The sequence below is a fragment of the Procambarus clarkii genome, chromosome 22, assembly GCF_040958095.1.
Source record: "Procambarus clarkii isolate CNS0578487 chromosome 22, FALCON_Pclarkii_2.0, whole genome shotgun sequence".
NCBI lineage: Eukaryota > Metazoa > Arthropoda > Malacostraca > Decapoda > Cambaridae > Procambarus > Procambarus clarkii.
In genome coordinates, this window is record NC_091171.1 from 26,536,461 (window position 1) to 26,597,766 (window position 61,306).

Consider the following 61,306-nt stretch of genomic DNA (forward strand, 5'->3'; position numbering starts at 1 on the left):
TTTACAAATTTTTATTGACATGTTTCATGCGGTCATTTTACGTAGTCTGTATGTGTATAATTTTATCTTATATTTTTTGTATTTGCACTTTAAAGTACAGTATTTTGTAAACTGTACTGGCTAATTTAATATAATAATAATTATTATTATTTATATATAAACAAATTTTGTACTCGAGTTTAAAGTTATGTGGTGCATTAATTTCACATAAAAGTTGTACTGTATACAGGACCTGTATAAGCAAAATTACATGCCTATTGGACCAGATTAAAGTTAAATGGCATTCTCTCTATTTTCAGGATAATATGCAAGATGAATGTAAAATTTGCTTTAAGAACTTCGGTAAAACACAACAAAAGCAACAAACACTGTCATGTGGTCACAAATTCTGTTCAACTTGTATTGTTGATGTGATGGAGAAAAGTCAGCTGACTTGCCCCAGTTGCTTTGCTGAGTGCAGTGCCACAAATGTTGCTCAGTTCTCAGTCAATTGCAATTCAAGTGCTTTGATAAGGAAACTCAAATGCAATCAGCCTGTAACAGCAACAACAATATTAGGTGGTCCTCATGAAGACTGCTCCCAAGACATCAGTAAGATGTTAAAATGCTTTATGAACGAACAAAAGAGCAGCTTCAACAGGCTTATTACTGACTACGAAGAAGTACTGTCCCAGCTGAAGAAGTACCAGGAGCAGGTGAAGGATTGGAAAACCCAACACCACCAACTCCATAAAAGACTTAATATGCTAGTGGAGCAGAACAAAGTAACATTAGTACTCATAGAGCATGAGGAATCTAAAGTATTGGAAATAAAAACAAGGGGAGAAAAAGAGAGAGAGAAGATGCAGCTGATGCAAGGATGCCGCGACTTGAGCACCAGTGTACAGGACGTCATCACATTTATCAGCAATACTGAGCACTTAAGCATGCTGGCAGAAGATTGGATCCAAGAGTGTCAGAAAAACTTTTCAGACATTGAGTGTTAGTAGCTGTGTAATGGTGTATTGTTGGCACCTGTGATTGATTACTTTTTTTTATTTGATGACTAAACTGTGTCATTTTTATGTTAATTATTTGGGAGAATCTTTGGATGGACAAGTTAAAATACTGGATCAGGTTATTGTAGGAGAAATACATGGTTTTATCATTATTATAAATACTTGTAATTAACCACTTAAATTATGTTCAATGGTTCAAAGTATTTTTTTTTTGCAAGTTCCAAGATTCTTTATTGTGGATTACTGTTTTCAACTGGTTGAGGGCAAGCACATTTCATTTGTGAAGATTAATTATTGTCATTTATAGTCTGTTTTGATAGAAATATACCATCCAAAAATCACCAGTCTATTATTCAAAAGGCTTTCTGGGAAGTAAATTTTATCTTTATTTCATAAATATGAGCATAGGGCTTAAATTTTTAGTTTAATTTATATGTTTAACTGAGTGGATTCTAGCAGTAAAGGATCTCTGCATGCTCTCCAGGTCAGCAATTTCTCCAGCTTTGAAAGGGGCTGTCATTGTGCTACAGTATTCCACTCTTAGAGAGCACTAGCATCTTGAAAGTATCATTATCGGTATAAAATCTCTAGTTTGAAAAGTTCTTGTTCTCCAACCTGTCACTATTCTTGCAGTTGTGATGGCTATTTTATTGTGTTCTTTAATGGTAAGGTCTTCCGACATGAGTACACCCAAATCCTTTACATTGCTTTTTCGTTCTGTGGTATGATTTGATTTTGTACGTGGTTTCCATTTTTATTTTTCATTTTTTTTTTTTTTTTTGTAGCGCAGGAGTTGAAATTTTTCTTCATTAATACCATATTTTTTCTGTAACCCATTGAAAGACCTGATTTACTTCTGATTGGAGGTTTGTTGTGTCCTATATGTTGTCAACTCATAAAAATCCTAGGAAAATCTGCAAGGATGATACGATACTATAGTTTGTGTCCTTGTCCATGTCCGATATGAGGATGAGAAAATGTACTGGAGCAAGCACAGTACCTTGGGGGACTGAGCACTTAATGGTTGATGGTCCAGATTATATTTTGTTGACCTTAACAGTACTTAACAGTACTTACAATACTTACTCCTGACTTAACAGAACACATTGGGTTCTGTTAAGTCGGGAAATTGTAGATCTATATGTCTATTTTTCCGGTAATTCCTTTTGAACACATTTTGTGTGCAATAACACCATGATCACATTTGTCGAAGGTTTTTGTGTAAATTAAATCAGTGTTTTGCTTGTATTTCATGGCATCTAAGGCCATGTCATAGTGGTCCAGCAACTGTGATAGGCAAGACCGCCCTGTTCTGAACTGATGTTGTTCGAGGTTATGGAGATACTGGGATTTCATGTATTATGTGATCTTACTTCTTGGCGCTCTAAAAGATTTTTATGATGTATGATATTAGTGCTATCGTTCTGTAATTTTTTGCCTCTGCCTTATTTCCTCCTTTATGGAGTGGTGCTATCTCTGCTGTTTTTAGTATGTTGAGATAACACCAGTATCTAGGCTCAGTCTCCAAAGAATGTGAAGGGCCTACGATAGTGGTTTTATACAAATCTTGACAAATATGGAGTTCCAAGAATCAGTGCCTGGTGCAGAGTGCACAGACATACTGTCTATGGCTTCTTCAAAATCCAATGGAGATGGGTGACAGTGACAGATAGTGGGGATAGTAAAACAAAAGATCTGCTGGTCTTAATAACATATCCAGCAGAGGATGAATTGGTATTTCACTTGGTTATCATTAGTTACATAATCTTAGCAAGACTTTGTTTGAGAAGTTATCTGATGGTGCTGTAAGTTGTGCCTAAGCTTTAAACTATAGCATCTTTTGTCATTTATCTTTTAATTTATGGGCATCACTCCAACCTGTCCTCTTAAAAATAACGTAGCTTTTGGCCGTTTGCCCGTATGGCTGAAAGTGGACATAATTTGAAAATGAAAATAAATTTGGGATTTTTTTTTTCAACAACAGTAAATTTAAGGTCCTCTGATAGGTTAGGTGGGCAGGAAATTCTCATAAAGTTTCAAAACGTTATGAAAAACGTTAATTGAATGTTTCTTCTCCTAACTTGTCCGAGTAAGCCGGACGACTCAAACAGAAAACGGGACAGTATGTCACTTTTGTGAGTCAATTTCATTTAAAATTACGTCCACTTTTGGCCATAGCGCGCATACGAGTGAAAAGTAACGTTGTTATTTTTAAGAGGACGGATTGATTACCCTTGCATTAGCAATTTCATTGGTTTCCATTACATATAAAAACAAATTATAATTTAAGAATCTTATTCCTGCAATACAGTATGGCTAAAAATACAAATGTGTTTGCATGGCTCTTGATTGTTATGTAATTACAAGTACAGGCCATCTGGAACTAAAACTACAACTGTTGTGCCATTGCAAGTCCATCTGTCACCATAGTTACAACTGTTTCCAAACTAGTTGGTGCTGAGGCACAGTGATGTACTGGTTTTACGAAGGGGAAATATTCCCCACCACCTAGAACACAAGTGGACTGCAGAGAATTTTAGAGCACAATATTGTTAATTGTCATGTGGAGAAAAATAGGTTGTAGTTTATGATAAAATTAATAAAGTTACTGTACACTCAAATTCTAAGCCGTATTATGTAGAGCTGTACCAAATGCAAAGATTTTAGCTTATTCCAATACCTGTACTGGCATATTAGCTGATACCAATAGATTCCGGTACTACAGTCGGTTTTTTCTCGACTCACAATAGAGAATGCCAGGAGTCTTCACTGATGTTCTTAAGATAGCCAGAATAATTAGTCCAAGAAAGTGGAAATCACACTTGACATTAACAAACATAGACTAATAAAACTTCCTCCCCTGCAGAGTATCACCTGGTAGTGGTAAGGGGGCTCATGAACGAGTCCCAGGGACTGGTGAGGGTGGCCTTGGGCCCCCTCTCCTGCCACTTTCCAGGTGTTGTATGTGTTAAGGTACACACCTGTAGGGATCTTATTCGGGTCAACAGACCTCCTGCTGGAGGGGCTGCCATTAGTGGATGATTGGGTGCCCAGGATGAGGCAAAAAGGAGAGAGGTCTTTGCACCAGTGTGGGAGAATGTAAGATGCAGAAGGATTTCCCACTGTTAGAAAATGGGAGCACCGCTGTGGACGACACACCTTTTCCTGCATTGGCCAGCACTCAGCCTCCCTAAGCTGCCATGGTAAGTGGTATCCCTTATCCCTCCGAGACCAAAACTTTTTAAATTAATGCTGTATGGATACCGAACTGACTTCTCTTACACAGGCTCATGGGGTGGGTGACCAATTCCTCAGGTCAGCTGGTGACGGAAGATTGGGCTTCATAGCCCTCGCTATGTTCGACCCAGACCAGGCTCCTTTGTTGACTATCTGCTGACCCTCTCTGCTCCACTCACGCTTTTGCGGTGGGATTGAGCCCCAAGCCCCCCAATGGTGACCACCTAGTCATCTGGAGTGGCTCCATTTCTTGTGACAATGGCACCTTTCAAACCCCCCCCCCCCTCATACTGGGGAGCCTGGTGCCGTAACTCCCACAGTCAACCACACGATTCCTCCTAACTCATCTGCATTCCAAGATTTGTTTGGTCCTGCCAAGGGGATTAAGTATTTTGAAACTTTCTCACACTAGTTGTACATGTGGCATAGTTGTCCTGCATTAGCGAGACCCCCAGTTCTGGTTTCCAAAATCACCATTAGCACAGTCGTTCTCCCGCCCCATGTCGTGACTGGAAATAAAGAGCTGAAAGACTGCCACGAAAATATTAAATATATTCTCGAGGCCCAAGGCCATTCTATTCTCCAGATTAATATGTTTACTCCACTCCATAGTGGTCATCGTCACCAGCCTCTTCGGGTAGTCAAAATCACTTTTGATGGTAGGTCCCATCCGTCCTCTTTTATTCTTACTGGTGCCAGATGCTCCGTTCAGAAATACATCCCCTCTTCTCACCTCTGCAATAAGTGTTGGAAATACTGTATGGACATGGTCTCTTGTGATGCACTAGCAAGGCTAGTGTATGTCCCCTGTGCCCCTTGTGTGGAGACCCAGATCATTCTAAGGCAGAGTGCTCTTCCCCCCAGCCTCACTGCATCAATTGCAGTGATGCCCACCCTGCCTACTCCCACTCATGCATCCACTACAAATTTGAGGAAGCCATTATCAATTTTTGTGTGTATTGCATCGCACTTCTACCCACCCTTCACCCCTTTCTCAATTTCACAACTGTTTCCAGGCTTTAGATCCCAATACCTCCACCACCAGTCTTCTGCTCCTCCACTCTGATTCCAGGGATCTTCCTCACCGTTCACCACCTTGTGTTTCCACTTTCCCTTCCCAGTTTTTTCCTGCCGTTCAGTTCCATGTCACTTCTCCACCTCTTTCCTCTTCTCTGTACCCTGTGGCCTTCCCTTCCCAATCCTGTCTTTGTTCTTAGCCCTCCCCTCTGTCTTTTGGCTGTCCACAACACTTGACCCTCCAGGCCCGGAGGCCTGGTCCATCCTCCTCCCTGTTGTCTTTGTGTTGTCCGCTCTCGTTCTTCCTCTCCTGCTGAGTTGGAGGCTGTCGCACAGTACATTGATGCTGGCGCACCTGTATCTCAGTCAGAAACGTAAACTTGGTTCCTCTTCATCTTCCTCCCAAGCTGTTAAGAAGGCGTCGGTCCATCCCCTATTTTCCACCTCAGGCTCTGTCCCTGCATCTCCTCCCTTCTGTGTGGGGAAATTGACTGACCATGCTATGGAGATTCCCGTGGCCCTTGATTTTTCTTCTGACGCTGTCTTTGATCAAGTGCACACCTCTATTTTTGTCCTTCCCCATTCCCTTGACCGTCGATCTCAGAGTCATCCTCCCACCTTGGACTCAGTCAGTCTACCTTTGGCCCCTCGACTTAATCCTTCTGTCCCCTCGACTCAATCATCTTTGCATGATTTACCTATGCCCGCACACTGATGACACTGAACCTGCGCCGGATCTTCCCTATTATTCCGTGTTCATCTTTGAATTAATTTTTTCTTTCTCGTTTTCTTTTTTCCTAGTGTCTTTGTTTTTGACTACGTCTATTCTTCAATGGAATAATCATGGCTTTTATGCAAACATCCATGAACTCCAACTTCTGATCTCTCAGTTTTCAACACTTTGTGTCTGTCTCCAGGAGCCGATACTCAGCGCTTGTCCTAGTCGCTTCCACGGTTATTTCCTTTTTTCCCCTTTTGTCTTCCCCTCCTGCTATTGCTAGGGGGACTTAACTCTACTGCTTTCTTGATCTGTAATATTTTGTTTATTCTTCTACTTTTTCAGTCTCTCATTCATTCCTCTGCTTCCTATCTTTGTTATTAAATGGTTCACATTCTGTTCCATTTATCTCCTCCCAAATGTTCTGCTTTCTCTTCCTGATCTTAACACGTGTTGGACTTTACTGGACCTTGTGCTCCTTTTGGGTAATTTTAAATACCAGCATGCACCTACCGATGTTCTGACAAACACCCGAGGCCACCGCCTTGAACCATTTGTCCTCTCATGTTCTTTTTCTCCTCCGAATTCTGGTGAATCAACTCATGTTGACTAGTGCACTTGCACCCTTTCCTGTCTTGATCTTTCTCTGCTCGTCTTCTCTTTATTTAGATTTCATATGGCAGATTCTTGATGACCACAACAGTGACCATTTGCCCATCCTTGTCATCTTCTCTTTTCACCATCCCTTCTCCTTTCCTAGAAGGAAGGAGGGAGGGTACCCATACTCATGGAACCGCTTACCTGCCAAAGTTGTAAATACTAAAACTTAAATTTTAAAGTCCAACTGGAAACATTCATCAATGCAAATGTGGGGACCTTTGACAAGCTATTGGCTTCCTGTCCTCATCGAGGGCACTAATGTTTTAGTGCCCCTATGGTAAATTCAGGTAAATGAAGACCACTATAACCTTTCAATTACTGTATTCACATGTTAATGTACAGCAGCTATATTTCTCGTCGTAAAACTCATTCATTTTATGAATTTAGATTAGTTAATGGTTTGTTTATCTTCAGTTGTTCTTATAGGCTTAGTTTTTGTTATATATGTATACTATTCCTGTAATACTGTAATGGCAAGACATGTTAGGCCCTCCTCAAGCCTGCCTCTCTCCATCCCCCCCCCCTCTCTCTCTCTAAAGACAGTGTGATCTTGGGAGTGCTCGAGAGGGGGCGGAGTAATCAACCACACAAGCCAGAACACCAGCTGAGAAAGCAGTGGATATAAAGGTATTTGTTTGTTTGAGTTCTCTGTACAGTTTGTAGTCCATTGCCATGCCTCTAAGGATAAGATGTCATTAGCTTAGGGATTAATTAGTTTTCATTAAATAAAGTTACTCTTAATTAATCTCCTGTGTATTTTATATATTTTCCCTTAATTAATTCTGAAACTTGGTTCTTAAATTGATTTGGACTTAACCTGTTTTCTTCTTGAGCATTTTTATAAGTAAATATATTCCCCTTGTAATTCATGAAGTTAATTTAAAAGGAATTCCATTCACCCAGTAAGTATTAAAAGGATAAATTTCCTAAGCATTCAATATTAGTTGACTGGTCTCCTCTCGAGTCAATTAGTGTAATTATCAAAGTTCTAGAAGGAGTGGCGGCAGCATTATTTGTTTGAGTAACCTTATCTTACATCTGGTATGTAAGAATTGTAAAAATATTTTTTTACAATTCCCCCCTTTTCCCTGATAACTGGTGTGAGTATTTTCTGCTGTGTGGGTGGACTCTTCCCAGTTCTTTGCTACATAGCCTTCCCGGTTTCGTGCCTTCTTTTGATAATTACTTACTTCCCAGTTCTTGGGGTTTTACCGTACAATTATTACAGTATACAGGGTTACAAGTTATAGCAACCATTACAGTAAGTACTCACCTAATTGTGCTTGCGGGGGTTGATCTTTGGCTTTTTGGTCCCACCTCTCAACTGTCAATCAACTGGTGGAGTGTTACCATAGTTGTACAATAACAGCAGTACTTGATTGTCAGTAAATGTTAATGATGACCTCAGTGATTGTTACAATGGTGACTTCTCAAATTGTTACAATACTGTATAATATTGATTATATCCTAATGAACATTATATACTGTTTGGTTGGAGGCTCATTTGTAGTTTGAATAGTACAACCTCTTTCTGGCTGCATTTTTCTGAAGGACATATTGTAATTGTTCTCTAGCAGGTTACAGACAGATATGATGTCCCTAGTTTCAAGTAAACCAGTGGCTTTTAAGCCCACCAATTACTCCGGCAAGAAAATCAAACTTGCTATACCCATCAAGTATCCAACTGATAAGCCTCAATACATTGCTGACCATTGGACAATTTGTAGTAACTGTGGCATGCTAAACAAGGATCTAAACCGTTGCAAAATATGCAATCACAGATTACCTAACCCTGTCCGAACCCCTTCCTCTGTACCCACAACCACCACCACTACTACCACCACAACCAAGACTTCTACTAATGATTCAGAAGCTATTTCTAACAGTGGGCTTGAAGATTTACCTCAAATGTCAAAACAGGTAATTGCCTAGATTATTTCAGTTTGTTAAAACATTAATTATATTTAAAAGGTAATTAAGCTATGAGCTTATAATTATTATTTTTTATAGTGATTCCAGGCAGTGAGCTATAGTCAGAGCCCAGTTAAGTTGACCCAAAAATGTTGGTTAAATCTTATTTTAAAATTATTAATTGCACAGTAGATTCCACAAATAGTGCTTTTAATTGCTAGTACTGAAGTATTTACAGTAATGTAGTTTTTACTCACTAAAAACCAAAGCTGGGAACATCAGTGAAATCCCATCCATTGTATACAAGAGCCCCTCCCATGCCCTTGCGCCACCTATAGCTCTGCTGTTCAACAAATCCCTTGAGTGTCAAACCTTCCCTGATATCCTTAAAAAAAGCAAGAGTAACGCCAGTTCATAAAGGAGGTAATGCCAGTTCATAAAGGAGGTAATGCCAGTTCATAAAGGAGGTAATCCGGCAGACATAAACAATTATAGACCAATATCAAACCTACCCATACTATCAAAAATATTTGAAAAAATTATCTACAAACAGCTCTACTCCTGTCTCGTAAAATTCGACATTCTTAGCCCCTGTCAGTTTGACTTCCGCTCCCAAAAGAGTACCAACGATGCAATTATTAATCTCCTTGATATAATTTACTCAGCCCTTACAAAATGAGTTTCCGATTGGACTCTTCATTGACCTGAGAAAGGCCTTTGATACTGTTAATCACAATTACCTCTTACGTAAACTCCATCATTATGGAATCCGAGGCCATGCACTTGACTATATCCAATCCTATCTTAGTGATAGACACCAATGTGTAGCCATCAATAATATAACTTCTCCCACTCTACCAATAACCGTTGGAGTGCCACAGGGCAGCATCTTGGGACCTCTCCTATTTCTTATATCCATCAATGATCTGCGTAATGTCTCTAACATTCTGAAACATATTTTTTTGCTGATGATACTACCCTCATCTACTCTAACCTCAACCCACATACACTAAATAATGTTGTTAATAATGAACTAAAAAAAGTCCACTTATGGATGTGAACCAACAAACTAACACTTAACATAGAAAAGACCTACTATATCTTATTTGGAAGCAAATCTACAAATGCAATTCAGCTTCAGATAGACAATGTAAACATTGGCAATAAAAATGATGGAAAGTTTCTCGGCCTATTCCTAGACAAGAGACTCAACTTCAGTACCCACATACAACACATAACTAAGAAAGTCTCTAAAACAGTTGGTATACTCTCCAAAATCAGATATTATGTACTGTTACGGTGTCCTCTCCTATTTCTTTCCTTTGCCTGCTTTAAGAGTCATATCAACTCTCCCTGCTATTTCTCTGAGATACAGGGAAGTCTGTTGGTATGTGTGGCGACCAGATCGGCCGCCAGATAAGGGAGAAATTTACATTATAAGTTGTAAGTAAGGGGAAATTGGCGCCCTGATATAAAATGAAAGAGTGTCCCCTACTGCGGATATGACCTTTTGGAAGGGACACTAGCCGATCGCGGATTGGCCGACTTGGGTCGCGGGCGACCAATCAGAGCCCGCCATGACGTCACCGAGTGCCCCGGGCGCGCTAACGTCAGAGTTGACCTGACCGTGAAGGTGAGAGGACGCACCTCGGTCAGCTCTCAAGGATTTGAGGCTCTACAAGCCTTTCTCAGTGGATTAGAGCTAGCCATCGCAGCCCATCTCATGTATTGGAGACCCCGCGCTTCTGGGAAGCAAAGAGGAACCAAGTTTATTGAGCAAAAGAGTGCCAAACTTGGAAAATATTCGGCGACGACGCTGGGTGGCGACGCTGGACGTAAAGCGCCTGTGAAGGTGTGGCGGGCAGACCTAGCTGTGACCGGGTCACATCCACTGAGGGTTTTGGAAGGACGACACCGTTCCTAGGACAAGGTGCAACGCCTTGTGGAAGGGGCGAGTGTGGGAAAATAGTGATTAGCTCAGTGCCCATTGATGAACCAGGATTCTTGAGGTTGGGGGTAGCTGAATCTCAGGGATTGGAACGGCGACGACGCGAAGGCTCCACGACACCTGAGGACCTGTGGAACGTTCCTGGATCGTTAAGGAACTCAGGAAGCGTGGGAACCTCACACCATCGAGGGACAGGCATCGTGACCCAGGAATGTAAGGTAGATCAGATTTCCCTCCCTTTACCCCTTGTGTGAGTAGGCTAGATAGGGCACAATATCACTTATGTTTGTGGCAATAGGACATTAATACTTTGGTAGTAGAATAGGCTGAAGGGCAGCTTGTGTCCAAGACTGTTGGAGAGGACAGTGTGTATGGACAGCAGGACAGTTAAGAAGAGGTGCCGACGTGGTGAAGAGGCCCTCCTGTGAGTGAGTGTGGGACTCCTGTCTTTCTGCCCAGTTGAAGGAGGGTTGGAGGTCGTGGAAGAAGAAGAGGCTGACGATCTCCAGACTTATTATCTTTATTTTCATATTCATGTATTACTTGTGATTGTATGTGTGTTCATGTAATTTGCGTCAGTAAATTCACACATTTTATTGTGTTTAAGTGTGCCTCCATTTATAATATTTCTCTATGAGCATACACGAAGGTTATCATAGTACCACCTAGGGAACACCACGTTCTCTATAGAGGTTCTTACTGCCTGGAGAGTGGTAAAAAACAGCACAGACTTATATAAAAGTGTACCCTTAGCCATCCGATCAGTATCAGTGCCTGAATGGTGGCAACTATTAACGTAGTGGCTAGAGAGAGGTAAAGCCACACAGACCTTCCTGGGAGAGTACCCTGGGCCGACAGTCCAATAGCAGATCTATGGTTAGTTTTAGTTTAGTTCATTTATTATGCACCCCATACCCATCTTGTGGGCGGTAGTGGAAAGGGTTACAGAGGCACATAATGGGCTCAGGGACTGAACCCCACAATTCATTTAGCTAAGCAAGTTACAATCTTGATGAGCTAGTTACAAAATTCAATGTAAGTCATCACATCAACAATGGGTTCGAGATCGACCTCAAGTACAGGTTCTAAATTAAGCAACTGACATATGTGGAGATCTAGTGTCAAAATTTATATGTTTGTCCTGCACACCGCCCCCCATCCAGTGAGCAGCGGTGGATAGGTTACAATCACTTAGTTACTACCTACAGTTAGCAAACTGGGGATAATTGCCTAAAATTTCTGGTAGCAGATCATTTTGAATGAAATATTGACACATCGCTGGAACATTGGTTATAGAATTGTCTCTAAATTCACGTATCTTTTCGCACTCCATCACATAGTGACGGAGGGTGTGCGAATAATTTTGTTGACACAGTTTACATTTGGTCAGGTCTACATCAGCAGATAATGAGAATTAGCAGAGATACTTGTAACCGAGTCTAAGCCGAGCAGTAGTAACATCTAGAAGTCTGCTGATTTTATTGGATGATCCATAGATGTGTGGCTCCTCTTGCATGATAGTATGATGATAGATGGAATTACTGGTGTCAATTTCACTTTGCCTCAGATCTACAAGATCTTGTTGAAGTTCTCGGTGTACTGCTGCTCTCAGATTGCTCATTGACAATCCAAGGTTACACTCAACGGCTCCTTTAAAGGCAGATTCTTTGGCTAACTTATCAGCTCTATCATGCATTCGGAGCCCAACATGAGATGGAGACCACATGAAATGGACTCTGTTACCATCCTTAATAATTTTGTTGTATTTGTGTCTAGCTTCGGACACGAGCATGTTACAGTTATGTCTTAAAGAGTTGAGAGCATTTAAGGATGATAAGGAGTCACTTACAATTAATGTATCAAGTTTTGAGACTTGTACACATTTCAGTGCAAGGATCAAGGCAAATAGTTCAGTCTGAAGGGTAGAGGCCCAGTTGTTTATACGGACTCCCCACTCAAAGTATAGGCCATCGCCCATTGTCAGGACAACTGCACTTCCAGCTGCACCCGTGGTGCGGTGTAGGGAACCATCAGTGTATATAATTTGAGAGAGAGAATGCTCTGTGGACAGAGCATCAATATGGCTTAAGGCGTTGAGCTTTGCCTCAAGACGAAGCTTGGGCTGATCTCTAATTTGCTTCTTGGGTGGAAAGGGAGGGATTAAAACTGGAAAGGGTGTAACCTCCCACGGTGCAGGAAAGTGCCGTTGTTGTTTCTCTTGGTACAAATCATGAACCCCATGCATTCTGAGTTGAGTTCCAGTTTTTGTTATCCATTTGGAACAATGCTGATCTTCAATAAAGAAATTCTGGAGGGCTTCTGTGCAAGGATTAGGATGAGTTAGCCTAAGCATTTTTATACCAATTTGACAGTTAATTTCAGTAACACGATCAACAACGCTCAGAATATTAAGTTCCTTTCTCATATTAAGTATCTTTGTGGTACGAGGGCACCCAAGGATTATCCTCAAGGCTTCGTTCTTAAATTTTTCAAGCCCTCCAAGCTTTCTTTCAGGCATCAAAACAAGCAGAGGTGCAGCATAATCCACTAAAGATCTGATGTATGCAAAGTACATCATTTTGACAATTCTGACATTGGCACCATAGCCTGAGTGATAACCTGCAACAGCCTTGAGAGCTCGGAGCCTCTCTTTAAACTGACGATAGAGTCTGAATACAACAGGACCATACAGTGGCACCTCAAGGCCAAGGTATTTGAATCTGTTTACATAGTCAAGCTGGGAGCCATCAGACAGTTGCATCTTGCGAACAGCTCCTTCCTGCCTGGGTGGGCGCCGATTTAGTATCTTTGTTTTCTCTGCTGAGATAATTAAACCTAGGTCCTGACATGAGTCTAATACAGAGTTAAGAGTGTTCTGCGTGTTAGCATACCCAGTGGTGTGTATCATTATATCATCAGCATAGCTAATGATGTGGACGTTGGGTTTGCTCGGTATAGAGTTGAACAGCGTGTTTATTAAGATATTAAATAAGGTAGGACTGAGGACACCACCCTGCGGGGTACCTAGTTCAAAGTCTCTTGTTACACTCCTATGCCCCTGGAAAAATACAGATGACTTCCTGTTGGATAAGTAACCCCTGATCCAAGAAAGAAGCCGACCACCAATATTCATTCTTGCAAGCTCACTCAAGATAACATGTCTATTTGCAATATCAAAGGCAGACTTGAGATCAAGGAAGGTGGTATATAACTTTTCAGTGTGCAGGGTAAGAAAGGTGGTGATGCAAAGATGCATACTCCTTCCATGCATGAAGCCATATATCTGGGGGGATAGCATGGTTCTTATTCTATGGAGGAGACGGTTTAGAACCATTCTCTCGAATGTTTTGCAAATGCAGCTAGTAAGGGAAATTGGGCGGAAAGCATTCTCTTGATTTGGCTTGGGAATTGGAATGATTATACTGTTGGTCCAAGAGTTAGGAAGCTCCCCAGTAACATAGCTCACATTATGCAGCTCAAGCAGGGGATTCCCTGGTACTAAAAGGAGCACACGCAATATGTCATAAGTGATACCATCTTCACCGGGGGATGTGGCTTTGCCTTTGTTTAGGGCTGCGAGTAATTCAAACTCAGTAAATGGCACGTTGCATTCATCTTCCTTGTGGAGCATGAAGTCAACGAGCCTTTCTCGATCTCCGTAACCAGCATTTAATCTGAACTGTATGTCTGGGGGAATATTATTGAAGCTAGAGGTGGTTGCCCAAGCATCGACTAACTCGTTTGCTCTGTGTAGAGGGTGAGGGTGTGCTACTTGGCCGATCTTATCGCCTTTAATTCTTTTAATATCCTTCCATGCCTGGCTGAGGGGGGTGTGAGAGTTGAGACTGTTAACAAAAGTTTCCCAGTTATCTTGCCTGAGCTCTGTCATGCGCTCCCTCGCCTTGGCTAGGGCTTTCTGAAAGAGCTTGAGCATTGCTGGCGTACGTGTTGCCCTATATGCAAGCCCAACTCGTCTGGCAGTGCGTTTCAAAGTACGCAGTTTGGGGTCATTGTAATAGGCATGGCGTTTATTACCTTTCATATTGTTCCGACTATTGGATGGTGCGGGGGCCAACCTAAAGGGTCAGCAAACATCTGAATGCTCTGTACTAGACCGTCGTTAAATGTCTGGACTGTGGAGGGATCATAAGTGCTGTACCACCCTGACACATGAGCAACAAAGTCTTCACGTCGAGCAGGAGGAACACTGAGCCGTTTGCGTTTGAAAGTCCCACCGGGCAGGATGGTATTTCCTATACATAGAGTAGTCAATCTAGGGTGATGATCTGACAACAAATCTGTTACAATAGATGATGTGCACCAGACGTGAAAGACGTTGAAACCAACACAGAGGTCTAGAATGCCTCCACAAATATGCGAGGGTTCAAGGTCACCCACAATCTGCACATCTTGGTGACTATTTAGTAGCGACAGCAGTTGATTCCCGTTACCGTTACTGAAGCGAGAGCCACCAATGTCCTTGTGTCTAGCATTGTAGTCACCAAGAATGATGGTTGGCCCTGCTTGAGCGCAGGCCGGAAGATCAATATAATTTAACTTTCCTGCTGGAGCATATAGATTAAATACATTGAGAACAGAGTTGCCCACATAGATCCTCACTCCATGATACTGTTGACCGGCAGTTTGTTTTTCTGGCAGAAGTTGATGGGGTAGGGATTGTTTGATGTATAGAATGCAAGAGTTACTGGATCTGAGGTTGTAAGAAACAAATGAGGGCAATTTCGGGGGTGAGGATCTTGCGGGAACTCTGCACTCCTGGAGACATACAATATCGATGTGTTCAGTTGTTACTTTGTGATGTAAATCTGAGAACCTTTTTTGAGGGACGTAATGTTCCAGCTTAGGACGGATAACTTAGCATTGTCATTGTACTCACCTAATTGTGTAAGGGGTGGCACTGTACTTACTTAATTGTGTGAGGGTGGCATTGTAATCACCTAATTGTGTGATGGGTGGCATTGTACTCACCTAATTGTGTGAGGGGTGGCATTGTACTCACCTAATTGTGTAAGGGGTGGCACTGTACTCACCTAATTGTGTGAGGGGTGGCATTGTACTCACCTAATTGTGTAAGGGGTGGCACTGTACTCACCTAATTGTGTGAGGGGTGGCCATGTACTCACCTAATTGTGTGAGGGGTGGCCATGTACTCACCTAATTGTGTGAGGGGTGGCATTGTACTCACCTAATTGTGTAAGGGGTGGCACTGTACTCACCTAATTGTGTGTGGGGTGGCACTGTACTCACCTAATTGTGTGAGGGGTGGCATTGTACTCACCTAATTGTGTAAGGGGTGGCACTGTACTCACCTAATTGTGTGTGGGGTGGCCATGTACTCACCTAATTGTGTGAGGGGTGGCATTGTACTCACCTAATTGTGTGAGGGGTGGCATTGTACTCACCTAATTGTGTGAGGGGTGGCACTGTACTCACCTAATTGTGTGAGGGGTGGCACTGTACTCACCTAATTGTGGGAGGTGGCATTGTACTCACCTAATTGTGTGAGGGGTGGCCATGTACTCACCTAATTGTGTGAGGGGTGGGAGGTGGCACAAGAGGTGAGGGATGGTGTGCGGCACAGTGACTGTCAGTGGCAGGCGAGGCTGGCAGCGAGGAGGAGGTGGGGGTCGCCAGCTGTCATCAACCCACCAGAAGCGGTCAGTGGACGGGATGCTTCCATTTCGTTCTATATAGTTGAGTGTAGCTTAGTGTGTGTACTCACCTCTATGTGCCTGCAGGATCGCGCTCTATCTCTTGGACCCCACTTTTCTAGCCGCTTGTTGACTAATGCAATGACTTGTGATCTATTTCCCAATCATCCCCGCTTTTAAAGTCGTAGATTGAGTTTACCTTGGCAATCAGCTCCTTTAGATTATTCCATTTGCTCACTACCCTCACGCTTCAAGAAAACTTACTAACATCTCTATGACACATCTGAGTCTCAATTAAGCTGCCATCTGTGCCCCTTTGTTCTATTGGCCTCTTATTCTCTGACAATGTAAGGAATCTTATCATAAATAACAATCTCAACAAAAATCACATCATTCTGGGAGGTGATTTCAATATTGACCTGGGTCTTCAAAACAACCCTCAAGTTGACTATTTCCGTAACAGCATGCACTCCTGTATGCTAATTCCCACAATCACCAAGCCCACCCGAGTCACTCAAACATCTGCCACTACCCTGGATCACCTATGGACTAATATAACAGCTCCCCTTACATCTGGGGTAATTTATGACAGAACAACTAACCACTATCCTACTTTCCTCATAGCAAACATTGACACATCACCACCAGAAACCAAGAAACTTTCATTCAGGCTACATAGTGAATCAGCTTTAGGCAATCTCTCTAATGCACTTCACAATATTAACTGGGAATCTGAATTTAATAATTCACAGGATATAAACTCATCCACTAACCTCTTTCTCTCTAAAACTCTAAGCCTCTACAACACTCACTGTCCCCTCCTTACCAAACAAGTAACTGATAAAAGAAAAAATAACCCGTGGCTCACAAGTGGCATAATTAAATCAATCAACAAAAAACATGAATACGAAAAGAAATTTAGGAGTGGCCTAGTTTCAAAGGAAGTAGTTAAAAGGTACTCATCAGTGCTTACCAGTATCATAAGAAAAGCAAAACTTTCATATTATGAGACTAGATTCCAAGAAGCAAAAGGCAACATGAAAAGCACATGGAATACCATCTCTAATATCCTGGGAACTAAACAACACTCCCACAACCAGATAACACTCTCAAAGGATGGCCTTACACCGTCATCTGACTTAGAAATGGCGAATGAATTTAATAGCTTCTTTTCATCGATTGGTGCTAACCTTGCAAGTAAAATCCCACAGACTCAGACACATATCAACACATATCTCTCAGGCAGCTATCCAAACTCTCTTCTCCTCTCACCAGTCAGCCCGACAGATGTTGTGTCCATCATACACTCACTAAAAACCAAAGCTGGGAACATCAGTGAAATCCCATCCATTGTATACAAGAGCGCCTCCCATGCCCTTGCGCCACCTATAGCTCTGCTGTTCAACAAATCCCTTGAGTGTCATACCTTTCCTGATATCCTTAAAAAAGCAAGAGTAACGCCAGTTCATAAAGGAGGTAATCCGGCAGACATAAACAACTATAGACCAATATCGAACCTACCCATACTATCAAAAATATTTGAAAAAATTATCTACAAACAGCTCTACTCCTATCTCGTAAAATTCGACATTCTTAGCCCCTGTCAGTTTGGCTTCCGCTCTCAAAAGAGTACCAACGATGCAATTATTAGTCTCCTTGATATAATTTACTCAGCCCTTGACAAAAATGAGTTTCCAATTGGACTCTTCATTGACCTGAGAAAGGCCTTTGATACTGTTAATCACGATTACCTCTTATGTAAACTCCATCATTATGGAATCTGAGGCCATGCACTGGACTATATCCAATCCTATCTTAGTGATAGACACCAGAGTGTAGCCATCAATAATATAATCTCTCCCATTCTACCAATAACCGTTGGAGTGCCACAGGGCAGCATCTTGGGACCTCTTCTATTTCTTATATACATCAATGATCTGCCTAATGTCTCTAACATTCTGAAACCTATTTTGTTTGCTGATGATACTACCCTCATCTACTCCAACCCCAACCCACATACACTAAATGATGTTGTTAATAATGAACTAAAAAAAGTCCACTTATGGATGTCAACCAACAAACTAACACTTAACATAGAAAAGACCTACTACATCCTATTTGGAAGCAAATCTACAAATGCAATTCAGCTTCAGATAGACAATGTAAACATTAGCAATAAAAATGATGGAAAGTTTCTTGGCATATTCCTAGACAAGAGACTCAACTTCAGTACCCACATACAACACATAACTAAGAAAGTCTCTAAAACAGTTGGTATACTCTCCAAAATCAGATATAATGTACCTAACTCTGCTCTCATATCTCTATATTATGCACTAATCTATCCCTATCTCAACTATGGTATCTGTGCATGGGGTTCAACCACTGCAAACCACCTCAAGTCCATCATCACCCAGCAAAAATCTGCTATCAGAATAATATCAAATTCTGCTTTCAGACAACACACAGCCCCCTTGTTTAACTCCCTAAACATGCTAAACATAATCTCACTCCATAAATTCCCTTGTGTCAACTACATTTACAAAACCCTGTTCTTAAATGCAAATCCTGCTCTGAAACTTCCTGGACAGATGTAATAGGACCCATTATCACCACACCAGAAATAAATATCTCTTTGATATCCCCAGAGTTAAACTTAATCTGTGTAAACACTATGCAAATAAAGGGACCCAATTTATGGAACTCACTCCCTACTGAATTGAAAAGCTGTCCAACTTTTACATCATTCAAAATCAATACTAAAAAGTACCTAATTTCAACATCATAGTTTTTCACTTTTTGCCTTAAAATTGCACTGTATCTTTTGGTACCCAGTCCCCCAATCTTTATGTACCCAATCTGAACATCTTTACCATTGTGATCATTGCTGTCTTATATGTGCTGTCAATCTGCTGTATGGTGTCTATTAATCTTGTTTAAATTACTAATCAAGCTGTCAATGTAATCAATCAGAGCTTTAATATAACAATGTGCTTTAATATACTTACTAAGCTCTCTCATCTCATTTTTCTCTTGCAATGTATCTTTATCATTTATCAATTCTGATAGAAATTACCTACTTAAAATTATCTGTTAGATTAAGGACCTGCCCGAAACGCTGCGCGTACTAGTGGCTTTACAAGACTGTAAATACTGTACTATCCAATGTATTCTCACAAACCCAATGTACCTTCTTGTATATATATAAATAAATAAATAAATAAATAAATTGGTATTCACGGTAAATATTTCCTCTTTTTCCACCCTGTCAATCCCTCTAAGTATCTTAAACATCGTGTTTTTCCCCCCACTCCCTCTTCCACTCTAAAGTGGTCATGCTTAGTTCCTTCAGTCTTTCTTCACGCCTCATCCCTCACAGCTCTGGGTCGAGTCTCGCCGTAAACTTCTGCATCTTTTGAGTTTTCTTGTGTGTGTTTTTTTATATGAGGGCTCCACGATGGGGCGGCATAATCTAAAATTGGTCTCACATACGCGGAATACAGTGATCTAAAAGCTTGCTTATTCAAGTTTCAGAAGAAACGTTTGTGTGCGTGTGGGGGGAGGGGAGGGGGAGGGGGTTATGAGTGTAGCATAGCACATGGTGTGGGACATTGGTTGTGGGTATGGAGGTTGGGGTGGGGGGCTGGTTGTGGGTATGGAGGTTGGGGTGGGGGGCTGGTTGTGGTTATGGAGGTTGGGGTGGGGGTCTGGTTGTGGTTATGGAGGTTGGGGTGGGGGGCTGTTTGTGGTTATGGAGGTTGGGGTGGGGAGGCTGGTTGTGGGTATGGAGGTTGGGGTGGGGGGCTTCTTGTGGGTATGGAGGTTGGGGTGGGGGGCTGGTTGTGGGTATGGAAGTTGGGGTGGGGGGCTGGTTGGGGTGGGGGGCTGGTTGAGGGTATGGTGGTTGGGGTGGAGAGCTTCTTGTGGGTATGGAGGTTGGGGTGGGGGGCTGGTTGTGGGTATGGAAGTTGGGGTGGGGGGCTGGTTGGGGTGGGGGGCTGGTTGAGGGTATGGTGGTTGGGGTGGAGAGCTTCTTGTGGGTATGGAGGTTGGGGTGGGGGGCTGGTTGTGGGTATGGAGGTTGGGGTGGGGGGCTGGTTGTGGGTATGGAGGTAGGGGTGGGGGGCTTCTTGTGGGTATGGAGGTTGGGGTAGGGGGCTGGTTGTGGGTATGGAGGTTGGGTAGGGGGCTGGTTGTAATTATGGAGGTTGGAGTGGGGGGGGGGGCTGGTTGTGGTTATGGAGGTTGGGGTGGGGGGCTGGTTGGGGGTATGGAGGTTGGGGTGGGGGGCTTCTTGTGGGTATAGAGGTTGGAGTGGGGGGCTGTTGTGGGTATGGAGGTTGGGGTGGGGGCTGGTTGTGGGTATGGAGGTTGGGGTGGGGGGCTGTTGTGGGTATGGAGGTTGGGGTGGGGGGCTGGTTGTGGGTATGGAGGTTGGGGTGGGGGGGCTGGTTGGGGGTATGGAGGTTGGGGTGGGGGGCTGGTTGTGGGTATGGAGGTTGGGGTGGGGGCTGGTTGTGGGTATGGAGGTTGGGGTGGGGGGCTGGTTGTGGGTATGGAGGTTGGGGTGGGTGGCTGGTTGTGGGTATGGAGGTTGGGGTGGGGGGGCTGGTTGGGGGTATGGAGGTTGGGGTGGGGGGCTGGTTGTGGGTATGGAGGCTGGGGTGGGGGGGCTGGTTGGGGGTATGGAGGTTGGGGTGGGGGGCTGGTTGTGGGTATGGAGGTTGGGGTGGGGGGGGCTGGTTGGGGGTATGGAGGTTGGGGTGGGGGGCTAGTTGTGGGTATGGAGGTTGGGGTGGGGGGCTGGTTGTGAGTATGGAGGTTGGGGTGGGGGGCTGGTTGTGGGTATGGAGGTTGGGGTGGGGGGCTGGTTGTGAGTATGGAGGTTGGGGTGGGGGGCTGGTTGTGTTTATGAAGGTTGGGGTGGGGGGCTGGTTGTGGTTATGGAGGTTGGGGTGGGGGGCTGGTTGTGGTTATGGAGGTTGGGGTGGGGGGCTGTTTGTGGTTATGGAAGTTGGGGTGGGGGGCTGGTTGTGGGTATGGAGGTTGGGGTGGGGGGCTTCTTGTGGGTATGGATGTTGGGGTGGTGGGCTGGTTGTGGGTATGGAAGTTGGGGTGGGGGGCTGGTTGTGGGTATGGAGGTTGGGGTTGGGGGCTGGTTGTGGGTATGGAGGTTGGGGTGGGGGGCTGGTTGTGGGTATGGAGGTTGGGGTGGGGGGCTGGTTGTGGGTATGGAGGTTGGGGTGGGGGGGCTGGTTGGGGGTATGGAGGTTGGGGTGGGGGGCTGGTTGTGGGTATGGAGGTTGGGGTGGGGGGGCTGGTTGGGGGTATGGAGGTTGGGGTGGGGGGCTGGTTGTGGGTATGGAGGTTGGGGTGGGGGGCTGGTTGTGAGTATGGAGGTTGGGGTGGGGGGCTGGTTGTGGGTATGGAGGTTGGGGTGGGGGGCTGGTTGTGAGTATGGAGGTTGGGGTGGGGGGCTGGTTGTGTTTATGAAGGTTGGGGTGGGGGGCTGGTTGTGGTTATGGAGGTTGGGGTGGGGGGCTGGTTGTGGTTATGGAGGTTGGGGTGGGGGGCTGGTTGTGGGTATGGAAGTTGGGGTGGGGGGCTGGTTGGGGGTATGGAGGTTGGGGTGGGGGGCTTCTAGTGGGTATGGATGTTGGGGTGGGGGGCTGGTTGTGGGTATGGAGGTTGGGGTGGGGGGCTGGTTGTGGGTATGGAGGTTGGGGTGGGGGGCTGGTTGGGGTTATGGAGGTTGGGGTGGGGGGGGGCTGGTTGTGGGTATGGAGGTTGGGGTGGGGGGCTGGTTGTGGTTATGGAGGTTGGGGTGGGGGGCTGGTTGTGGGTATGGAGGTTGGGGTGGGGGATTGGTTGTGGGTATGGAGGTTGGGGTGGGGGGCCTTTTTGTGGGTATGGAGGTTGGGGTGGGGGCTGGTTGTGGGTATGGAGGTTGGGGTGGGGGGGCTGGTTGTGGGTATGAAGGTTAGGATGGGGGGGCTGGTTGTGGGTATGGAGGTTGGGGTGCAGGGCTGGTTGTGGTTATGGAGGTTGGGGTGGGGGGCTGGTTGTGGGTATGGAGGTTGGGGTGAGGGGCTTCGTTTGGGTATGGAGGTTGGGGTGGGGGGCTGGTTGTGGGTATGGAGGTTGGGGTGGAGGGGGGGCTGGTTGTGGGTATAGAGGTTGGGGTGGGGGGCTGGTTGTGGGTATGGAGGTTGGGGTGGGGGGCTGGTTGGGGATATGGAGGTTGGGGTGGGGGGCTTCTTGTGGGTATGGAGGTTGGGGTGGGGGGCTGGTTGGGGGTATGGAGGTTGGGGTGGGGGGCTGGTTGGGGGTATGGAGGTTGGGGTGGGGGGCTGGTTGTGGGTATGGAGGTTGGGGGAGGGCTGGTTGGGGGTATGGAGGTTGGGGTGGGGGGCTGGTTGTGGGTATGGAGGTTGGGGTGGGGGCTGGTTGTGGGTATGGAGGTTGGGGTGGGGGGCTGGTTGTGGGTATGGAGGTTGGGGTGGGGGGCTGGTTGTGGGTATGGAGGTTGGGGTGGGGGGCTGGTTGTGGGTATGAAGGTTAGGGTGGGGGGGCTGGTTGTGGGTATGGAGGTTGGGGTGGGGGGCTGGTTGTGGTTATGGAGGTTGATGTGGGGGGCTGGTTGTGGGTATGAAGGTTGGGGTGGGGGGCTTCGTTTGGGTATGGAGGTTGGGGTGGGGGCTGGTTGTGGGTATGGAGGTTGGGGTGGGGGGCTGGTTGTGGGTATGGAGGTTGGGGTGGAGGGGGGCTGGTTGTGGGTATGGAGGTTGGGGTGGGGAGCTGGTTGTGGGTATGGAGGTTGGGGTGGGGGGCTGGTTGGGGGTATGGAGGTTGGGGTGGGGGGCTGGTTGTGGGTATGGAGGTTGGGGTAGGGGGCTGGTTGTGGGTATGGAGGTTGGGGTTGGGGGCTGGTTGTGGGTATGGAGGTTGGGGTTAGGGGCTGGTTGTGGGTATGGAGGTTGGGGTGGGGGGCTGGTTGTGGGTATGGAGGTTGGGGTGGGGGGCTGGTTGTGGGTATGGAGGTTGGGGTGGGGGGCTGGTTGTGGTTATGGAGGTTGGGGTGGGGGGCTGGTTGTGGGTATGGAAGTTGGGGTTGGGGGCTGGTTGTGGGTATGGAGGTTGGGGTGGGGGGGCTTCTTGTGGGTATGGAGGTTGGGGTGGGGGGCTGGTTGGGGTTATGGTAGTTGGGCTGGGGGCTGGTTGTGGGCATGAAGGTTTGGGTTGGGGCCCTGGTTGTGGGCATGAAGGTTGGGGTTGGGGCCCTGGTTGTGGGCATGAAGGTTGGTGTTGGGGCCCTGGTTGTGGGCATGAAGGTTGGGGTTGGGGCCCCTGGTTGTGGGCATGAAGGTTGGTGTTGGGCCCCTGGTTGTGGGCATGAAGGTTGGGGTTGGGCTCCTGGTTGTGGGCATGAAGGTTGGTGTTGGGGCCCTGGTTGTGGGCATGAAGGTTGGTGTTGGGCCCCTGGTTGTGGGCATGAAGGTTGGTGTTGGGCCCCTGGTTGTGGGCATGAAGGTTGGTGTTGGGCCCCTGGTTGTGGGCATGAAGGTTGGTGTTGGGGCCCTGGTTGTGGGCATGAAGGTTGGTGTTGGGGCCCTGGTTGTGGGCATGAAGGTTGGTGTTGGGGCCCTGGTTGTGGGCATGAAGGTTGGTGTTGGGCCCCTGGTTGTGGGCATGAAGGTTGGTGTTGGGGCCCTGGTTGTGGGCATGAAGGTTGGTGTTGGGCCCCTGGTTGTGGGCATGAAGGTTGGTGTTGGGGCCCTGGTTGTGGGCATGTAGGTTGGTGTTGGGCCCCTGGTTGTGGGCATGAAGGTTGGTGTTGGGGCCCTGGTTGTGGGCATGAAGGTTGGTGTTGGGGCCCTGGTTGTGGGCATGAAGGTTGGTGTTGGGGCCCTGGTTGTGGGCATGAAGGTTGGTGTTGGGCCCCTGGTTGTGGGCATGAAGGTTGGTGTTGGGCCCCTGGTTGTGGGCATGAAGGTTGGTGTTGAGGCCCCTGGTTGTGGGCATGAAGGTTGGTGTTGAGGCCCCTGGTTGTGGGCATGAAGGTTGGTGTTGAGGTCTTTCAGGTCAACAAATAATATTTTCTTTCAAACACGATATCATATCCCAAACGCCACCAGCTAATAACAAACTAATGACAACGCTTATCACGAAACGACCTCTAAAAACTTGGACAACATGGGCCAGGGAGGCGGTGAACGTGACTCCCCACATGGGCTAGTGCATCAGGAGAAGCTGTTGTGATGTTAGGTGGGTATGGCTGGGGGGATGAGTAACGGAGGAGAAGAACGGGGAAGATGGAGGTGGTTCCTTATCTCCTGAAAAACACGCCCGTAGTGTGACTGCTCTTGAATATAGTAGGTGAACATGTGTATAATGATGATGTGTGTGGGGGGGGGGGCTTGGTGTAGTGGAACTCACTCCCTTCACAACACACTTCCTGCCCTACCATTATACCTCTACTCTCTCTTGCATAATAACGTAAAACTTAAGGAAACTACAAAAGGTCTTGCTAGTGAGTACGAGACAGCAGCAGTAGGTATGAAGTCTAAGCAACCTCTGTTTTAGGGAAAGAGGGGCCAGGAAAGTAGACCTCTTAGCGACCTCTTTTGGTTTTTGGGAAAGGTGGCGCCATGCCACACTGGTCTGAACTAACTTTCTGAAAGGCGCCGCTGTCACATAGTTTTGGGATAAAAAATTTTAGAGTCCGTTTTCGGAGAATAGTTCTATTAGGAGTTTTGTTAATGAATTCTTATGTACCCTCCTATATAATTTAATTAACATTTGCACTCTTTAACGAGAGTTTATATGAAGATTTACTCCCTAGAACTTTGTACACCAAATAATACTCTCACTGTAACATTGTTCTTCATTTAATAAATAAGTAGTCACTAGCATCGTTTTTGTAACATTAGACTGTTGTAACTTACTAAGACATGTCATATATGTAATCACAAACAATTTTAAGTACTTAACAATTTTACGTTTTATATTAAGCTAAACATGTGCAACTTTGAGTCCTAATAAACTTATGCATCATGTAATAATAAGTAAAAATTTCTTATCAACGTAATATAAAGGTACTAAGACCAGCATGTTAACAGCATTTTACTATGTTTCACTTCTCCGTTCATAATAACTTTTTCACAAAAACACGATTCTTTAAGTAACTAGTTCAGCTTTTCATATCAAACTTGCATTTCTGTTAATAATTATTCTGATAAAATATATTTTCTTAGCCACTTTATCTCAAACTGTTCTCTAATAGACAATTCATTATCCTATCCTACCTATTTTTGATTTACATGTACTAGCCTATCCTAATGTAACTTACTTAGCCCAACTTGCCTATTCCCCACTATCTGAGGTAACTTACCCATCCTGACATGACCTAACTTTCATAATTTAGCTGACACTAAGGTTCACACTAAAAAATGGATATTTTTGTGTGCAATAGTGCATATTTTGTACTATCACCCATAGTAACAATAGGTAGTATCACTTGTGAATGATAGGTTCATTACAGCGTGTGGCACAGGTCAAATTAAGGGCTTTCGGTTAATATAAATATATCAATAATGATGATAGTTCTCTATTGTGAGAACATAAGAAACTAAGAAATTACAGACGGTCTTTTGGCCCAAACGAGGCAGCTCTTACTTATATCCACCCAAACTCACAAGCCTGTTAATATTATCTACACAGAAGTTGGAGGTAAATTAACAGCTCCTGACGGAGGCCTACGGCAGGATGGGCTCCGGCGCCAAGTTCGACGACCTCCTCACCCAGCTGGGCACCGGCAAGTGGAACCTCCTGGTGTTCTGCAGCGTCGCCTACTGTGAGTCCACCCGCCGCAGCCTCCTGTGTGTAAACTAGTATTATTTCAAGGAACACAGAAATCACAATAGCGTGATGCATCAAATGGACAAATCCACAAGGGCCTTGACGAGGGTTCGAACCTACGATTAAGGCAGCGTCTGGGATCCTCTCGGACGTAGGTTCCAACCATCGTCACAGCCCTTGTGGATTTGTTCATTATTTCAAGGAGTTTTTGCGGGCACATGAATTATACAGTATTCACTTTAATAGTATCTCAGTAAATCCATTTATAGTGAACCCGGTATAGTACACCGACACCCATTATACTGAAGCCACACTAACCGTTGCACTGAAACCACACTAACACGTAACCATCACACTGAAGCAATACTTACACATAACAATCACACTGAACCAATGCTAACATGTAACCACTACTCTGAAGTGACGCCCACATCCGTTACACTGAAGCAACTGGAACTATTATGTACACTGTTCTTCAGTTTATATATAGAAATATGTATTGTTTGACAAGTACAAACAGTAAGGAGGAATGCGTCCTCCCTAGACGCATTCATCAATTTTAACATACTGAGGAATTAAAATTGGTTTGTTCTCATATATAAATTAATATTATTATGCATATAAATTTTATATATAGTTAGGCGTAGGTTAGGTGTTTAGGTTCTGTTGGCGATTATTTGTATTTGTAGTACGAGGGTGAAGCATTTATTCAACCCGTCCTCGACTCAAGTCCATTACATCCAGCAGTCGCCCCCACAGACGCATTCATAAATTTTAACATGCTGTTCATTCAGAACAAGAATTTTCTCAAATATAAATTAATATTATAATATATTAGCATATTGTGCATATATAGGCATAGGTTAGGTGTTTAGGTTCTGTTGGCGATTATTTGCATTTGTAGTACGTGGGTGAAGCATTTATAGCGAAGTGGTTCGAACAAAACTCGTCAGTGTTTTGTTCCTGTTCCGGAAGTGTTCGAACGAAATAAGTTGTGAGTCGTGTGTAACAACCCGTCCTCGACTCAAGTCCATTACATTCAGGGGTCAACCCCACAGACACATTCATAAATTTTAACATACTGTTCATTCAAAACGGGAAATTTCTCAAGTATAAATTAATATTATAATATATTAGCATATTGTGTATATATAGGTATAGGATAGGTTAGGTTAGGTGTTTAGGTTCTGTTGGCGATTATTTGTATTTGTAGTACGTGGATGAAGCATTTATAGCGTTGTGATTCGAACAAAATTCGTCAGTGAAGCATATGTTCCGGATATGTTCGAATGTCAGCAGTTGTGAGTCGTGTGTAAACCGCTTTTCATTCATAAACAGGGGGTTAGGTGGGTGCATGGAATCACTTTTGGATCTTTGTTTGGAGGACGGGCTGTGTGTAAACCGTTTTTCATTCATAAACAGGGGGTTTGGCGGATGCATGGAATCACTTTTGGATCTTTGTTTGGAGGACGGGCTGATTTGTAGTTCGAATATAATTCGATCTGTGGTTCGAATATAATTCGTCAGTGAAGCACTTGTTCCGGAAGTGTTCAAACGAAATCAGTTGTGAGTAGTGTGTAAACTGTTTTTCATTCATAAACAGGGGGTTTGGCGGGTGCATGGAATCACTTTTGGGTCTTTGGAGGACGGGCTGAAGCATTTATAGAATTGTGGTTCGAACAGAGGACGTGAGCGAAGCACTTGTTCCGGAAGTGTTCGGATATCATTAGTTGTGAATCAACCCGTCCTCCAAACAAAGACCCAAAGTAAATGCCTTGCACCCGCCAAACCCCCTGTTTATGAATGAAAAACGGTTTACATACAACCCGTCCTCGACTCAAGTCCATTACATTCAGCGGTCAACCCCACAGACGCATTCATAAATTTTAACATGCTGTTTATTCAAAACGGGAATTTCCTCAAATATAAATTAATATTATAATATATTAGCATATTGTGTATATATAAGCATAGGATAGGTTAGGTTAGGTGTTTAGGTTCTGTTGGCGATTATTTGTATTTGTAGTACGTGAGTGAAGCATTTATAGCGTTGTGATTCGAACAAAATTCGTCAGTGAAGCACTTGTTCCGGATATGTTCGAACGTCAGCAGTTGTGAGTCGTGTGTAAACCGCTTTTCATTCATAAACAGGGGGTTTGGCGGGTGCATGGAATTACTTTTGGATCTTTGTTTGGAGGACGGTCTGTTACATACGACTCACAACTTATAACGTCCGAGCACTTCTAGAACAAGTGGTTCGCTGACGACTTTCGTTTGAAATACAGCGCTGTAAATGCTTCATCCACGTAATACAAATAATCGTCAACAGAACCTAAACCCCTAACCTAACCTAACCAGTGCTTAAGTATGAACAATATGCTCATATATAATAATACTAATTTATATGCGAGAAAAGTTCTGTTTTGACTGAACAGCATGTTAAAATTGATGAATGCGTCTTTGGGATCGACTGCTGGATAGAATGGACTTGGACGGGTTGTGTGTACACCGCTTTTCGCTCATAAACAGAAGGTTTGACAGCTGGATTAACGAGATTGGATCTTTGTATGTGAGGACGGGCTGCATCCTCTAACTATGCTCGTTCATCCGGCGATCAACCCCATAGATATATTCATCAATTTTAACGTTACTGTGTGTTCAAAATGGGGATTGTCTCAAATATAAATTAATACTATTATATATACGATTTTGCACATACTTAGGCATAGGTTAGGGGTTTAGGTACTGTTAGTAATTATTTGTATTTGTAGTACGTGGGGTACATTTACAGTTATGATTCGAAGAGAGGCCTTCAGTGAAGCACTGCTCCAGAAATGTTCAAACGTCATCAGGTGTGAGTCGTCAGCCCGTCCTCATAAACAAAGGCCAAAGTCCATTCCATGCACCCATCAAACCTGTTAATAAATGAAAAACGGTTTACACGCGACTCACAACTGATGACGTCCGAACACTTCCCGAACATGTGCTTCGCTGACGACTTTTGTTTGAACCACAACGTTGTAAATGCTTCACCCACGTACTACAAATACAAGTAATCGCCAACGGACCCTAAACACCTAACCTAACCTAACCATTGCGTAAATATGCACTATATGCTAATATAAAATAGTATTAATTTATATTTTAGAGAATTCCTATTTTGAATGAACAGCATGTTAAAATTGGTGATGCGTCTTTGGGGTCGACCACTGGATAGAATGGTCTTGGTCTGCGGACGGGTTGGAGTCGTACGTACTCCGTTTTCACTCATAAACAGGAAGTTTGGAGGTTGGAATAACGAGCATTTGACCTTTGTTGATGAGGATGGACTGGAAGTGTCATGTGTGTAAAGGGCTCTTCATTTATAAATGGGGGTTGGTGGCTGAATGGCATGAACGGTGGTGGCCGTTGTTGATGAGGACGTGCGCTCTGGTTATTACGATTTTATTATTGTGTTTAAATTACGGGTTGGATGTGAGTGGAGCACGTCTCAGGTTGCTTCGAACATATCGGGTTGAGGACGAGAATGAAATCTAATCTTACACACGCACTGGGTGACAGGGACCGTGCAGGTACCATATCACTCCATGGGAGGCGCCTTCCTCACACCACAGACAGACCACAGGTGCCTCCCTCCTGACGGTGCCCTCCCGCTGCTCCTCAACGACACCAACACCACCACAGTGTAAGTGTCTGCATCCGCGTCCACGTAATTCACAAGCTGTTCTCCTCTCTTTACCTTCGAGTATACTTCTTCTCTTCATTGTTTCCCTCTCACCTTGGTTCTTCACTAGAGTTATTCCCTACTTTACTACCCCAAAAAGCTGATTTCTCTCTGTGAAATATGTGACACTATTCATATTTATGTCTTACAATTACTTTCATAATATTTATATAAGCTATTCATGGATTAAGCTTTTCATAAACGCCTAATTTGAATGCCGATGCGGGAATAATTGGCCAGGTCTAAGTGCTCGTATCTGGCGAAGGTCGCAGGAGGCGGCGTCGAGGTCCAGCCATGTACAGAATGGAGCTTCGACAACTCGACGTACGACAACAGCCTCACCTCGGAGGTATCGCTCACTCTCTCTGTTATTGTTTTATGATTACTTCTCAGGACCAGAAATGTGTATCGGAATGGCCACAAGGAATCGTTAACAGATAAAAGACCATGAACTGGCGTTTGGTGTCACCAGTGATAGAATGTCGGAAGCCTAAACAAGTGGCTTAACTATCTTTAACTGTAATAAATAATATTAACAGAGTATGTTTGATATAAAATGCAGTCAAAGTGCAAAAGTAGTCTTCAGGAAACTCTTAATTATTTACCTGAGAAGTCATGTATGTCCGTCGGCCGCTGAGGGCAGATACGCCACTAACACACATCCCCAAGACTCAGGTGACAGGCCAGGTTAGTGAGCTGCACTGCCTACCATTCTAAAAAATTCTCAAATTTAACTAAGAGGTTATCATTAACCTTTTCCAATGGACACTGCTGGGATGACACGAGTCTCACAGAAGCGCCCGTGGCCTTCCCCGCCCGGGACTAGGGCTCGCCACTAAATAATAATAATAATAATAATAATAATAATAATAATTTTTTTACCAGATGGTACAATTGGTTGGTGAGATTACATAAGATTGGTATTTTTACATTCTTGAAAAGCCACTAATACGCATAGCGTTCTGGGCAGGTCCTTAATCTAATATGTCAGGTAAGATGAAAGGTACATTGTGGCAAAATTTTATATCAACATATAACTACAATATAAACAGAGAGGTGATTACACTCGTGAAGATATATGTCTTAAGTACTAATATTGGAGAAGTGGGTAACACAAGATACAGCGTGAGTTTGAAATACAAGGTAGGAAACTGAGGATGAAATTAGGTACTTACTGGGTTTTACTTTTGAATAAGGCATATGTTGGACAATTTTTTAATTCATCAGGGAGTGAGTTCCATAGAGTGGGTCCCTTTATTTGCATGGAGTGTTTGTACAGATTTAGTTTGACTCTGGGGATATCATATATTTATTTATTTCTGGTGTGGTGCTCATGGGTTCTATTCCACCTATCAACGTAAAGTTTCAGATCAAGATTAGCATTTAGGAACAAGGTTTTGTACATATAAATAGCACATGAGAATGTGTGGAGTGAGTGTATGATTAGCATATTAAGGGACTTAAACAGAGGGGCTGTGTGTTGTCTGAAGGCAACTATTTGTTATAATTCTGATAGCAGATTTTTGCTGATTGATGATGGGCTTGAGGTAATTTGCAGTGGTTGAACCCCATTCACAAATACCGTATGTATGATAGAGGTAGATTTGCGCGTACATGAACCTGATTCACATCTGTGATATAGAACCATCCTGGCTTAGTGGTATTTGACAATTACTTTCGTTTCACAAATGTCGCCCTATAACAATATTTGGATGAAACCTGTAACTAGAGTTAGTAATGAAACTTGAAATACAAAACATTCTTGACAGACGTCAAATTTACAGCCTAAAAGTGATCTAAAAATTTAATAAATTATGAGACGTAAAATAATGTGGAGATGCGAGCAAGGCATCGAATGTGACGTTAAGTCTTTATCCTGAAATTCCAGAACTTTGATTCAGTCTTCCTTCAAATTCTCCCCCCCACTCCCCCTCGAAGGAGACTCCAGACCTTAATTCAGTGTCTTTCCTTCCTCCTTCCCTCTTTCCTGAAGGGGGGGGGGTGCAGATCTTGATTTAGTGAAGAGGCGGCCGCCAGACGTTGATTGTCCACAGCCCACACAGTACTGCAGGGAGCAGTACACCTCTCGGTATACACACAAAAATCACAATAGTGTGATATATCAAATGAACAAATCCACAAGGAATTCGTTTGGATTTGATATACCAACGCCCGGGATAATCCCAGACGCGCCTTAATCAACTGTGCCAGACATGGGAAGGAATTGCAACCTGGAGTAAAACTGCCCTCACGAGGATCTCGCAGCTTCTCCGAAGCACAAACCGGGGTTTCACACGATTTCCCCCCATGCACCCGGATTCTGTCAACCAGATGTTCTACCTCTATGCCCTTCACAAAAATCACAATAGCATGATTTGTGGATTTGTTCATTTAATATATTACGCTATTGTGATTTCTGATAGTGGTGGGGTGCGGCGCACAGTACGCCGTCTGGCTGTAAACAAGCTTTCTCAACCCGTCCTTAGACCAAGACCATTCCATCCATCGGTCGACCCCAAAGACGTATTCATCAATATTAACATGCTGTTCATTCTAAAGAGGATTTTTTTCAAATATATATATTTTTTTATATTACCATATTGTACATATTTAGGCACTGGTTAGGTTAGGTGTTTAGGTTCTGTTGGCGATTATTTGTATTTATAGTATACGGGTGAAGAATTTACAGTATTGTGGTTCGAACAAAATTCGTCAGTGAAGCACTTGTTCCGGAAATGTTCGAACGAAATATGTTGTGAGCAACCCGTCCTCGACTCAAGTCCATTACATTCAGCGGTCAACCCCACAGACGCATTCATAAATTAACATGCTGTTCATTCAAAACGGGAATTTTCGCAAGTATAAATTAATATTATAATATATTGGCATATTGTGTATATATAGGCATAGGTTAGGTTAGGTCAGGTGTTTGTGTTCTGTTGGCGATTATTTGTATTTGTAGTACGTGGTGAAGCATTTACAGCGTTGTGATTCGAACAAAATTCGTCAGTGAAGCACTTGTTCCGGATATGTTCGAACGTCAGCAGTTGTGAGTCGTGTGTAAACCGCTTTTCATTCATAAACAGGGGGTTTGTCGGGTGCATGGAATCACTTTTGGATCTTTGTTTGGAGGACGGGCTGGTTGTGAGTCAGCCCGTCCTCCAAACAAAGACGCAAAAGTAATTCCATGTACCCGCCAAACCCCCTGTTTATGAACGAAAAATGGTTTACACACGACTCGCAACTGATTTCGTTCGAACACTTCCGGAACAAGCGCTTCAGTGACGAATTTTGTTCGAACCACAACGCTATAAACAGCCCATCCTCCAAACAAAGATCCAAAAGTGATTCCATGCACCCGCCAAACCCCCTGTTTATGAATGAAAAGCGGTTTACACACGACTCACAACTGCTGACGTTCGAACATATCCGGAACAAGTGCTTCACTGACGAATTTTGTTCGAATCACAACGCTATAAACAGCCCGTCCTCCAAACAAAGATCCAAAAGTGATTCCATGCACCCGCCAAACCCCCTGTTTATGAATGAAAAGCGGTTTACACACGACTCACAATTGCTGACGTTCGAACATATCCGGAACAAGTGCTTCACTGACGAATTTTGTTCGAATCACAACGCTATAAATGCTTCACCCACGTACTACAAATACAAATAATCGCCAACAGAACCTAAACACCTGACCTAACCTATCCTATGCCTATATATACACAATATGCCAATATATTATAACATTAATTTATACTTAAGAAAATTCCCGTTTTGAATGAACAGCATGTTAAAATTTATGAAAGCGTCTGTGGGGTCGACCGCTGAATGTAATGGACTTGAGTCGAGGACGGGTTGCTATAAATGCTTCACCAACGTACTATAAATACAAATAATAACCAACAGAACCTAAATACCTAACCAAACCTATGCCTATATATGCACAATATGCTAATATATTATTATATTAATTTATATCCCAGATATTATATCTATATCCGGAGACCAGTCTCCGTGGTGTAGTGGTAAGACACTCGCCTGGCGTTCCGTGAGCGCTTTGTCATGGGTTCATATCCTGGCCGGGGAGGATTTATTGGGCGCAAATCCTTAACTGTAGACTATGTTTAACGCAACAGTAAAATGTGTACTTGGTTGTAACAACGATTCTTCGTATTCCATGGGGATCGTATTCCAGGGATTTTCGTATGCCCGAAACGCTACGCGTACTAGTGGCTGTACAAGAATGTAACAACTCTTGTATATATCTCAAATATATATATATATATATATATTTGAGAAAACTCCCGTTTTGAATGAACAGCATTGATGAATGCGTCTGTGGGGTCGAACGCTGGATGTAATAATCTTGAGTCGAGGACGGGTTGCGCGGCAAGTGACGACGTTTCGGTCCGTCTTGAAGCCTCTTAAAGTGACCGAAATGTCGCCAATAGCTTTTAATTTCATGTGTGGGGTAGGCCTATAAAGATGTAGTGTTTGAATAGTGATTTTTTCCCACGCTATAGTGATGATAGTTTTGAATTTCCTGTGCACTCACTTGTCGCCTGCTGGGTCAGGTAACACTGGGTAAATCTTTGAATCAGGACGAGGATCGAACCAGCGTTCTGCGTAGCCTCAGACGCGCGCCGTAATTATTTTCGCAGATATATCACATTATTGAGAGTTCCTAGTGTAACTCTGTATGTGACTGACCACGCTGGCAAGAAAGGTGATTATTTTTGTTTTGTCTCCCAAGAGACACATTTAGTTTTCATTATAGATATTTTAGTGGTCAATGTGTCGATATATTTCTTACTCTAACGGTATTTCTTACTTACTGTAGGTATTTCCTACAATATAATGTATTGTAAGTCCTGAAGGCCCTTTTGTGTTTGAATTGTTTTGTCGGTGGACAGGAAGCTCATATATATATGTATACTTGTATTTAGCTCCCCATCCCCCGAAGTTTTTTTTTTATTTTTTTTTATTTTTACATGCAAAGCATGCAATTTAAATACAATAAAAACAACACAGAATACAGAACAGAACAAAATAAAACAATAGACCACCGGCCAGACGGGCCGACAGCATAGCACAACAGAACACAAACACGAGAAATGCATACAAAAATACAGTATATATCAAGGCACAAAACATAATACAATGGCAAACTAGCAATCACAGTAACATCACAAAACCAAACCTTCATAAAACAAAACATACATCAAGAGGCATAACAGGAAACATAACAGGACAATCACAATACATTCCAAACAAAACATAAAGAACAAACACGGACAACAGGTAAAGCAATATGAAAACACCAGGTCAAACGTACAGCACAGAAACAATACAGGAATAAAAACACACACCAAACCAACCGCCCAGTAACAAACAAAGGGTGAGGCCAAAATAAACAATAATAATAAACAAGCAAACCACGCAAATCAGAAAACAAAACAGGTACAAACACAACAACATACATGCACTGGCCTGAAGGACCGAGAAGAAAACACAACATAAAGTACATCAAGAAACATAACAAGACACTTTGCGCAGCACCCAACTAGCCAAGAATACCAACAAAAACAACAACTACAGTAACATGAAATCAGCGTACATATTTGCCCGGGAACATATCCGGTGGAAACCACACATTGAACGCCTCCCAAAGCAGCCACGTTGTCCAGGAGGCGTGACCTAACACCGGGGGCACCATGTGAACCGGAACCCCAGAAACAAACACCCGCAGATGTGGAACCCACATGGTGTCCCTCCGGACGCCAGTAGCCGCCACCCGATCCCATACACCCGGAACCCGCCCACCAGAAAAGTCCTCCGGCCGTTCAAGCAGCAGGAACTCGGCAACCCGGGCCTCCAGGTCCTCAATGCACAACACTGCAGGAGGGGGCTCGACAGAGGGCTCAACAGAGGGCACCACCACAGGGCACCAGCGGCCATGGGCACACCACCAGACGACTGCAGTGAATCATGGCGGTGCGTATCCTTACGTAAAGTCACCACCAGGCCACGCCCAGCACCAGCATCCGCACCATCCCTGGCAGCGGAAGCCACCACACCCCACTGCGGAGAGCCCCCGGGCGAGGAAGAAACAGGAGACACACCCGAGACACGGGCATCAGCATCAGCAGGCACATGAACCTCCGCCACCACCAACCGCGGAGACAACGACTCAGCCGGATCCACGCCGTCAACACTTGAAGACCCACAGTCACTAAAGTCTCCAGCATCAGCCCAGGCCGTAGACGAACGCCTGGAACGTTTGGGCTCCGGCAGGATATCGTCAGAGCCGGAAGCAGATCCAGAGGCACGGGCACCACTAGCCGGACGAACCGACGCCCGACGCAGAACGGCAGCAGCCTCTACCACGGGGGGAACCGGACCACACACAGCAGGAGGCTCTGCAGCCACCCCATCACCCAGCACAGACGGCGAGGGTGCAGGGACCAGGACAGACGCAGCATAGGAAGAACTGGAAGACGAGGGGCCCGAGCAGACGGCAGATGGAAGAGGCTCAGGGACACCAGCCGGAACAGGCTGAGCACTAGGTGAGGACACAACCACCCGAGGAGAGGCGATAACAAGAGGGGGCGTAACAGGCGGAGCAACAGCTGATACAGAGGGCACCTCCTCAGCCGAAGAGACGTCCACATCCACCGAATCATCCCCCACAGGAAGCGGCGGAAAATCCTCCTCACTGAAGAGATTCACTGGTGCAACGGCAGGCGCAGAACAGGCAGCAGCCTGATGGCCCAAAAGACCACAACGATAACACGTCCGCGGCTGGCAGGCGTAAAACACCCGAACGCTGTACCCCATAAGGCGCACAGAGGACGGAATATCCGCCCGGAGTCTCATGCCCAGGGTGCGAATGTTAGCCCTCACACCCTTAGGAGGACTGGAAGACACCACGTTCACCCTCACACTAACTACTGCGCCAAACCAGCCGAAATACCGCCGTAGCAGACCCTCCGGAAACTCCAAAGGAGCCCCATGCACACTGACGTAAGTAAGCTCACCACTTCTATCAGAGAGGGTCACAGTACCCGCACCATCCGGCAGGGGTAATGTCCGCCCCTCATATCGCCGGAGAAAATCGCGATACGCCACCTCCTCTGTGAACTTCACAATCGCCCTACGGGCCGTTACCAACTCGACCCCATAAATCTCAAACACAGGGACAGAGAGCATATCACAAGCCAGCGCAATCTCCGGGTAACCGGCCCGTACAGAGAACTCTAATCCCACAGACTGAGCCTGGACGACAGGGGGGAGAGAGACCCCCATCGTAACGCCACGTCAGCACAGGCGGGCAGAGACACACCCGCCCCCAACCGGCTGAACTGGTAAACAACACCAACTGCTGGAGCGCCAAGGCAACACGTCTGTCCCCTACCGAAGCTAGGGCTAGACCCTTCCCCCGAAGTCGAACGACTGACCCTTCCGAAAGCAGGATGCAACGCCTCAGCAGTTGTTTAACTCTCGAGCACGTATTTACTGCTAGGTGAACAGAGATTAGATGAAAGGAAACCTGACCAACCATTTGTCTCGCCCGGGCATTGAACCTGGGACGAGTAGAGAACGAACCAAACTGTATTACGAAACCCATTTAGTAAGGTTTAATTGATGCCATGACTCGACAGGCAACTTAGTAGGCTGGAATGAAGACATAACTCCCCACAACCAAAGTTTATTAATATACTCAAATTTGTTAGCCTATGATTCTAGAGTATTTTAAAGGATCAATTTTTGTGTGTACTATGAAACTGTAATGTCTGTAAGTTCCATTTAGACTGAGTTCACTGGCAAACAATTTGAAATTTACAATCTTAGCCAGGATATCATTAAGATTATTTTACTATCAACTTGCCTTTTGTTTTCGGACGTGAGAGAGTAATGCTTTGGTACATTCTCTTCTGAAGACATGTAATTTGTTATTGGATGTTACCTTACTATACTTAGTTTCTTTAAACTATAACAAAAACTGTTAGGGAAGAATTGCTATACAGTTCTCTAACTAAAGAAAAGCTACTCTATAAAACTAGCTTAGAGCAGCTGAACTATAGCACTAAGTAAGGGGAAGCTGGTTATCATTACAGCTAGAGTGTGTTTCAGTTCGAGCTGGTGTGCAACTACAAGTCCCTAAGGCCAACGTACACCAGCATGTACTACATCGGTGCCTGCGTCGCCTCCCCACTCAACGGCTGGCTCTCAGACAGGTAATTATTAACTTTTCCTGCTGCAGTCATGCACTGACGGCCCCTGTCATCCTTACTACACGGGTTACAGGATTTCTCTATTGACTACACTGACGGCTCTAGTTATGCAACATGGGTTAAAGGAGTAGAATAGTCATCTCTAGAATAGTCAGCAATATGTTGACCAAACCACACACCAGAAGATAATAAATAAATAAATAAATAAATGTTTATTCAGGTAAGGTACATACATACAAGAGATTTTACAAAAATTGATCGATTTATAGATAGAGCTAGTACATACAATGCCTAAAGCCACTATTACGCAATGCGTTTCGGGCAGGAAAAACATTAATGACTAAAACTTAATACTAATTGAGTATAAAGAATAAAATGTGTTGAGAACAAATAAAAATAAAGATAAAAAAGGGGGGAACATGGCTGAAAAAGCAGCACAAATACAATTAGGTCGACAAACAGCGTTGTTTAAAAAAACAGACATGGGTTGACAATAGAGGGGTAAGGTAGGTTACAAGGAATTTATTAGGTAGTGCTTCGTTTTTATCTTAAACTGATTGAGAAAGGTGTTGAGTTTCTTCAAGATGAAGAAACGACGACGTTTCGGTCCGTCCTCGACCATTATTAAGTCGTATTCATGACTACGTCACCAATACGTAGTTATCAATGACATATTCTCTCCCATTAACCACAGGGGTCCCACATACCAAGACTTAAGGACTCCTCTCATTTCTTATATACATCAGTGACTTGCCTAATGCTTTATATACCTGTACTATTTGCTTACGACACTATACCTTCATTTTTTCAAACGCTAACTCACTCAACTCAACTAACTCAAATGCTAAATAACTAATTTAAAAAAGTCCTCTCGTGGATGTCATCCAGCATGTTCTCAAATGCTCACATAATTCATTTTGTCAGGAAACATACCTTGTATCATATTGTATTCTTTTATCGAGGTCCTCCCAATTTTCCTTCGGTTGGCTTCGGGCTGTTTTTATAAAATAAAGACCACCGACCTTGTCACTAAAAAACATCCCAAATTCAATTTCTTTTTTTATTATGCACCCCATACCCATCCCGTGGGCGGTGATGTAAAGGATTACAGAGGCACATAATCGGTTCACGAACTGAACCCTCTAGTTCGTTTAGCTAAGCATGGAGAGTGGAAGCCTGTTAGTCAACGACTCCGCAGGATCCAATCGGCAAACGAAGCCTATAACCCCCAGGTAACTATATACTGTTAGGTGAACAAAGGCATCAGGTGTAAGGAAACTTGGTCAGACTTTGGGTTCCTATTTTTGTTGGGTGGTTCTTGAAAGACTAATTAGATGCCCGCAAATAAAATGTATAAATTTAGTGAAATGCTCAGCTGTAGATCTCTGTTATGATCCCAGGTAGCCGAAAAACGAGTCTCCCCTTTTAGAATTATTCTATCAAGCCTGACCTGACTAGGAGGTCGGAAATACAGACATGAAGATTCATATGTAAAAATAATTGGGTAAATTTTACACGGAGTTTAAGATTATGGGCAGTGAATAAGAAAACAGATAAATGACTGGTTAGGAGATATGGATAATTTGCTGGAGGCGTGAGGCTCGCTTCTGGAAGGCTTTGACCCTCACTTGAGGCCAGACATCGCAGGGGGAAAGCCGCGCTCTGTTTGAGCTCCCGTCAGAAAGGACCCCCCTGGTGATATATCTCCAAGAGAAGAGAAGTGTGCAGACGTGCCAGCTGTGGAATTGAGCTGGGAACGTTGTGGTCTCAAGTCCTGGACGGCGAGGAGTGTTTATTAAGCTGCCCAGAGACATTATCGTGGGCCGTGAGGAGTGCCCTGACCAGCCTCAGTCAGAGGGAGGAGCGCCCTCGACCAGACAATCTGTGGTAAGCACGATTTAAGCCAGTTCATAGTGATTGCTTGTAGTTGGTCGTGTGCCCAGCGACAGTAGCGATGTTTATTGATAAGTTAGAAATGTTTTGGTAAGGCAGGAAGCCTAAATGAGAGGACGGAGATGAGGAGATGAGAGAGACAGCTGGAGGGACGAGCAGCGTGTCCTCTCCCGTCGACCGCCTGAAGCCAACTGACGGAGCCCAGCTCCTGGCGGCGGAGGACCCTCCCTGAGTGAGTGAGGACCACCGGGCGAGGTGGAGCATGGACCCGCCCCAAAACGGGGGAGTCCACTCTCACAGTATGTAGAGAGCAGATAGATGTTGGAGGCAAACATATTGTGTGATTATTTTTTGTTTATGTGTTTAAGGGGAAACATTTTTATTGGAGTGTCAATGGGTTGCAGGTTTGTTTTTGGGGAAGAAGTTGCTGAGAACTTCGAAGCCAGTACAGAGGGAGTAATTGATGAGACTCCTAGGTAGTGGAGGAGAGGACCTCGAGCTGTGAGGAGAAGCAGTGAAGAGGAGTGTCACGTGCTTCTGTAGAGGTGGTGAAGCACCATAGTTGTTCGAGGAAACTTCATGGTGTAGCAGCCAGGAGAGCTGTGGAGGACCCTAGTAGAAGTAGTGAAGCACCATAGTTGTTCAAGGAAACTTCATGGTAGCAGCCTGGAGGACCTGCAGAGGATCCTGGTAGTGAAGCCCAGAAGAACCTGAAGAGATCAGGGTTGTGAACTTCCAGATGTGGAAGGGAAGTTCTAAATGATCACTTGTAGGGAGTTGATAGTGTTTGTCTTTAGCGTGTAAGACGCAGTGAAAGGCGAGTGATAGTTTTCCATTTTTGTACCAAGGTGTTTGTACTGAAGTATAGAGTTACAGTCGTAGGCTGGATTACCTACAGATGTACGTGTTCTAGGACTGATAGGGTGATCGATTGATCATTGTTGTGTATCAAGGAACGTTTATACTTATATATATATGTTATTGCACTCATACGCTGATTTTCCTTGTACATGTTTATAGATATATATATATTTTCTTGCTGATAGGGCAACATTGTATTATAAGACTTGATCTACTTGAGGAGGTTGATAGTATCAGGTGGTGAACCAGGAGATAGGATACCACTTGATAAGCTGATGATAGAGTTCTGATGGTGTTGGAGTGCAACCTGACTGAAATAATACAGAGAGTAGGATTCATTATTATTATTGTATGTGTGTATGTATTGTGTATGTGTTTGGTCCAGTAAATGTATTTAAATTTGCTGGTGTTTGCCCTTGTCCTAGTGAGGCTTCCCAGGAAGTAGTAAAGAAGGAGAGAGAGAGAAAGAACCAAGAACCACTGCTGTGGACAGGGTAGGACGGAAAACTAGTAAGTCAAAGGGGATTGAGGAGATCATATCACATAAGGAGAGAGTTGGGAGTCACGGCGGCTCGAATGGGTGTGTGCACGTGACAACGAGGCTAAGTGTTGGAGCCGCATCCCCTAAACGTGTGACGTTGAGCCCCTCTCCAAGAGCCAGAAGCGCCTAGTGTGATCTAGTGAAGTATAAACACTACCGAGTCGTGGGTTGGGTTGTCCAGAAAGAAGGATCAACACCACCAACACACACTATAATAGTCTCCTTGATACATGAAGAAACATCTGTGGTAAAAACAACGAAAATATTTTGTTTGTAATAAATTTTAATTTGTTTTCAGTATTTTTCCGACATTTTAAGGTAATATTTTGTACAAATTTTAGTGTTGGCCTCTGGCAACTGTAGTTGTGATTGGCTGCTGCAGTCGGCTGGATATTATAAACTAGCTGTGATGTTGCTGTCAATATGACTACACTTGTGCCATAATTATTATAGATACTTTTATTTTGATGTATAGACCTCTGGTTTAATATCTAGCATAATGCTTTATGATCGAGCTTGATAAAGCTCCACGACCTGAGAGAACAGTGTCAGTTCTCAGTTTCGCGCGCTGATCAAGGGGGTAAACTTACGTAGCATAGTGACTACAGTTGGTCTTCCTGTGACGAAGGTAAGCTAAAAGAGACAACACTAAGCCAGTATGACAAAATAACACTTAGATGAGATATGAGGATAATGAGCCAGGATGAAGAATCGATGGCCAACTACTAGGACTTTCGGGATTCGAACACCTACCCTGAAAAAGGAGAGGCCGTCGCTCTATTGGCCAGTCCAAGTGGAAGAACGGTGACAAGTGTATCCTTCTTGCAGGTATGGGAGAAAGACAATGATGACGTTCGCCATGATTATGTACATCATTCTGGGAAACTGTCTGTCGTGGCTGCCCAACATATCTGCTCTGCTGACCCTGCGCTTCATCATGGGACTCATGCACCCGACATCCTTACAGTCCGGATTCTCTTTAGGCAAGTGGCTTCTAACACTTTTAGTGGTTTTATATGTCAGTTTGCACAGTTTGTGTATAAATTGATACAAAATAATTATTAAAATAATTTAGAATTTTGAACATTTTAATTAAAACGAGACAAAAACAAAAGTTTCATGCTGTACGATAATGTAGGATTTATTGGTGCTACATCTGGCAACATTGAGCTGCATTTGGTGCAGCTCAGTTACTCCGTGTTTATTAATAATGCCTTTTGTTTAATAATATCTTTCTTTATTTTTTCTTTTAATTATCTCTTGTGTTAAGCTTGCAGTGCAGCAGTCCCTCCATTCTATTTTTCCACAAGCTGTCACTGGATGGCGATACAAAATAATCAGGATTTTTATGCATTATAATTGAAATGGGTTATGTTATCATTTGTGGGTGGATAAGCTGTTTAGTTTCTGCCAGAGATGTGGCCATTAGGTCACAAAATTTGGGCATAATTATCTCTCGTCCATTATTATTGGGACATTGTTAACTTTTCCTTGCACTCCATTGCAGCCTATGACAATGTCATGAGTTATGGCTCGTTAGATGGGCTGGAGATCCACCTCAATATTAATTAGTTTCTGGAGCATTAGCCCCGATCCCTCACATATAGATTACCAGAAGGGGTACCCGGCAGTGCTCGGGAGAATTTCTCTCTCACACTCTTTTTCCACCCCCTCTTCCTTCCCCCTCCCCCCCTGCCCCTGTTATAGTTCATTAGTAATTCTTGTTACAACCCTCTGTCTGTCATCCCCAATTTGGCTTCAGCAACAACTACAGCATAGGCTGAAATATTTAACTACTATATTAATTAAATAGAAAAGGACTAAAACACCAGTTAATTAAGATATAACCAGTATAATACTATAACCAGTATAATACACTATAACAGAGATGAGATACTTTACCATGAATATAGTGCGATTTTATGAGTCCATGGTAATTGCAGAAGGGATCAGAAACAGCATAAATAAATTACTTCAAACACCTGGTGATGAGGAAGTATAAGATATTAACTGTTTCTCTCAAACTTATTCACTTGGAGTATCAGCACTCTACAAATTACAGGGAATTATGAATGCCAAATATATTAACATGCCCCACATAAAGTACATCATAATACTAAAACTTGTACCGAAGGAAATCACATTAACGCGATAGATCAATGAGAGAATAAATTCCAGCAATGCGGGGATTCGAACCTGCAACCTGGGTACCACGCACTTAACCCTCCAGACCACAATATACTATAAATTAGTGGGTTAAGGTGTGTGGCTGGGAGTATCCAGATCAAATCCTTGTATTGCTCTATTCGATTTTTCATCTAAAACGTATTTTAAAAATGCAGCTTTCAGCCAACACCTCAAGCCTCTTTCACTTTCATGCAAGTCAGGGATTGAACGCTGACCTGCATGAAGCAAGACCGTCACTCTACCGTCGAGCCAAAGTGGTTTCCCAATCAACATTATCGATGTTGAATTAAAATTTCTGACGTTGATTCAACATAGATAATAACTTTCAAGTCTATTGTTATTACTCTGTGGACAATCAAACCCATATTTCAGGTGTCATTGGAATCATTGATTGTTGCTACAGGAGCCAATCCTATTGAAGGAGAGGCGTGGGGGGGTCGACCCCCTGCCATCTTATAACACGCCATACAATCACAATTCACCATACAACGTTCATGAGGCTAACTGCAACCTTAGACAGGCCATCAAGTAGACAGACAGACATTCATTCTCTCTCTTGTGGATATTGATAGCGGAGAGGGCTAAAAAAAATTATATTAGAGTGCATTATAAAGAAAACGGGAAGTAGTGTAATACAAACACACACATGACCTGTGTAATACTCTTTAACCATTACTGCTCTTAGCCATTTAACAATTCCTCTACTGGCACTAAACTTTTCATTTAGAACACATTTCTGATTACTGGTCAATATTCCAGAGAGTAGTCTGGAATACTTGTAATATAAATGCACTCTCCGAGATTATGCTATGAATACCATAGGCAGGGTACATAACTCAAAAATGTCACCCTCAGCTTTAAGTTTGGCTTATAGCAAACTAGAATGGGTACCTGGCCGTGTGATATAGATAGTCTGTCTCTTCCCCCCTCTTCTACACCACTCACCCCTCCCATCTCCCCCTTCTATCCCTCTTCCTACCCTCATCCCTGTTTCTCCAATCTGATGGAAAATTTAGTTACAAAACACTGAACAACTCCATGGGAAACGCAACCAATATTTCAGGCTAAACTCCATGAAACTCTCATGGAGTCACAGTCGCTTTATAAATGTCAACATTTCTTAAAGCATTTCACTTGGGCCAACCTCGACTGACCTATGATACACCCCTACCCCACATGCTTCAAGTGTGAAAGGTAGGTGAAACTAAACCTAAGTATCTGGCATCCAACGTTGGACAGACACACAAACATTATTTCTTAATATAGATGTAGATAGTCAGGTACTAGTCTAGAACATTAGCTTCTGGGTACCAATTCCCTGCTAGGTGAACAGAGGCCTCAGGTGTAAAGAAATGTGGCCAAATGTCCGAGTAAGTAATTATCGAAAGAAGGCACCAAAGCCCAAATATTTAATGAACAAGTTCAATAATCTTATTTCGTAGGTACAGGAGTAGACGACTTCTGACTCCTGCTAGCAGGCTGAGAGCTCTCCCTTCCCATAGCTGCTAGTCCATGACAATTGGTTAATAACCAGGTTTCCAATGGGTGGGTGAACAGAGGCAAACAGTAAAGGATTGGGGCCTAGTCAATCCTCCTCGGCCAGAATACTAACCTAGACCAAATTTCTTGCGAGGCGCTGGACGAGTGTTATCACTGCGCCACCAGGGACTGTCGCGACTGAGCCAACTGCGTCTGAGGACAATTGAAGTGCTTTTATATTCTCAATTAATAATGGTAGCTATAATGTATATATTTTTGTGTGCAGTGATGGAAGTGTGTGAGCCACGCTACAGATCGACAGTGGGCATCCTGGTGTTCCTGCCGTGGGCGCTGGCTATAATGTGGTGGGGCGGGTTGGCCTACCTCATCAGGGACTGGCGCTGGCTCATGTTCACCGTCACTATACCTTCCTTCTTCATTCTTCCTCCACTCTGGTAAGATTTACCTTTTGCTTAGCCATATTCAACATTTTTAGTATTATTGGAAGGTGTGAGGCTACGTGCACTATTTTGACTCTAATTAGTTCAAGTTTTAGCTTACCCTGAACGTTGTAGCAAAGAACAAATGCCGATTTATAGATATTTGGATGAAATTTTCGACCTAAGTTTGGTAAGAAATGAATTGTGTGTGAGGGTAGAATTGTGGGAGAAGCAGATACAAGAGAGTGGGATTGTGGGCAGGAACAGATGTGAGTGGGTGGGATTGTGGGCGTGAACAGGTGGGAGTGGGTGGGATTGTGGGCGGTAACAGGTGACATTGTGGTTGCGAATAAGTGCGTGAACTGGCATAAGACGAATGATCCTGTGTGGCACTTCAGCCAGTGTGCTTACCTAGTTTTTCCTCGTGGGATTAAGGTCATAATCTCCCTCTTAGTAAAGCACCCACAGAGGGTTAAAAAATAATGGTCCCCAGGTCTATTCAGATTAAATTGCGATCCATTCTCAACAATTTTGACTGTTCCCTCAATCCGCCGCAAAAAACTCCTTACAGTGTGTGGCTCAGTGGTTGTGCCATTAATCTTATGAAACTGAATGTGTGTCCTAATCCTGATAAAACTGTTCACTATATTCCCCATTGGTAAGATGTGCAGGTCTCTTTACATTATACTCCCATCAGTGTCAAACAAATGTGTAGCACTGAAACTATCAGATGTTTCATTAGATTTAGAAGCTTCTAGACATTAGAAGCTATTGACAGTCAATTTCAAAATCTCAAACCAACTGAATCCTATGCCTTTACTGATGGCTCTGTGCAATTAGGCACTGGTAGAACAGGTTGTGCATGTGCAGTATATAAAGGGAATGAAATGATTATGTCTAGTACACAGAGATTGAACAACTGGGCAAGCACGACACAGACTGAGCTTTTGGGTATTTATCTAGCCACTGAGTACCTTAAGCTCAATGGTGGTGGAGTGATATTCTGTGACTCTAAAAGTGCTCTGCAGTCCTTAAATAACCCATCACAATGGGTCTGAAGTAGCTTGTAATATTAAATGGAATGTAATATTTTCCAATGATAATAACTATTGTACAAAATTTGTGTGGATCCCATCCCATGTTGGAGTTGGAAAACATGACTTTGTAGATCGATTGGCCAATGAGGCTTGCAGGAAAGAAAACACTGATTATGACTTTGGATTATCTAATACAATTATTAGAAACATACGAATTAAAGAAATTACTTCAGATTTAGAAGAACAAAGAAATGCCCAGAGACCTGAAACCTGCAATATTAATTAAAAGTTATGACAAGTTTTGTAATAATAGGTATTTGTATGGTCAGCACAGTAACCGGACCAGGCAATGTGATGTAGTCATTGCGCGAATTCGCCTTGGCTATAGACACATCTGACAGGTTAATGAGGCTGAGCCACTACCAGAATATTCACATTCTATACTCTGTAACATTCTATACTCTGTAACAAACCTTTAATGCACTCACCAGAACAGTATGTTGTTGAATGTGAGACAGTAAAAGATTTTAGACCTCCTGGCCTATTGTACCACCAATTATGTAACTGTTTCATTGAATTTGGTTTACTGGACAACATCCTAACAATTTATCCAAAATTTGCTTGTCCGTTTTAAAGAATGAAGAACAATTTTATTTTATTATTTTTAAGTTGCATCTCTTATGAACCCATCCCTGCCCTTGTGTGGCAGTGCACAATAAAAAGTTGATTTTACATATTCATACATTAAAACATTGACTGTAACCTTGATATTATATGTGCTTCAGCCTACAGTTTAGACCAGAGGTCTTGTGTAGGAACCTCTGTCCTGTGTGACAGTGAATACCAGCATTATCCTCACTTTAATAAGACTTAATTGAAATCCTCAGATTAGGCAAAATTGTAATTAAATATTGTCAATATAGATGTTAATAATAAATAAGAGGGAGACCAGTCGTGATCGCGGAGGAACCAACTCACTACAGGCCCCCGCGACCGGAGGGAAGCAGAATGGGAAGCTCAGACGATGATCCGGACGGCGTACCTCTCGTCCTCTCGGCTCACAGGAGCAGGAAACCGGTCACCTGTAACTCCCGTCCCGGTAGTACAGTCGGGTTCGTTCTCGACGCACAATCGAGATTTCCGGGTTGGAATCCCTGGTGGGACAGAAATGGTTGGGCACATTTCCTTTCGCCTAATGGCTTGTTCACTTAGCAGTATGTATAGGTACTCAGGAGTTAGTCAGCTTGTTGTGGGGTTGCATTCTGAGTGGGGTCAGTAATTCGTCCTTGCGAAAGGGACCTCGATATAAGCCTAATGTGTATGAATACACTCTGGCTTCAGATTAACTGTTCACAACGGGAGTATAGGAGCTCCGTCACCCAGTGCTCACAATATGACTCAACTGACAAAATCGGGATTTCGATTAATAAACCAATACCTGAGGGGAGACTAAGTGCCCTTAATGAACTCGTACATTGATATATACCTCTCCTATGGCACTTCGTCGACAGTGTCGTGGGGGATCAGGACTCGCTCTGGAATTTTGGCCTTGTTGTCAGCTGCTTGACGCATCTCCAGGGCCCTCCGAGGTAGTATAGCAAGTAGTTGTCTTCCCACCTCACCCACACACAAAATTTAGTTCCTCACGGATTTATGTATATTTTGTATAAATAATTCGGCTTAAGAAAATCAGGCATATAATTAGAAGCACAGAATGGAGAACAGAAGCACGGTTTTAATAAGAGATAATATGCAATAAATAAAAACCCTACATGGCATAGGTTTAAATGTCCACTCGGCAGCTATCTTTAAATGCCTATACTTGGTGACTGACTGCCGGGGGTGAGGGGGGGGGGGGGGAAGAGGAGGATCCTTCAAACTGGATCAAACCGAATCCTATTTATTGTAAGTGATAGGCGGTACAACTTGCCGCCTGCTTTCGGTCCCCTTTGACTTGCGGCTACTGACAAACTGCAATCCTGCGGCAGGAAGATCCAGAGGTATTCCCTTAAAACTGTGAATACTGTTCACGACCCCATACCAGACTTAGGGCGTCACTTGACTCTTCACACTTGGAGTAAAGCAGTTGGCCCTGATTTTCAGGTAACCGCACTGCAACACAGTAGTTATATCATTAATAACGTCTCGGGTATATATTGTAGCCAAGACACTGGCTTACCAAGCTTCTTCACCATCACGTTACACTGCTTACTATCACTGGTGAATAAACTGCTACACTCAGGCACTGCCTGAGCCTCGGGGACTAGGCTCACTGTTGTATTGCACTAGGCTACGGAGTAATGGGCGACCACATACGCCCTGCACTCCCTTACTTTGTGACAACTTCTACGGGTCACAAAGTCGCTTAGAGCGCAAGACTGCATTTGAGATTTACTCTACTCTTACCCCAAGCACTGTTGAGTCTTACAGACAAGGACCGCTCTCAGAACATCGTAGGATACCTAGAAGGTTAGGCTGCGAAGCAACCACACTAGCTGCTACTCTTGCCCATATATCAACTTCACTAGATGGTCTTCTACCGCTAATGCTTTCTGTGTTGCACTTCAGCTTTGCAACTTGAAAAATTCGACGTAAAACATTCCGCCAGAAAATGTAACAAGTCACTCCTAGCGTATACCCTTCGTCCTCGGCGTCTCCTTACTATTGGACACAATGTGCTATCGAAAACGTACCATATCCTAGAGCTGACCTAAAGCACGACCTAGGTAGGAAAGTTGGACACACCGTATCTATCCCTGCCACTTAGCTAATGTACCTGATGTATTTATTCCTCCTTACGATTCATTACTCTGTCGTTCGTGTCCTTGAAGCTGCGAATGGTGCTGGCAGGTGGAATGTACGTTTGCCAAAGAGACCTTACAAACTGTTAAGTATGCAAGATGGAGAGGGGGGGGGGTGATGAGAGGGGGGCAAGATTTTAAGAACATCTGCGACTACATTCTACAATCTTAATGAAAATTAAACCAATGCCTTACCTGGCTGATACCTGGTTGATGGGGTTCTGGGAGTTCTTCTACTCCCCAAGCCCGGCCCGGGGCCAGACTTGACTTGTGAGAGTTTGGTCCACCAGGCTGTTGCTTGGAGTGGCCCGCAGGCCCACATACCCACCACAGCCCGGTTGGTCCGGCACTCCTTGAAGGAAACAATCTAGTTTCCTCTTGATGATGTCCACGGTTGTTCCTGTAATATTTCTGATGCTCGCTGGTAGGACGTTGAACAACCGTGGACCTCTGATGTTCATACAGTGTTCTCTGATTGTGCCCATGGCACCTCTGCTCTTCACTGGCTCTATTCTGCATTTTCTTCCATGTCGTTCACTCCAGTACGTTGTTATTTTACTGTGCAGATTTGGGACCTGTCCCTCCAGTATTTTCCATGTGTATATTATTTAGTATCTCTCTCGTCTCCTTTCTAGTGAGTACATTTGGAGAGCTTTGAGACGATCCCAATAATTTAGGTGCTTTATCTCGTCTATGCGTGCTGTATATGTTCTCTGTATTCCCTCAATTTCAGCAATCTCTCCTGCTCTGAAGGGGGAAGTGAGTACTGAGCAGTACTCAAGACGAGGCAACACAAGTGATTTGAAGAGTACAACCATTGTGATGGGATCTCTGGACTTGAAGGTTCTCGTAATTCATCCTATCATTTTTCAGGCTGACGCAATACTTGCTTGGTTATGCTCCTTAAACGTTAGGTTGTCGGACATCATTATTCCCAAATCCTTGACATGTTGTTTTCCTTCTATGGGCAGATTCGATTGTGTTTTGTACCCTGTATTATGTTTAAGATCCTCATTTTTGCCGTATCTGAGTACCTGGAATTTATCACCGTTAAACATCATGTTATTTTCTGCTGCCCAATCGAAAACTTTGTTAATATCTGTTTGTTAGGCCTTGTTATATTTGCATTGTTATATATGGTGTTTCTTGTTATATATGCTCTGAAGCCAATATGTAATATTTGCCTTGTTATAACATTTGTTGAGGTTGGTTACATTTTAGTCGACTATTGGATAACACTGAAATATAGTTCCCAAGAGGCTATCTTGAGATGATTTCGGGGCTTAGTGTCCCCGCGGCCCGGTCCTCGACCAGGCCTCCTTTTTTGTTAGACACCCCCAGGAAGCAGTCCGTAGCAGCTGTCTAATTCTCAAGTACCTATTTACTGCTAGTAAATCAGGGTGCATCAGGGTGAAAGAAACTTTTTGCCCATTTGTCGCCGCCTCCACCGGGAATCGAACCCGGACCAAGAGTTTTCCTGTGGCTATTTTATACAATTTTAATCTTAACAACTTTTTAAGGTTTCTGCAATCCAGGGATATTAAAGAAAAGGGAATTATCAGGAGAAAGCGCCGTGTCATTATGACTATGTGGACTTGGAAGGGATCAGGATAAGGATTTGGGATGGGACGGGGAGGAAAGGAATGGTGCCTAACCAACCCAACCTGCCCAACCACTTGAGCTGCTATGTCCTCTACATTTCAGCCCCCTTCGGCGGCAACGCTAGTACCAGACAACAAATGACACATGAGTGCAATAGGATCATAAGTACAAGAAACACCACCAAATACCAACACCCCATGTTTGTTCAAGCCTCCACTAGGAACCTCTTCACCGACCTCACCATTCTAAAAGAGAAGATTACTTCAACCCAGTTTTTTACATACGGTATCCAAAAGGTCAAGAACAGTTTCTCGAAGCAGATGGTGACCCAGAAGAAACAAAGTTGCCAACAATACGATGCTCTGAAGCCAGAAGACAAATCAACGTGAAGTACCCAAGCACTAACCAACCTGCAAGCAACTTGGTCTGCGCTTTTGATTCGGCGGACTCATCTGAAGACGATATCTCTGTCGGAACAACATCACCTAAACATCGAAACTACAAGTTCAGCCTGAATGACTTCTTACTTAACGAAGCCTCGAACACCAGTTCAAACTATCTACAAGAAGCAAGACCGCCAATAAATCTGACGAACCAAGCAGGAAGAAGACAAACCAGCAGAAGTAAGAAGTAAGAAGACAGAGGAATGAAGACTCAGCCTACAACACCTGGCATCTACACCACATAACCTCCAAGACAGCAACTCCATCAAGCCACCACTGACAAGATTGAGCTCCTCCTCGCCCTCAGCTAGCCGTTAAGCCTTCCAAGCCGCCGTGTAGACAGTTGATGTATAAAGAATGAAAACTAAATATCAACTACTACGTGAAGCGGACCACAGGTCCGCTTGGATAGTCACCTATCCACTTTAATCCACAGTGGATAGGCCACTGATCTTTCTTCCCTTCTCGCCGCCGTCCTCTTTCTGTTTCCTGAGATATCATCCTTGTCCTCATGTTCTTCATTTTCCAGCTCTCCAAACCCTTTGGTCCTGAAAGTTAAAGCTTGGGCTGCCGAAGTGGTTGGGCAGCCTAACCACTTAGACGGTCGAGGGATTGAACGCCGACCTGCATGAAGTGAGACCGGCGCTCTGCCGTCCAGCCAAATTAGTTGGGCAGGGATATTGAGAACTATTCTAATCTGTTCAATAAATGTAATAGTTATACAACTCTTAGTTCATATGATTTTGAATTTGGGTTGTCACATTCTGAGAAGCTAGAAGGCCTTGTTGTGTCATATTTAGACCACAGATGCTGGAATGTTCTATCTGGAGTATTACAGTTACCAAAGTTAAGGGACGGAATGATCTGTTAATGTTTAGAAGGGAAATGTAGGTACAAAACTTGTATTTCATATTGCACACGTTCTCCAGGTCGGGTTTTGATGATGTTCTTTTTCAGGTTTATTGACGAGTCGCCGCGCTGGCTGATGGTCCGGGGCCACCATGACCGCGCCCTCCAGGTGCTGGAGAAGGCCGCCCGCTGGAACAACGTCCAACTTCCGCCCCGGGACCAACTCCTCGCCATGATGGAAGATATCTCCAGCGAGGTAATGTCTTGTCGCCACTTCCAGCCATCACACGCCATTCCCCTTCCCTAAACTCGCAAAGCTAACTATTAACAGGGAAACAGTCTCCTGTAATATGGGTCCACGACGATCTGAAACGTCATTTTCCTTTCTTTTCATATGCGTGGGATTGGGTTATTTGTGTTCAGCAACGTTATCGTGAGTTATATTTCTAAACACACAAATCACAATAGTGTGATGCATCAAATGAACACATCCACAAGGCCTATTGACATAGTTCGAGTGCATGGAGGAATTGTGTAAACTCTTGGTTTGTGTCTCGGAGAGGCTGCAGGATCCAAGTAAATTCAGTAGAATTTCTGGTTGGAATTCTTATTCCATGTTGATTAAGGCAGCGTCTGGGATGCTCTCGGACGTAGATTCGAATCCTCATCACGACCCTTGTAGATTTGTATATTTCTATACTATATTATACTTCGCCCTTGCAGAGAAGAACACCTTGTTCCTCCCTATAATATTATGATCCCTCCCTATGATCTTCCCGCTCTCATATCACCTCTTCAATGTCGCTCAAGACAGGGTCGTGTTGTATATTAATACTAAAAGGATTTTAATGTTTTCATAGCCAGATTTCATTAAAATTGGGTTTGTTGGGAGGAGACGCTCATCCTCTCAGTGAACTTATGGCTAAAGACGGAACATTTAGGCACGAACTGAAAGTAATTGAAATAATAAATATCGACGATATTAAACCTAGTGTGAAATTTAAATGGTGTTTGAATGGCCCGTTCTCTCGAGCGTTCACAACGTCACTAATTGATGAACTAAGTGTACCGAACCTAACCTAACCGAGTACCCACGAGTGGAAAACGGGACATTGCGTCAATTTTGAGAGCCGCTATGACTTTTAGTACATTAATTTTTGTCCTTAAGGGATTTATACGTCAAATGTGATGTTCTGTTAAAGAGGCCGGATTGGTTAACTGTTTGATGGTGGTGGTGATGGTTGGGGGGGGGGGGGGGGGGTTCTACCACCTTCCTCATGCCCCCTTTCTCCCAATCTCCCTGTTTTTCATCAGTCTTTCAATATCCCCCCCTCTCTTACTATCTCTCCTTTCTCTAATTTTCTCCCCTTCTTACCTCTCTCCTTTTCTCTTCCCCCCTCACCATTCCTTTCTTCCACCTACTTCACCTTTCTTCCCTCTCGCACTCCTTGCCCTATTCCACCCTCCTAATCTTTTCCCCCTCTTTCACCTCCCCTCCCGCCCCTCCCTTCACCACCTCTCTCCCTCACTTCAAACATTCTCCTTCGCCTTCCTTCACTCCTAGCTCTGTCTCTCTGCCTCTATCTGTCTTTCTCTCCGTCTGCCAATGTCTGTCCGTCTGTGTTGTTTGTCTATATCCGTCCTCTGTCTTTTTGCTATCTTTCTGTCTCTCTCTCTCTCTCTCTTATATAATAATATAATGGTCTACCAATGGCGTGTGGGTGCTCCACCAGTGGGAGGAGCTTAGCAGTGTGAAATATTCACAAAATATATTAGGTGCCTGTTTGCTTTGAGAAAGGAGCATGGGTTGAGAAAGTCTTTTAAGCCAGTGGAGGATCGTCTGTGTTATGCTACTATGGCCAAAGTATAAATAGCAGAATATTTATGTTCATTTTTCAAAGATCAGTGAATAATGGTCTATTGCCATAAGAAAAATAAATGTTTAGATTTTTGGTTTTCAAAATATTTAGCAAGGTGTAGCTGGTGGGTAATAACAAAAGTCGTTGTGGGAGTCAGACTGTGAACCTGCACGCTGTTCCCTCTTCAAATCTGGTGATACCGACACGCCTATGTCTGTCCCGTACCCCGGACCATTTCCCCTGCAAAGTTGGGTGAGGCATGACTCAATCATCTGGTCCCCATCCTTGGGTAATTGATAAACAGATATTCTTTCTTATAGATATAGATTGTTATACATTTTATTTTTCAGAGCTAGTGGAAGCATATTTTTAAATTCCTTATTTTGGATTCTTCAATTCAAAGGAGTAATTTAGTAGTGTGACAGTTTATACAATGGTAGGGAAAGATGGTCTAAAAAATATTTGCTGTATGAACATAAGAACATAAGAATATAGGTAACTGCAGAAGGCCTATTGGCCCATCCGAGGCAGCTCCTATTTATATCCACCCATACAGCACCCATTTGCAGCAATATGTCACTGTGAGAGAATGTTTTCACAAGATTCTCCCACAGCTGACTTGAATGGCTTATTGCAGTGCACAGAGCACCCAAGTAGTGCACAAGGCCCAGATCTCCTACCTCTGGATGGAAGACTGGCATGTCGGGTGTCGTTTAGAAACGCCCACGTCTCCAGGAATATATAAATCATGCGGAGGTCGCCGTATGCCTAATGTGTAATTATATAAAAGGAATTAAGCAATTACACCATAGCAAATGAGATTCAGGGAGTACACAGTTGTAACATGCATGCGTGGAAAGAAGGGAAGATCAGCGAGGAGGAAGAGATAAGCATGATCTCTGGGGTGAGGTCACCCCCAGAGGTCAATTGCTCGCAATTGCAGTTGGGATTAAAAAGTGAAAATCCCACAGTTACTTCAGTTATTATTTTACTGCTTGTCACTTTTATATATGAATTTTTTATTGGGAGGGGGGGGGGTGTATAATTTTAGTTTCTGTGCATCCTTCATGTGTGTGTAACTTGCCTTCATTCTGTTGTTTGTGTGCGCGTGAGGTGCGCGGAGCAGCACTCCCGCCAGCCCGCCTCCACCAGTAAAGGACTCTGGCTTACCTCGGACTCTTTATTAACGAATTCACTGTACTCGTCAGGTAAGTTATCTGGCCTGGTTCAATATAATTATTATTATCTTAATTATTTTAGGATTATCGAAGAGAAAGGTGAATTATCAGGAGAAAGCGTCAAACCATTGCGACTCTTATCACTTGGAAGGGACCAGGATAAGGATTTGGGATCGGTTTATTGAAGAATAAAATTATCAGTGGCTGTGAAATTTTTTGCACTGCCAAAGATGGATTGCAACAAGTCTTGTCATTTAAAGTAAAAAAATCAATTGTTAATGCGTCAGATTTAGCTCTCTGTTTTAGTTGTGACATTAAGCTAAATTTTGAGAATTGCTATGCCATTGTGAGGTGCCAAAACCCTCTATATGTGGATGGTGAGTAATGCTGCACTTTTGGGCTCTGGCGTGTCAACAGATCACTATGAACTTTCAATGATTAAAATTAAATATAAATAATTAACCTAAATAAGAACACTGTTTTTCCCAAAAACGGTGGGTTTTCCGAGGAAGAGAAAACGTATGTCTGGAAGCTGACTTTAACCGCCCAAGCTGCGCAACGGGCCGAGGTTATATTTCGGATTGATGTCCATAGGGAATGGAAAGGATGGGGGAGGTAGAGGATGGGGAGATGAAATTCAGGAAGAGGATGCGGGTGTAGAGAGAGAGGAGGTTTGAAAGTTCGGTGGCCTGTCCACCATGGGTTGACATTTTTGTATGTGTTGTTTGTTTGCGTATGTGTTATGTTGGGTTGTCAGTACATTGGCTGGGGGGGCTAGTGTTTGTGACCTTGTTGGTGTCCTAAAGCACTAGAGCCGATGGAGTTGGCTGAAGGAGGCTAATCTTAGAAACATCAGGGTAGTTACACTTCTGACGCCACCACAAATGGTTTTTTGGTTTTATATTTTTTTTGTAGGTGTTTTATTTATTTATATATATTTTATTATTATTATTATTATTATTATTATTATTATTATATTTTTTTATTTATTTATTTATTATTTATTTATTTATTTATTTATTTTTTTTCTTTCTTTATTCTTCATTTGGTGTAGATTGGGTCCGGGATGGGCCACTCATCTGGATCGTCTGGCAGACCGCTTAGTATCTGAGGGCTTGGGAAGGCCTCATCATGGATATGTCTGATCACTTTTTGTTGGAGAGTGATTCTTCTGGTTCTGTGTGGTGGTTCGTGGATCTCGTAGTCGCTGGTGGTGTTTTCTGCTACGAAGGGATCTTCTGGGTCTGGGACATACATGTTCTTCATACGGTACAGCTGTCTTCTGGCCAGGTAGCTGAGCCTAATGTTCATTGGCTTCATGTTGAGCGTCTCATGGATCAGGTCAGTTCTTACCCTGTCCCTCAGAGTCAGGCCCTCTGCAAAGCGAAGTGCTTTGTTTTGTACTCGTTGAATCTTCAGCATGTTGGATTTGTTGGTGAGGTTCAGGGGAACGTAGGGGTATTCCAAGCTAGGCCTTATGATCATTCTGTACAGGTGGAGCTTGATGTGGGATGGGGCTTGGTTGAAACGGAAGAGCCTCGCCAGTGAGCCCCGGGCCATCGCTGTCTTCTGGGATACGTACTGGGAGGAGTTGAGTAGCCTGTTGAAGTTGTACCCGAGCACTGTGTTGGAGTTTGAGATGGCTATGGGTTCACCCCTGATTCTTATTCCCCCCTCATTTTCAATGGAGAAGGCCATACAGCCGACAGTGCTTAATTGGATCTTTTCTGGGTAAGTGGTGATCCTCCATTTCCTTTCCCAGTTAGCAGTCCTTGCTAGTTCTACGTTTGCCTTACGGGTTACAGTTGCATGCTTGGCCGCTTGGATGCTAGGGTTAGATGTTATTACGTGTGTTACGTCGTCCGCAAATTGTACGATAATGGTGTCCCTATACTCTGGTTGGGGTAGGTCATTTACAAAGATGTTGAAGAGAACCGGGCTCAAGCATGATCCTTGGGGGACTCCAGCTGTTGGGGTGAAGGCTGCGGCCTCTTTTGCCTTGAAGCTGGGGGTAACTTGCCTATTCTTAAGGAAATTTCTGATCAGCCTGAGGAGGGTCCAGTTTTGCGCTGGTAAGTCTGCTATTTTGTACACAAGACCATCGTGCCACAAGCTGTCGAAGGCCTTGTGCACGTCCCTCGTTACAATCAAAGCTACCTGTTTTTGCTTTCGAATTGAGCTTACGGCGTCGTAGATGATGTTAATTGCGTGCTGGGTTGATCTATGTGCTCGAAAGCCAAACTGCTTTTCTGTGAAGAGGTTGTTGTACTCCATGTAGTAGTTAAGACGGTTTGACATGATTTTTTCAAAGCACTTGCCTATCGTGTCTAAGAGGGAGATTGGTCGGTAGTTGCCAGGTTGGTGGGGGTCTTTCTTGGGTTTGGGAATGAATATCATCTTGGCTGACTTGAATGCTACAGGAATGTGACCCGATGCCAGCATAGCGTTGAATAGGTTGAGTATGGATTGCATAAGATTGCCTGGTAGAAGTTTGATTTGCAGCGCTTTGATCCCTGATGGTCCAGGGGCCTTATCTCTGGTGCTTTTGATGACTCCTCTCATCTCTAGCATAGTTATGGGTCTTGTTAGAGGGTGGTCATCTTTTAGGGTTGTCAGGTCAATCAGAGGGGTGCTGTTAAGGGAGGCGGCATTTTCTGTTGTCCATTGGTTGACACGTTCAAAGTGAGTGTTGTTGAAGGCTCTGCTGTTTGAAGCTGTGAGTGTCTTTTTCCAGGCTGCGCCCATGAGGTCAGCCTGATCCTGTGGGTCTTCTATTTTTTCTTGCTGCTCCTCTTCATCTTCGTCAAGGAATGTGTGTACAAGGTGGGTGAGGCTGGGGTTAACCGATCCCAGGAGCTGTCTGATCTTGCGCCAGAAAGTACCCGGCTCCCTTTTGTACTGGTTGGCCTGTCTCACTAGGGTTCCCCAAATGTGGCTCTTGTGGGTCAGCGTAAGGTCTATGGTTTCCCTTCTGAGTGTTTGTAGGGTCAACGCTGGTGGCTGGCCAGTTTGGTAGTGGCTTTGGCAGGCTCGCTGGTACTCATTCATTTTGCCTCTGATTTCTCGGGTCGGCTTATATTGGTGGTAAGTCCTTGTGGTGGATATTTCACAAGTGGCCTCGGTTGCAAGCTGGATCCGGTTGTGGATGGTGTTTACTGCTTGGTCGATTGTTTGGGTTGGGAGGTTCTCGAACTCAATGATGGGGTCGTCAGCAAGGAAGGTGTCATATTCACGGGCACGTATGGTTCCCAGTCTGGGCCTGGGTGGTGCCACATATCTGAAGGGGGCTGCTTGGAGGGATGTGACCACAGGGATGTGGTCCGACCCCACGTTCTTGCCTGGGGTTACTCTGCAGTGGAACAGGTCACAATCTCTATTGGTCAGCACTATGTCAGGGGTGCCCCTCTGGTTGCCCGCAAAGAACGTCTTAAAGTGGGGGCCTTGGAAGGAGAGGTCCCGGTTTTGCATTAGATTGAAGAGCTGCCTGCCCTTGAGGTCTGGCCTGGCAGGTGCGTTGAATAAGGCCTGATGGTGGGCATTCAGGTCTCCTGCGATGATAGTGGGGAGATTCCTGTCGAGCAGCTTGTTCAGAGGGATGGAGGGGAGGTAGGCCAGTCTAGTTGATAGATATGAGGTTATATAAGCTCGGCCTGCAGACTGCGTGGCCCCTCTTCCCGACAAGCAAGCAGCTGCTCACTTACAAAACGTCCCATATCACTTACATATTTTTCCTTTCTTAACAGAACAAAGAAGATGCGAGTTATAACACTGTCGGTGTACTCCATATTCTTCACGGCTGGGCTGGTGTACCTGGGACTGTCCCTGGGAGGAGAGGGCTACAGCTCCGACCCCTTCGTGTACATGGCCCTGTCTGGCGTGATGGAGCTCCCCGGCTCCACCGTCACCATCCCCATGATCAACCACCTCGGTCGACGCCTCTCCAACATCATCTGCTTCACGGTCACAGGAGTCGCGCTCCTCGCTCTCACATTCATTCCGGCCAGTAAGTGATAGCAAGAATTATGATTCATTTTGTCGGGGACAGGCAGCCTGTGCATGTTAGGATTATATCGAGGTCCCTTACCCCCCCCCCCCACCTAAGGTTTAACTACTGACTCTCCCCAGGATGCAATTCCATAACAGTTGACTAACTCCCGAGTACCTACTTACTGCTAGGTGAATAGCTGCATTAGGTGAAAGAAAATGTGCTGCCCGGGATTCCCGATTGTGAGTCTAGAACGAACCCAACTATTACCGAGACCCTGCATGATAAAATGATAGTTATTACACGATTAATGGGTAGTTACAATGTTAAGTAACACTCAAGATGCTTAATTAATACTATGTAGGGTTAGGGATAAATCTGAAGTAGAATCTTACAGATGGCAAAGTCTTAAAAAACATAAGAATCAAGGAACCTGCAGAAGGCCTATTGGACCGTTTATGACAGCATTTATACGTCACAGAAAATAATCGAACTTTGAAATTATTTTATAGTCTATTCCAATAAATCAGTTTTGTAATATCAATTCTGGCCGCCAAGTCTTTTCCCTCAGATTTTCAGCATTGGGGAAGAGAAAATAGTACATTTCAAAATTAATACTGCCCTAACTTATAGATTCCATCATTGAATTAATTTTCTAGTTAGCTTCTTGTAAAATAATTTTAGCATTCATCTTAGTAACGATGTGACAGACTGCATCTGTTTAGGTAGAGTGTGGCTGGTGATGATCTTGGCTCTGGTTGGTAAGCTGGCCATCGCTGCAGCCTACCAGATCATTTACCTTCATGGCGCAGAGCTCTTCCCTACTGAGGTCCGCATCAGAGGTTTGGGCACGGCCTCCATGGTATCCAAGTTGGGCTCTATCCTCGCCCCATACTTGATGGACACTATGGTAAGTAGTGATCTGTGTATAATAATCAAAACTAATCTGGTAGCAGGAGCTGGTGTTGCCATTTGGGCAGCAGATAAAATTTGAATAGTACCATGAACGGAAGTACAAAATATATACTGTACCCAAAAATGGTTCACATTTTATACTATAAATTTTGTTGTGGGTCCGATAAAGAAACAAACAACCGAACCGACCTTTTTCTGAATTAGGCTTTAAGACTGAGTATGTTAAGCCTAGAACACGTTAAGTCTATGGTTACTCTGTTTCACTTGATGTGTCCATTAGTAATACACAGTATGAAACAAATTTTTCATAGGTACAACAATCTCATATTTTGTATATTCCGTCCATAGTAACTAAAGGGTCTAGCATTCAGGAAGAATGTGTTCAATACACTTAGTAACATATATGGAAACTTTAAACAAAATCCAAATTAGAGGCTAACTAATAAGATGTGAGCCCATCACAGCGCAGTGTGTGGGAGCCTGCTCCCTCGTTAGTGTGCGGTCTGGCTGGCCTGATGGCAGCGGGGGTAACCTTCCTCCTGCCGGAGACAGCAGGAGCTGCCCTCCCCGACACCGTCGCGCAGCTCGAGGCCTCATCTTTCTCCGGCTCCAGCCAGCTGTAAGTGGCCATCAGTGAGGAAAATTGATTAAGAATAAAGTGCTCTAAGTAATTATTAAAAGATGGCACCAAACCTTGTAGACTATACAGAACCATCAGTGTCAGATTAAAACAAATCCTAGATATTATTAAAGAAGCCAATTGTCGGGAGGGAAGTTTGTCTACACTCTATAGAAGTTACTACCACTTAGTAACTCTATATTGTTTCAGTAACATGCTATTAAAAAAAATAGTTAGAAGGCTTCAGAGTGCATGCTTTTTGATGTGTGAAAGTAGATCATTTGCTGCCAGATCCGGCAATTTCAGGTTTTCGTGACTGCAGGCTTCAGGCATCATAGTTCTGCATTGGTCCCAGCACCCCAGAGAAGCCACTCTGGGTCTATGCAAAAAAAAAAACATGCAAATAAAAGGACCCAATATATGGAACTCACTCCCTAATGAATTAAACAATTGTCCAACCTATATTTTATTCAAAAGTAGAAGAATGAAGTACCTAATTTCATCTTCATAGTATCCCACCTTGTACTACTAACTCAGTGTCTTGTGCTACCCACTTTCCCAGTATACTACAATGAAGAGATTCAACTTCCTCGGTATAATTTATTTCATCATTTTATGTTGAGGTAGTTTTATG

The 61,306-nt window shown here is 44.0% G+C and overlaps 3 protein-coding genes across 6 annotated transcripts in view; 2 read left to right on the plus strand and 1 right to left on the minus strand.

The window, feature by feature from the left end:
- LOC123758362 (RING finger protein 17) overlaps nucleotides 1–1,339 on the plus strand; it is a 15,154-nt gene extending 13,815 nt beyond the window's left edge. For all 4 annotated transcript variants that reach the window (XM_045742684.2, XM_069329616.1, XM_045742694.1 and 1 more), the window contains one exon: nucleotides 300–1,339. In XM_045742684.2, the coding sequence (XP_045598640.1) occupies nucleotides 300–986 (687 nt within the window). In that variant the 3' untranslated portion in view covers nucleotides 987–1,339. The remainder of the gene's footprint in view (nucleotides 1–299) is intronic.
- A 14,745-nt stretch (nucleotides 1,340–16,084) lies between these two features.
- Nucleotides 16,085–60,691, plus strand: LOC123758385 (organic cation transporter protein). The gene is made up of 13 exons (XM_069329133.1): nucleotides 16,085–16,167; nucleotides 25,882–26,014; nucleotides 29,581–29,704; nucleotides 29,984–30,092; nucleotides 37,883–37,986; nucleotides 42,107–42,261; nucleotides 45,231–45,399; nucleotides 52,225–52,422; nucleotides 54,613–54,750; nucleotides 55,133–55,183; nucleotides 58,897–59,156; nucleotides 59,864–60,048; nucleotides 60,518–60,691. Exons 2-13 carry the CDS (start codon nucleotides 25,927–25,929, stop codon nucleotides 60,674–60,676), a joined length of 1,740 nt encoding a protein of 579 aa, XP_069185234.1. The 5' UTR covers nucleotides 16,085–16,167; nucleotides 25,882–25,926; the 3' UTR covers nucleotides 60,677–60,691.
- LOC123760909 (uncharacterized) lies at nucleotides 23,355–24,149 on the minus strand. The gene has a single exon (XM_045746735.1). The coding sequence runs from the start codon at nucleotides 24,147–24,149 to the stop codon at nucleotides 23,355–23,357; it is 795 nt and encodes a 264-aa protein (XP_045602691.1).
- Nucleotides 60,692–61,306: the final 615 nt, after the last annotated feature.

What these genes read in the sequence shown, in the direction of transcription:
- LOC123760909 (XM_045746735.1), bottom strand. Translation starts at nt 24,149, where the DNA reads ATGCCCACAACCAGGGGCCCAACACCAACCTTCATGCCCACAACCAGG.
- LOC123758385 (XM_069329133.1), top strand. Translation starts at nt 25,927, where the DNA reads ATGGGCTCCGGCGCCAAGTTCGACGACCTCCTCACCCAGCTGGGCACC. An exon ending in GTTCTGCAGCGTCGCCTACT is followed by an intron (nt 26,015 to 29,580) that starts GTGAGTCCACCC and finishes ACTGGGTGACAG; the next exon opens with GGACCGTGCAGGTACCATAT. An exon ending in GGTCGCCGTATGCCTAATGT is followed by an intron (nt 54,751 to 55,132) that starts GTAATTATATAA and finishes CCACCAGTAAAG; the next exon opens with GACTCTGGCTTACCTCGGAC.